Below are 54,069 nucleotides of genomic sequence, written 5' to 3'. Positions count from 1 at the left end.
AGGAGCGAAGTCAGTTTTTCAGTCTCGTGTGAGCTGAAACTCTGCATCCAGAATCTCACTCCTCCCAGCACATTCTGTTCAAAGAACTTTTAAAGCTAATTGTATTTCTAAAACTTTTATTTATTTATTTATTTATTTTGGTAATTCGCTGTTTTTAACAGGTATACATGACACACTGAGTGGAAAAATCACTTTGCTGGTAGGTATTCATTTTAGCTACCTCCTCCTTTAATCCTGCCAAAGACCTGTAACTGAGTTTAATCCATACTACTACATTTTGTGTTCTCTGCTGAGTGGGCACAAAAGAGGGCAGTGATAGACTGTACAAGTGTGTAACATACCAGTCCTGAAAATACCATTACGAACCAATTCCATGGAAAATGAATCCAAAGGAGCCTTTGCTCCTTTCAAGTCTTCACCCAGAACTGTAGTAACTAGGGAATTAATAAAAGACTCTTAGGCAGAGGAGAAAGCATCTTTGTTACTGTGAAGTTCTGTGGTAAAATGAGGATCCATACTGGAGAGACCCTGAACATCAGTGTCCTCCTCTTCCTGAAACAAGACTGCACATGCACTACCTGTAGGTGTCAGTCTTGTACTAAAAAATGGCAAATACCCAAGTCAGGCAGCTTAAGGGTTTTGTGCGTGTGTGTGTGCGTGCGCACGTGTCTATGTTTTAATCAGAGAAACTCACTTTGCAGTTGTTTTACTTAAAATGTAAAAAAAATTATTCAAGTTTACCGGTCTTTTTTTTTCCCAAGCAAAAGAGGCAGAACTAAAGATACATTATTGTATTTAACAAGCTTTCCACAATGTTTTTCTTTCATTCTCAAATATTTGAATTAAAATATTAGTTTAAATTTATCACAACTGGGTGCTCTTCAGCCACTCAAAAGCTTCAGCAGCATACGCAGCTTTACTTTGTCAGCATAAGCAGCCTTCTGCCTCCTTACCATTACATGTTTATCATTTATTTTTCTTCACCATTGCAAACAGTCTCATAGGCTGCAATTGGTAATGCACTATCAAATAATTCATGACCTAGCACTTCTATACCCAAACCTAAGGATTTGTCATATTTTCTCTCAAAATAAGGGAACTGCAGAAATAATCTTTGCTATCTCAAGTCCTGGCATATCATGATGCTAACTATAAATAATAGTTTTACATAGAAGAGTGTGTTACAGAAATCTGCTATAAGAGTATCAGGAAAGGGCACTGTCTTGCCTGTGATTCTGACACTGCTCTTTATTTTCAGGGAGTGGGGAGAAGGGAAGAAAACTGTTTGATTGCTAAACTAAAATAAAAATCATGAGGGAAGAGGGAGTGGATCAGATTTTAGAAGATGTGAAGCCGGCTCTATATGAATAGGACAGCTAGACAGGGTGAAACATTTCTATCTGTGGACTTAATTACTAAATACCCTAAAATAAACAAATAATATATAATATAAATAGTAATAGGATAAATAATTAACAGTGAACCTCAGTGGTTACATTTTATTAAATACATTTAACAGTAACACATCAAATAGAAGTAAACTTAATTATATTAATGCCAACATGATAAAAAGATGGTATTCACATTAGAGAAAGACGCTTACCATATCTTGTCACATCTCAGCTATTGTTACAAAATTGTTATGTAGCATCTCCACTATAATGACCTGCATTAAAAAAAAAGAAAAAAAACTGCAAGGAGTTTGTTAATTATTTCACTCATCTTACTCAAAGCGTTCTAGATTTCAGAACGGTGAAGTTTGATTATTTGCAACCTACTACAGTGGTCAAGTAGATAAGCAATAAAACTAGCTTTAGTATAAAGGCAGTAATTTGATGATTCGATCAATGTGTGGCAGCACATGCAGACTGTTGCATATATTGCTCTGCAGCAAAATGCAGATTACAGAAAATTCCCAAGTTCAAAACAAACTTCTTGTATGTATGTAAGTCAAAACAGGCAACAGAAAGGAATGTAGCACTAAAAGCATAAAATATTGCTTGGAAGAAGGCACAAGTACAAAGCAATGGCTAAGAAGAGTTGTTGGCCACACACTGCTCCTAAAAAATATTCAAGGCTTCTTGTTATCCATCAAAAGATATAGGCATTCATATTTGAAATAGATAAAACTTACACTGAATAGTTTAGGGAAGGCTTACTAGCTACAGTCTTACGTTGCTCAATTATTCGTGTAAGAATGAATTCCAGAATTTTCAAAATGAAAACATTCTTTCAATGGTCTGAAGTGAGAAGAATTCTGTAAAACTGAAAGGCAGACGGTGTACCAGAGTTTTGACCCAAATACAGTGTTAGACTCAATTTATGAATAACAGGGTCAGTATTGATCTTGCTAACTATTGGAACATTGTAATTGCAGGTACATAAATATGTGTAAGAACTAAGGTCTAGGATTTGGCAGTTTGACACAGTTCTTAAAAACAAAACAAAAAAAGTCTTCTAAAATTCTAAAGGCTTTTTAAAAACAGTTTGTTAGAAAAATAATGACCCAGGAAGTGTTTTATGGTAAGAATATTTTATATATATATTTTACACTTTTAACACTTACAAAAACATTCAAACACAAAAAATTAAATAACTTTGGAAGCAGAACAAGTCTTTCTGCCTACATACATACAACAATTCCGAGCTGTTGGCACAAAAAGTAATCCACATTCATAAAACCCTTACTACTATATCAAACATAAGTTAAGTAAATCATAGGCACTAGTTTATCAAATCCATATTTCCACACTTCTGCAGTATATCTCTAAACACGGAGCCCCACGATTTCCTGATATCAATAAACTGGTAATGCACAAAGGCTTCCTAGTAAACAGACAGTTTCTCTTTTCAGGAAGTTGTTATCTATGTTTCAGGGGGAGTGGAATAGCAGAGAAAAGAACGCTTACAGAAGTTAAGCTCAACTTATCCAAATGATGAATTACTTAAGGGAACACAATAATTTGATGCAGCCATGGTAAAACCCCAATATCTTCCTCTAAACTGACTTTCAAGATTTAAAAGTTAATTGTTTAAAAGAATCCACCAATTAAAATTTTCCTATTTTCAATGAAGACTGCAGCATTGCTTTGTAAAATGCTGAAATGTTTAAATTTGGACTTTAATAGGAATAGGTACATTTGATCTAGTTCTTTCTTCTGCATAGTAGGTACATGAGATATTTACTAATTAATATCCATCATCTGTGCCAGAAAATGGCACACGGCTAGATCAGTGGTATATACTGGTCTAATGGTGGAAGGTGGGATCTTTACCCCTGCTGAAAGCAGTATACTTGATACTTACAGAATACTTGATACCCTGACTTGAAAGTCTCAGCACAGATCTTAGTCTGGAGTGTGAAGTCATTGGTCAATCCAAAGTTTGCCTACAGCTGCTTGAGTAATTAGAGCTGCAAATTAGTCTCCTCTCCTTCCCATCTGGCTTCTTCCAACTCAAGTAGTATTGCATGGCTTTTCATCCAGGAATATGTCAATGCTGACCTAAAATTCAAGTGCTAGAATTTCAGGATTAGTTATCCTCTCTGTGGTGGGAATCAAAGTACACCAGCAGTTTACAACTCTGATACTAATGGGGTTGAAGGCCACCTACCATCTAATCCAACTTTTAGTGTTTGTCAGTCATTGCACAAAAGATATCATTCACGTTCTGTTATTTCATCAACTGTACATCCGAAATGCTAAAAAAGCTTCAAACAAAATCCCTTCCATTTCATCTTCCCACCCAATACAATGTTTTAAACATTTGCATGACATCTTCCAAAACAGAAAGCAATGGTTCAAATGCTAAATATATGATTGAGTTCTTCTGACCAAGATGTGAGTGCTAGAGTAAGTCAGAGCCACCAGAGGAATTTAATAGTTTGTAAACAGATGTAGCAGGTTTCATAGTCTGTTACCAGTAATGTCAGATACACATATGTAAGGCAAAGTACATATTTAAACACACTTACATGGGCAATAACTTCTGTAAAAATATTTACAATTTAAAATAAACCAATTTAAGAAATGGATGAAAGTAAAAAAATAGGATACAGTAAACTCCCTCATACCATGGAACATCACCTAAATGAATATCATTTGGCATCAAGAGTACAACTCATTTACCTTGGAATTTGTATGTTACAAGTGCATAGTTGTGTTTCCTTCTCATTAACTATCAGCATTTACAGTTGTGTTCCAGGCTGTAAGCATAGTGGTATGGTATAAGAACAAATTAATAGTACTACTTGCTCTTTCCTTTTTAGGAAACCTGCTATAAAAAAGTTTTCCCCAAATAGCAAGCCATGTGTTAAAAATGTAGCTACAATAGCAAAGGCCATCTTTCCTGAGCAAGGAATTTTAGGTTTAGAAAGATTGTACAACTGATACCAAGCCCTTTTGGCAATCAAACTTACAAGAGCATGTAAAACTGATATATCAAATCAACATAGGAAAGATGCAATCTATACTATTGCATTTGTGTGTATCTGCTACATTCAAACCTTTACCACTTTAAAAAAAAAAGTTATGACTACTATTTACTGTTCTGCTTAATCCTTCAGAGTAACATCTGATTCTTTCTGAAGGATGTACGTACCACTTTCCCCAACAAGAATTTTATACAATTGTTAAAGTCAATGTTTCACTAGCACTGTAGCAGTCTGAAATCAAAGTATTAACTCTGATTAATATAGTCTTGTTTCAGTTGTACATATTCACCAATCTCTCTGCTGAATTAAAACAGACTGAAGTTTTGGACAAAGTAAGTTGGCTGTTATACTTGCTGCTTTTCAAGATGGACATTTCTTTGGCATTTGTTAGGTTTTTACCCAGCCATTGGCCACTGTCATAAATGCTCAAATTGATACACTTCTAGCAAGCAAGGAAAAAAAACCCAACAGAACTGATAGCAATTTCGTAAATGCGATGTAAAAGCGATTGTATGATCACCAAACATCTGATGTTAGATGTCATTAAAGTGCTGCTTTATAATCTCTGCCAGTTTGTGCTAATTAGAGACAGAGAGGTCTGGGATTTTTACAAATCCCAAAAGTCACATCTGAACAGTCTGTATAATCAAGCTGTCTTTTAGCCTGGTGAGGAAGTATCCATGAGCACTGAAACTTTGCAGTTCAGTAGCAGCCATCTTTCCAACTCTCATCTTTCATGCTGCCATAGGTTTTGGGAGCAGGTAATGATCTAAAACAAAATGAGATTTATTTCAGTTTCATACTTAAATGCTCAAGTCTCCATGCACAATACCTAAGAACCTAAGAATTTTATAAATCATTGAAATACACACTTATTTGCCTTTCTGCAGTAAATTTTAACATAAACAAAGTATTTTCAGTTAAAGGCTTAATATACTGTATGTTGATAATTAACTTCAGCATCAAACATCATCATAAATGAACAGAAAACTTTTTACTATTGTACTTTATGAGAATGCAAGTTTAATCTGCTGATGTTGAGAAACAGGCCATTTTTTCAGTGGTGCAGAAACAGGAAAATCCTTGTTTAAATTATCATATTTTACTTATGTCAAACTTTTTAAAAAGTTTGCAGATACTGCATTATTAAATTGTGTATGTAAACTTTCCCCCCAAATAGCTTAGTAAGTGAAACTTTTTACTGTAAGATTTGTTGTGATTAGGACTACACTTCACTAGTATTACAGATTTCCTGTCAAAAACAATTGCTTTACTAACTTTCAGATTCATACACAATGCAGGACAGTCATTTGTTATTCTTCTTCCCAACCCTCGTTACAGAACAAAACTCCTCCACTTTGTTATTTATGCCTGTTTTGTCCATCCTGTGATACTGGAGACCTTCATTTAAGGTGATGCTTAGATGCTTACTGTTCCTCACAGATGATTGCTTCCTTGGGTCAGCTGGCTTTCACGTGACACCTTCAGTGAAAATCTACATGAGCAATGCCTCCAATGGCATTAGGAACACACACTCTAAATTTAAGCATTGCTTTCTTCCGATTCTCCTGAAGATAAACTGTCCACGCAGCCTTTCCATTTAATACTTAAGTCTCTTGTGCTTGTTCTCCAAAACACTCTGACATTAAGCAACTTCCACATCTGGATCCTAGCACAGAGATTCTGTTTGAGTTGAAAATTCTGTTTTGTCCTATAACTTAACTGTCTTGATTTTTATGTTAAGTTTAACAAATGCTATGAAGGCCTCCTCTGTCCTTAATATCTCTTCCTCCTTAAAATTTCTAGCTGCACAAGGAGAGAAACTGTTCTACTGTACTGCCAGTGCTTGACCTCTGGATTACAAACGGCACTTAAATACTTCCAACTTCAATACATATTACTCAGTGATATAAGTGAATTTTCACTTGCCAGGTACATTTCAGTAACCTTTTAACTCTAAGTTATGTTCCAAATCTATTTTGGAAACATGAGTAAGTATTTCAGATGGAGGACTCCACTTCCATTGTTTCCAAAGACACTGAGGTCAAAGAACAAACTACAGGAAGAAGCAGTACAGTGTACAAAATTCATTATGAAAAGTTCAAATTAAGGTAGTCTTAGACATATACTCACCTGCGAACAGGCTGTGCAAGTTTGCTGCGAGGCACTGGGATGCCCCCAGTAGAAGGGGCACTGGGTCTGGGCAAACCACTCCTCATCCCTGCTGTCCCTGCTGGTCTGGTAAGAGTAGTACTGTTAATACTGGTGGCAGGGCTCGGCAAGCCTGAACTCTGGGCTGCAAGAGGCCCTGGTGAAGAACTACTGTGTGTCAGCTGTGTGGCTTCTGGAGAAGCAACAGAACCAGGTCCATGGTTACTAAATGCTTTCACTGGTTGTCGGAGAGCTAGGGGAGATGGTGCTGCGGGTGAGCGGAATTTACTCGGAGAAGGTACTGGAAAATAAAATATAGAAGTTACTTTCAAATTGAAAATACAGTATAAGTGATAACTCAAAAACCGGAAGTGACTTTACATGAAAATTCAAACAATATGGAATGTATAATGGAATACAGCCAATCAAGCAGCAATGAGAAACAGGAATTCAGATGTCCTCTTTGTCATGTGTTTTGATATCACAACTCTAACACTCCATCTGCCTACTCTGAATATTTATGTGGATTTACAAGTAATAATAGCAAGACTAACTATTATATAAGTCCAATAAGACAAAAAAAAAATAGAGGTGAACACATTTTGAGGAGAAATTTAGCTGCTTAAGACATGTGAATCGAATTTCCATTCCTGAAAAGAACATATCCAAGAATACTGGATTCTAGTGTGCCATATTCTTTAAATAGAGTCAAAGTGCATATTAGTCTTCAATGATGAAACTGTCAGAGAGCAGCACATCTTAATGTTTCTTTTATGCTTTTCTTTTTAACCAAAATAATTGAATTAAGATTCACCTAATGACATGATCAAATTCAGGAATTATTGTAGCGGTTAAGATACTAGGCTATACAGCTATGACTCTCAAACCAGACAACCATGACAATTTACAGCTTTCCTTCTTCTTACAAACATTATCTGAATTATCAGTATCACTAATGTCTGATTTAAATACTTCATATCAGAGTTGGTATGTAAAATGCAGGCCTTCAACAAGCCCTTTCTGGGAAAGCCTATATGCTAGTAAAAATCCATTTACAAATTTAGCCTTCCTATACAGCCCATTGTGCAAACCCTTAATACAAGGTGTACATACAAATGTACTCCATTAACAACTTTTTTTGTACAGCATATTTATTCTTCTCAATGCTATTAGTGTAACTGCAAGAGATCTTATTATATACCTAGAAATTTACTTCTGATTTTTATTAGAGAGCCAGCAATAAACAATGGAACTGATGTTCATAGCAAGATAGTGACAAAAAGAACATCAGCTCTTACAGTAACACCAAAGCTTAAACACATTTCTTCATGAGTATCAGAAATCTTTTCAAAATATGCGTAATGTATCACTAAACAGAATACTTAAACTAATCCATCTTCCTAATACTTAAATAGAATGTCACCAGCTTTTCAAACTGATTAGGGTAGGATTCAGTAGTAGCAGACACTGGACAATCGATTCAATCAGGAAAATATATAAGATCAGATTTACATTTACTGAACTTGCATACAGAGGTTGTAGCAAAAGAGATGGTCTTTCACAAAACTTTTACTATCATTTTAAAAGCTAGAGCCACTAATAATGAAGAGTAGTAATGACAGGAAAATGAGATTACAAATGTGGTATAGGGAAAGTGGCAGTTTTCAGGTTGTGTTTTGAAGTCATTCCTGATAGGTGACATTTAGGAAGTTTAGTATGTGCTTTATTACACATGTAAATCGCAAGGGATTTAATGCCTTTTTGGATCATCCCAGAGGGCCCTTCCACAGAAAGCAGCAACACCAAACACAGCATGAGGCCATTCCTCAGAAGAGCTGACAAAACAGGTGATAGAGATGTCAACAATACATGACAGTTAGTAAGTACTGAGGAGAATAAATAAAAATCCTTAAAATAAAAAGCTTGGGGTCAAGCCAGAGGATGGATTAAGGAAAACATTAATAGCAGAATGACTAGACAAAAACAGCAGTGAAGTCCTACTAGGCTTAAGAATGATGAGACGTTGTTAAAATGTGACATTGCCTGCAACATTGCTGTAAGCATATCTGAAGAATTTCCAAGTGATTCTACAGTTTAAGCACCGGGAGCTTTTATTACTCTACTTTTCATTATTACACCTGCTGGGAAACTCATATAACATCATATGAGCAATTGAGCTGCAGTTCAGTAATAGTATACAAAAACCGAAGACATTTTAGCTTTGGGCCTGCTTAAGGGCTTAGTACGCTCTTAGAGGCGCCACAGGAAAAAAGTTTTATGTACAGAACATAATCGATGAAAAGTTACAACTGAAGAAATTTTGTCACTTTCTAGTGAAAGTAAGTATCTGGTAAATTAAGCCTCTCCCCTCTCCAGTTTTCTCTTGGCCATATTTTGCCATACTTCCAACTGGAACTATCAGTTCATAAACTGTTTCCTGTCAACACAACATTGCAGGCATTTCCGAGAGCTGCATTCACTCTTTGACATAAAAGAATGAATTGTCTTCTCATGTGCTGTGATCGCCAAAGCAGTCCACATGATGCAATCACTGGCAAACTGCCTCATAATTCTGTTCTACACAAAGAATTCTGTCTTAAAGCAGTTTTGGATATTTAATAAAACTCAGTTTGGTCTATTTAACATATAAAACAGGATCACAAGGAATGAGGTACTGCCTTAGTCAAAGTCTATCCAATATTCTATCCCAACATGCAGTACTGAGCTGATATGTTTAATAAAAAACATGCAATGATTGTGGTAACAACATTACACAACTCCCATCTCCTTAGAAACTAGACAACTAAACCCAGATATAATTAATGTTTCTGTCAACAGTAAGAATGTATGGCACTGTGCAGCGATGACATTTAGATTTCCCACCCTCTAAGACTCCCATCCTTGACCATAGGCAGGGTGATTACCACCTGACCAAGCAGGAAGCTTTGAGGCTGCATATGGCTGGATCGCATCCCAAAGCCAACCGCTGCATACTGCCTCGACCACTTTTCCAAAACCAGGACTGACTCTGATACAGTTTTTGTATCATACCCATCATTATGAGATGATTAAGACCGATAGGAAAGAACAGATGAGATCAGGCAATGGGGGACAGTAAGCTGCTCTAATATCTGACTGATGCCACACTGCTATATAAGCCTCAACAAATCTGTTGCAGTGAGGTAGAAGAGTTTGTTATTTGAACGTATTTTGAACTGTTTTACAGAAGATGATAAAAAGCATCAAAGTCTTTGCGTGAAGGTGTTAAACTATGTAATGAACAACATTTTAAGGAACTAAAACCAATTTTGTTCAGTCATTTACCCTTTTGAAACAAAAGGGTTTTTTTATTCTCTGTAATGCTTCTACCATAAGAATCTCAGATCAGAAATAAGAAAATCAAGATGCCAAGGAATATAAAATAGCAAACAACTGAAACAGACATGCTGAGTTCTTCTTGTTCTCCATGACCAGTGACAGCAACTAGAAACAGGAATGTCTAACTGACAGTGCAATGCACTCAGTTTATAATTCTCGAGGCTTTAATAAAATTTTACAAATAAACTCAAAGACAAGCTAATTTCTGTTCAGGTTTCAATAGCTCTGGACTAGACCATCGAGCTCTTAAGTTTTCTAGACATCCAGATGAAGGCAAAGGCATCTAGAAAGACAGCACAGAAAGCTTTGTGCAGGAATAGAGATGGCAGTCTTATCCAAAGAGAGCACTTTTATTCCATTGGCTAAGAAATTTTTGAAAACTGTTGCAGACTTCTGCTTAGCCCTGTGAATCTGTTTCAAAGTCATTACATTTTGTAATTTAAAAGGAAGACAGGATAGTAAAACCTCCTACATGGAACAAAGTTGGCTAAAGTTGGCATTGTTAAACCAGTGACAGAAACATACACATTTTCTGATCTACTTTCAGCATCTGCATGAAGGATTTCTGTAATCCTTTAGCTAGTATATATATGTAGTTTATAAACCAGTCACAAGTCAAACGATCATAAAAATGAGATCTTCAACATTTTAGTAGACAACAGGACTAACTATATGTAAAACCAAAACCATGAACTTGCTTTTTCTTGGTAGTGGAACAGAGGTCACCTATCATGTATGAGGCTGCCAGAACTTAATTAAAAATCAGTTAAAATTTGCTTAATTGGATTACAGACTCTATTTAATTTTCTTCTCAAAGGAAATGAACTTCAGCCATTATTAATATTCCATTATCTGGAATATTCTATACAATAGTTTCCAATTCCTTGACAAAAATATAAATCTAAATTATGCCGTATCTTAGGAATAATCTTCCAGTTCTGAGAGGAAAAGAGAAAACACAAGCATGTATGCGTATGTGTAAAACTCAAGCTGATATTTTAGGTTAATCTTTTCAGGGATAAGCTCTTGTTTCTAGCACAGAGTAAAGGATATTTTCACTTGCCTGAGTATTTTTCCAAATTGGAAGAACAACAATTTTGGTTTGGGGTTTTACAAACTGTAGGTTACAATCAAAAATATTCCTATCCAAATATAGCCTTACTAAATATGGCTTCAGAAATCTGCTCTTCTAATCCAAGCTTCTTGATTCGTATTAGAAGTCACCAGTCCTTGGGTATTATGTCAATATCAGGTTTAATGTTTTCTTTTTTTTCAAATGATGCTGGGCTGTGTTTTAATATTTAGACAAAAAGTTATCTACTTTGATACATCAAGGTCCACTCAGTTAATCTCTACATGCAACAGTGCCTTTATTAATCTAGAATATGCATGATTTAACACAGGTGAACAATTATTTGAGATTTGCTGGAGCTTGATAAGAGGTCGTAAGTTAATTACCTCCTTTTGTAGATGGAGTTTGAAGAAACTGTTTGGTTTTGAAGGCAGCACGAGGCAAATTTTTCTGCCTTTGCAGAGCTGTTGAAAGACAAGAAGTGTTATATTTGTCTAAAAAGATAAGAAAGCTAAAATTCGCTGGGAATTTCAGAATTGCATCCGCTTGTGAAAGCATCAAGAAACAGTGTGAGTAAAACGCATAACAGTTTTCAAAGCTGTTATGACTCGAGAAGTGGGGTTTTTTTTTTAATGGTACTTGCTCTTAATGACAAAGAGTTACAAAAGGAGCGTGTCAGAGATTTTGCAGTGCAAAATGCGCAGATTCTGTAAGAGTGAAGAAGCTTCTTGCAGGGCAAAAAACCCAGAAAGGCAAAAAAAAAAAAAAAAAAAAAAAAATTAATATATCAAAGGGAGAACAAGCCACCCAGCAAACATGCTACAGCAATATGAGTGAAAGATTAGATAAAAAGATGAAAACTAAGCTCTCAGATTTGACCTAGTAAGACTAAACTTTTCATTTTAAAGCAAAATTTTTCAAAATATTATTCTAACACTGTACAAAAGCACAAATCTTAGTCTAAACATGATCACTATACAAAAACAAGTTACATTTTTCAGTTATGCAAACTTAAGCAATTTTAAAAGGTGTCTCTGCTTCTCCCAAAAAGTATACAAAAGAACTCAAAGTTAAAATGGGAAGACACAAACCCCAATATTATCAGCTCCCAGCATGGATGGTATGCCCAAAACTGACTTTTTAATTTGTTCTTGTGCCCTGTCTTTTGTAGCAATGTTCATTGACAGATACTGCCTTGAAATGACTCGACTGCCTACAGATTTCCAAGAGAGAAGCCAGTATTCCAAGAGCTGCGGAAACTTGGCAAAGAGAAAATTATCTATGGCCAGAAGGAATGCATTGATTCAGCATATTTTCACTGCAGCGTATTTAAGGTAGGAGGAAAAGAAGCTGTTGATGAAATAAAGCTTTGCCTTCACAAAGGCTTGTTAAAATGCCTTGTATGAATAAACACTTCTGCTCACCTCAGTGTGTAGCATTTATACCAGCAGAAAACTGATAGCACTAGTAAGGCTTATTTCCCTGGTGAGGGGGGAAGAAAGAGGAGGGACAGCTGTGTGTAAAGATCTTCCCCTGAGTATGGAAGCTCAGTAAACTTAACACAATTTGGTGATTATCATGATGAAGAAGGTAGGAGAAAGAGCAACTAGAAAAATATTAGTTCTATTAATCCTATTTTCTAAACTTGATATACTGCCACTAGTACTCCCGTACTTCAGTCAGTTCAAATTTCACAATAATTTGTGAACTGCAAACAAATTGCATCATGTTTTACCTTCATCCTGAAAACATGTCTAGGCCTATTAATTTTAACCTTAATAGTTAACTAAAAACTATTTTCAGTAAGTAGCAAAAAAGAAATAAAGCATTTATAAACATGATACAATGTTGCCTATGGCCTATTAAGAGCAAAAATTATTCTAGATTGTGATGGCAAAAAAAGCATGAGGCAATATGCAGTTCTTACTCAACTTCTGACATGTGGTTTTGCTATAAACTTCTTTCTAAGTCATACTCATAAACAGTTGATTAAACACAGTTAACTGTTTAAAAATGAGCACAATTCCCAAATCAGTTCTCTTAAAGGAATTTAGTGAAGTAGACCACTGGCCAGAGTGTTTCTGCCCACAAGTATTCCATAATACCATTTTTTACTGAATCAGTGTTTTTGTTTTACCACATAAAATCAAGAACAGCTTCTTCTTTCATGTTTATGATCATGAATTTAGTCTGCTCTAATTTCATTCAGTTAGATTTAAATATGCTACCGTATATGGCACTAAGTTTCTTCCCCCATCATTATTTACATTATTTGCAAGTTAGAAGTGGGATGATGTGGAAACGATTTAAAATATATGTATCAAATTCCTGCCTTCTCAATGGAGATTCCAGGAAAGTTCTTGATAGCTACATAATTATGTTAACTATATCACTGAAAAGAACTTTGGACAGTGCAATTAGAATAACGTCAAGAAAACATGCAGTTTATGAGATGAGCGTGGAGTGCAACATTACCACAGTATTTGCTACTCTAGAACTGCATCATATATTATTATGTTACCTGTCACAAATGGGGCATGCTTAAAGTACAATACTGAATAAATATGTTTATTTCAGAACAACCAAACTCGAATCCTCACTTTCCTCAAACATACCTTTCCTTCTATTACATCCCAAGCAGTTGTCTCTTGGCAAACAGACTACAGTTACTTTACTGATAGTTTGAGCGGTCCACAGCTTACCTTTTTGACCAGGAACTATATTTAACTCTGCTTTAGGATTTCATATCCTTGTGCTAACAGTGCTAGATAAGTAAAAAAGTATTACACACTTAATCCACTGCAAAGCACATAGTGCCTAAGTGGAAATCACATTAGAGTTTCTACAGCTTTGCACAGTCTGTGTGGCATAGGACCTACAGAGAACAGAGTCTTCCCACAGATGAAATATTTGAAAGTTTAGAACAAAGATACCGATTCCTTGGAGAATACAAGTCAAGTATTACTGTATCTTCCGATCCTTTAAGGTGAAATACTTAATAGCTTTTTACATAAAATTCTGCTCTGCCTAACAGCATGGAGAACCAGAGATACAGGAAAAGTTTAATTGTTACAAATAATACATAAGTCACTCATTTTTAAAAATGATATTCTATTATAAATCATCAATAGTTGCTTATAGTAAATATTTCAGTGGTGGACTGTGTAGCAAATGAAATAACTTTTAAAGAGAATTTGGATTCTTAAACCAAATTACAGCTTAAAACTCAAAACACCAAATGTCTTCTCATTTTACAGTTGTACTTCTAAATATATAATAGTTTAAATATTTTCCCTGTTCGCTTTAAGCAAACATGTACAATTTGCCTATGTAAGCATAAGAGGAGTTGCCTGTTCAGAAACTTACTGGATTCCTAACTCATTTTGAATGTCAGCACCCATAGCAAGTTCAGTATCGCAGCCACAGCAAATGCGCAAGTAAATTATGAACAGCAGATCTTTGACAAGGAGAAAAGTAGTGACTTTGGGTGGCAAGCCAGCATCCTTGCAAAGGTAAGCTCATGCAAAACTAGCAGGTATATGGGGGAAGCTTTGAATCCCAGAAGTCATTGCAAAGGAAAACAAAAAATTGCCGCAGTTTAACAGTGCTTTGTGCAAGGTGACAAAATATAAAACCAATGAAACAAAAAGCATACAATACAAAAGACAAAATTCTAGAAACTTTTATACAATATACAGTTTTTCAGATTTTTTTTTTAATCCAGACTAAGCAAAGATACTTACTCATTGACTTCATACACAAACCGTTTTACGATTGTCAATAGCAACATCTGTAAGAGCAGGGAAACTGTAAAAGCTAGAAATCTGGGCTTTATTAATGATACTTAACTTACATTCAAATGTAAGTTGTTCTACAGTAGTTCACATTTGGGGAAAAATTCCCATAAAAGGCAAGCAAATTTACCTACTAATTTTCATGATTTTTCATCCGCTAATTTAAAAATCTATATATGCATACACGAGTCACACTGCATTGGCTCCATCAGTGAACTAACTCACTAAACATTGAGTATTTGGACTTCTGCTGCCTGATCTTACCATGAAATTTCACTACGAATATACTGCTATAGTTGGAAATAGCATTCTGGCCAAGTAAAATGCACTATGTGCTCTTTCCTACCAATTCACTCAATTTAAAAACCCCAAATAAAATCTCAATGGATTTTTAGAAAATAATTTTTGTGTCATTGTCTTTCACATCAGTTTATTCTTCTCATCACAGAAATAACTAGTTGGAGAACTGCTATTTAACTGCTATAAATGTGTTAGAGTTTGATAAGCCTAACAGGTGACAGCCCTGCATTAGAACTACACATGTGCACTTAAAATTATAAATCCCAACTTCTGAGCATCCGTGAATAGTGGAAGAAGGGGGCAAGGCAAAAGGATGCTTGGGTAACCCATATGAACGATCACACGGTCACACTAGTTTTCTTGGCTACAGCATCACACACTGGGGTCTGATGGTCCATATGGTCTTTATATCCAGTCTGAGGCACTACAAACATAGAAATCTTACACTTTTTGCAATGGCGTGTATTCTTCATTCTGCTTTTAACTGTATTTTTTGCTGTATTTTTAACTGTATTTTTTGGTTATATTAACACACTGTTTTAAAGGACTAGTTAGCAATGACAACCAGGTATGCCAGTATGTCTTTACTGATCAATGGGTAAAAAATTACTTTCATTCACAAATATTATTTTATATTTACTGTTAAGTATTTAGAATATTGATGAACTTTTGCCATAGAACATTTCTAGTTCAAGATTCTACATATAATAATATTCATGATGTGTTCTTTCCTTAAAAATGTCAAGCTTATGATTAAATCTGAAGCTTTTTTGAAAACAAAATGGTCAGGCAACATTTAAACATCGTGAATTGTCAATACTGGTATATAAAAAGAAGCACAGAATATTTGAGCTTCATTTGCTTTTGCTTTTTTTTTTTTTTTTTTTTTTCCCTAATAAGGTCAGGTAGCTGTTTTTAAAAGACTTGTAAGATTAAAAACATTCTGATATTAGCAGCTCACTGCTGGACAAACTAGCAGCCACTAACCCAACACTGGGATAATTTGTTTCATGGGACTCAGTTTCACACAAACATTTACTGAGAGATACTGACACTTGAAAAAGAAAGTATGTATTTGAATACACAACTTCCAGGTGACAAAACAACGGAAGAGAAGAAACAGCAAACAAGAGTTAGACTTGCATGAATGATTTCAGATCAGCTTTCTCTACTTAAAAAGAAAATCCTCTAAATAAGAATTATAAAGTTTTTTATAGTCTGACAATAGATTTCATCAGTAAAAGGCATCATGCCTTCTGCAAACCAGAGAAAATAAGAAAATAAATGGCTTCTGAAATGTCCAACTCTAGTGTATTTATACTCTGGATAGTGCTTTTACATATGCTTTTAGGAAACTACTCCTTTTGAAAGGCAACAGACATACTTCAATATATTCAATACTTGATTTCTCTACCAAACAAGAAGCTGTTTTTCAGATAAATACAGATAAATTAAAAATCAAGATTAGCATCTCCAGTGGCATAGTGTTGTTCTTTCTGCCATAAAACTGGAACAGCTCAGTAACATCACTTAATTCTGAAACGTACACTGAGTGTCACTAAAGGAAGGTACTTACTGGCTGAGGCTTGAGGTTGAATGCGAGGTATTCCTCCATTTGGCACTTGGAAGTTTGAGTCACTTCTGCTGTTTTTCACAGACTCAGCTTGGATGTTAGATGTCCTGGATAGGTTTGGAAGACTACGCCTTAATTTTTCTGTATGAAACAATACAGAGATATCACAACATGTAATTTGTGCAGCTGTTAGTGTATCAGCCCTTTGAGTATCTCCAAGTAACATCCAGCTGTGCAAAAACCACTGCAAGAGAATTCCTTGAAGCATTTCAGAAACACATGATCACACACTGCCTTTTGATCCCTCTGGAATGTGGGATACCAGCTTTGAGTTCCTTGCCTCTCCTAGGATATTTTTGGTGTAGCTCATCTAGTATGCGTTAAGACTTTCATGAACCCTAGAATGGGAAAGGAATTTCAGCTAAACCACAATATAATTCATTAACTTTTGAGTTGCATGTTTTCCTATATATGTAGAATTCCCACAAACTATTGTTACTGGATGACTTATGCTAGTCCTTACAAATATATTCTTGATTAGCTAAAGTTGCAGGATCAGCTTCCCAAAAAGCTTTAGTCTAGCACACTGGTTCCCCTGACTTTTTCTTAGTCAGTGAAATTCTGTAAGTAGCATAGACTTCTTCACTGTCATAGTGGAAAAAAAGTCCAACAGAAAACAAACAGTTAAAAAAATACATTTCCACATCATTTCTACTGCAGACACTTCATATTCAGCTCACCTGAAAACATAAAAAAAAAAAATAAGGTGAAGGTGAATTAATAAAATCTAAATATGCATTATTTCTAAATTTAATATATTTTATGATGCAATATTGTATTTGCCAGATAACAATTACATTTCTTAAAATGGCAATATGCATGTGAAATTTCAGCCCAGTTAAAGAGCTTATGCTGGCTTACTACCAGGTCAAAGTACATTCAAGAAGCAAAATCATATCAGAATTACGTCATCTTGTTCCATGACTGTATAGTATAAGCTTCCTACATTTTTTTTTTCTTTGTGCAGCAGTGTGCATAGCTTGTTACATCTAAAATGTCCAACCGAGGCATGACTTAAGTACTAATATTTTTAAGGCTCAGCGAGTTCATGGTGCTACATTGTCATTAGAAAGCATTCAGCTATCTCAGACTCTGCAATCACAGTCCTGTGTAAATTGCTACAACATGCTATTCTTACCTGACCACAGTTTTCTCCCGCATATTATGCTGTGATCTGTATGGCCTGACCCTACTGGTGAATGATCGTTTTGCTTATCCTCTTGCACTGCTTTATTCTCATACATTTGCCTATCACAGATAGATTCAGTCACCCAAAATGACAGGATAACATCTAAAATAAAATAGATGCCTACTGACCCATCTGACTGTAAGGATTCCACAGCAAAACTTACACGATGCTCGGTCTGCTTCTTCCTTAACAACTCACAGATTAAATCTTGATGGTACGCAAGAAAATCATTTTAGCCCTGCACACTGAACATAGTTCTCTACTGAAACTACTCAGCTACTTTACAACTTGCATAATTAATTTGAGACAGAGCTTTTTACCTTCACTTTTGACATTGCTAGTCTGTAAATCTGTAGGATGGCCTTGAAGTGAAAGACGAGGTTGCTGTAAACGGCTAATCATAGGTTGGGGAGATACTCTACTGTACTCTATACTTCGAGCAGGTGATCGGGAACGAGGTGAATTCCTTGGAGATTGTTTTGGTGAAGGCCAGGGAGAGCTGCGAGGTGATGGTGAGAACCTATTAACAGCAGGGTGCACTGTGTGATGTGTGCCATCTTCTTCATCTTCTAAACTCTGTGCATCAAGTTCCTGATCGCTGAATGTGCCTCGTCTTGTAGAATTGCAAGATGAACCTGAACTACGTCGAGAAGCAGTTGCTGCATACTCTTGCCGGAGGCCTGGCAACGAGAACATTGTTTACCTGCTTACAGCATACAAACAGCTCGAAGCAGAAACAGCGCACACAAATACCTACCCCAGTTCTTGAACTCACACTTGGCTCATCCTAATTCCTTTTATTTGAGATATTAAATTAATTCCAGATTAGTATCTGGTATCCAAGATACTAATTAGTATTCAGGAAAGTTATCTACTGGCTGATGATCTCTGACAGTAAGCAAGCTTGTTCCTTTTCCTTTTATAGCAATCACCAGTATAGTTGTGTTGTTTACTTGGCCCTCCCTTCTCTGACCCCCAAAACTCACAGCACAGGCCACATCTTGGATTTGGTATCATACAATGTCCTGTAACAACTACTTTAGTAAATGTAGCAAAGAAGCTACATGATTAGCTACCCCTAGAGAAACTAGGGTTCAACTATATAACTTGAAGTACAACTCTTTGCAGCCTTGGAGGGGCCAAAAGATAGACAAAGACTCAGCTAAACCTAAATCAAAAGAGATTTCTATAGCAGCACTTTTCACATCTGTTCTTTGCCCTATTGACTTCACATTTTGGTGATTTAAGTCCTGGTTTAAGCATTGACATCAACAAGCCTGAACTACATAGGGAAGCACCCATATCCTGAGAAGTCCACTGACAATAGTCCAGTCTAACCACCATCCTTTCAGCATACAGTATATGCTGTAAGTTTACACTCTCTTCAGCATTTCTTTTGTCTCTTGTTCTTACAGAACACTTCTACAGAGCAATTTCCTCTCCTTAGCCTGGAGATAAAAATCCTTAGCCAGCCTTCTCAGAAGAATTAACTTTGTACATCCATATTACAATCTGCACCTCTTTCCCATTCTTGCTACTTAGTCACTCTCCAAAGCCTATGTCTCAAAGTGAGAAAGTGTTTCTCCACCTAAAGCCTATATTCCCCCAAAACGCAGTTAGTTTAAACATCTCCAGTAGTTCACAACCACAATTAATAACTACAACAGCTCTTCTACCATTCTTCCCCCTGTTACTGCTCAGAAGTGCAACAGAATGCCATATCAGTACAAGACTTTTGCCAACAGATGCACCGTAAGTGCTTTGGCATTCACCCTTTCTTGTTCTCAACACGTCCACTAAGATAGCAATAGACTAGTTATATTACTAAATTACATTCCAAAGATAAAGGGCATTATAAAACATGGCTTTTCTTCATCCTTCAAGCCTATGCCCTTCCTTCTCCAATTTTACCAATTCAATCCTCCTTCCCTAGCCTCCACCAGCAATCTCCAGGAGAGCTCTGCAAGTCTCCCAAGTAATACCTGACTTCTTACCTCTGCTCAGACTCCTTAATTCATCATTCCTTCTCCTTTGATAAAAGGATTCTTCTGTTCTTTCTTCTGGTGCTTAGTTCTCAAACCTAGCAATATTCAGGTATCAGTCTCATTCCAAACAACTTCCCCATTTACTTCTTCTCAAGCCTTTGCTTTATTGCCATTGCAAGACTGATTTGCTCATACACTGGAAGAACATACAGGTGCTCATTATATCCTTTTGGGATAGTAGAAGGTTATCTAAGGATGCAATCCATCACACTTGGATAGACAAATGATACTGCAGTTATAAGAAAAGATCAATTACTCTGCTTGATTTGATTTAATGCAGAATACTTACTTTCTTCCTGCATTCGTGCTAAAATCTGCACATCTGTAACATCATTTAGCTTGTAATTTGATCCAATAGAGTCTTCATCCATTTCTGAAGCGCTTAACTCACTGTCCAGAGAGGACTGTGGACTCAGTGGAGGGTTTCTATCTGCTGAACTTTTAAGATGACCTAAAGAAGAAAATGAAGTAACAGAGTAATGCTAGACACTGAGGCTGACACTGATTGCAAACTTAGGCTGAAAATATCACTTATAGCAAACAGAGCTTAGTCATTATATTCTAAAAATGAGTAACATCGTAAAATCACTGTTACAACGGCAGAAGAAATTAATGACATATAATCTGGTTCACATGTACCAGATTTCAACTGCTATGAATTTTGCACAGCTCTTACAGAAAGAGCAACTGCATACCTGTTCTGCTTGTGTTTTCATTCTCTTCTCTGCATGTTGTAAAAGTTAAGTTTGAATACCTGTATAACTTTCTTATACAATAGGAATTCGCTGATTTGTTGCATACTGATTCATTTTCAAATGTTTTTTTATGTAGTTTATCTGAAAATGCTACTTCTTGTTATACATACACACCTTCGCTAAACTACAACTCTTTCCTGTTCGCTGCCTTCCTGTCAACACTCTGTTACTAGCTATGTTCCATCATTCTATACTGCAGTCAGGTAGAGGATTGCAGCATATAATGCAGAGCAGAGCTACCTAGATTAAAACAGATTTGGGTAATGACTCCAGGGAATATACGGCAATGCAGGCTTCTCTTTACAACTCCACAGTGAACTACAGACAACTGTACAGTCAATGAAACACTCTTTTACCTTCCCTGCAAACTAATCTGAGTCAAAGGAAATATTATAAGCCAACCTCCTGACTTCACTGTAGAGATACTTTCCTGATTCAAAGAAAGAGTCAAAGGTCCAAAATAAAGGCAGAAAACACTGCCAGAAGTTACTGTTTCTATGGATGACTGCAAAGCCTCAGGGAATGCCTTTAACTGAAATATATGCTTCTTCTTTGGATTACATTGTTCACATCACAGAGCTACTGAAGGATGCATTGACACTGTCTACACCAAATTTTTCAGAGAATACAAGAATAAGTAATACCACATATGTACTATGCAACTTATATTCCAGTCAATTAGACAGCTAATTCTGGAAGCTAATTACATATGTTCGGAACTCCACATTACTAATGCAAGGAGTTTTGGTCTAACAGCTAATATGCATTGTTATCCTTAGAGACATGGAGATCCAGAGAATATCTTCTTAATGCATTGCATTGCAAGTCGTTTGTCAAAAGGTCTTTCCTAAAAAGCTTAAATATCACATGACATAAATTTCACACAAAAAACAAGCAGGTTTCGGTGTCTTTCTTACTATAGTTCCATGCCAATAGAATCTACCTGAGCAAAGTATTTTTGAAAGTAAGGGGAGGGGAGGACGCACTTACCTGAGGTACCAGAAGGTATGAGTTGTTTCACTAAAGCAGGTTTCACTGGTGTTGAGGAGGGAGAGTTGAAACCACTGCTGTAGGGGCTACTAGTATTTGGGCTGTAGGAGCTTGCATAACTGACCGCGCTGAAAGGATTACTGTACAAACTCTGTCTCTTGAGAACTGTACAAACAGAAGGAGAGTAGCAAATTATACTAAAGGAATCGGTGAATATGGTACTATACAATATTTTCAGTGTGATTTAATTACTAGACAAGTCAAGTAGAACATTTTAGTTGCCATGGAGTTTTCCAGTTTAGTCTCTTAGACATAATCCTACTGTGAAAGGCGTGGGAGAAGACAAGACAATGACAATTATTTTCCCAGTAAAAATCATCTAAAATTACTAGGCCTGAGTTCTGTTCTTCCACACAAGATGTTCAATCTATGCATTGGAAAGGAGGAGGGAAGCAACTCAAGAGACAGCAGCTAAACTACCACAGCATACGATCTGTATGCAATTACATACATACTGGAGCATACAATGAAGTGTAATGCACTACAAAAGATCAGCCACCCTGTATTTTGCCATAAAATCCTCCAGTTATCCCTGTATATACCAACATGAGTGTGTATAAGAAGCCCAGATATCTTGTTTCCAGGCTGAATTAACTTTTGATGCAATCCTGCATATTAACCTATCTTGGAAAAAGACAGAAGTTATAAAATAACAGCAAGTGCCCAATGGAAAAAAAGGTCCTTAACTTTTAAAATACTGACAGAAAAAGAATGTTCTTTGCTACTACTTAGAAACCACTGCATTATCCTAGCCAGCCAGATAAAAATCTGATGTGATTTCCAGATACAAAATTAAATAATAAAATGATACCTTTGAGTCAGTTACCTCTGATTTTTGCCATTTCAAATTCTTTAAAACTCAAACAACCTTGTTCTCATTCCTCTTACATTTCATCCTAGCTCTTGTCCAAGAACTCTAGTTAATCCCTGAGACAGTATTAACATATACAGATAAAACTAAATAAGTCAATACTTGAAGAATATCTCCTGCATTGGCCTCTTTCAGGGTGACAGAACAGTAAGATACATATACTGTAGTTATATGGAATCTAACTATATGGGAATGTAGTTCATGTCTAGTTTTCTAGAATTCAGAAACTTGCCTAGATCACACAATATTTCAGTAGTGACCCAAAGATTGGCACCACAAAACTAGCAATGCCATCTATCCACCTGTGAAATTCTCTAAAGCATGGGCTAAAAGGAGAAAACAGTTAAGCTTGGCAAAAGCTTCTTTTGATATTTCTGGATACCATGAACCTGCTTGGCACAATAAAGCAGAAAACATAACCACAATTAAGGGACACCCTAATACCATTACTATGGTATTAGCTGCCATGAGAACTATGGCTCTTAACTCTCAAACTTAAAAACTTAAGTACTGTTCAAATCTACTACTTAAAAAAGCCTCTCCAAAAGTAAGCCTATGAAGAAAACCACATGGTGATCATTCCTTTCCAGTATTCCTCATTTTTGTAAATGAGAAAACTAAAGAAAGGAAGCACAAGATAATATCAGTTTTTCAGGAAGTATTTTTCAAGTGCACCAGGATTATACAAATTACTATGTTGCCAGATCGGTTAGAAAAAAAGTCAGATCTGTCTTTATCAGATTAGGCTAAAGTGTCACTGCTTCAAACATAAAGGTCTATACTTACACTACTTGCCAGAGCTGATTAATATTTTGTTAATTTTTATTGACAACTTAACACTTCAGCCAAATGAAATTCTTAAAGGTATGCCAAAAAGTTGGCTATCTTGGCATACAATTCATTTACTCAGAATTTCATACTTGTATTTTCTGTATTTCTCATCTAGTCAAGTAAGCATTAAGAATCTTTGTTATTAAAATACATTACTTTATGGCTTCCTCAAACTGACTGTAGGATTATTCCCTTCTGTATACCTCCTGGTTTAATGCTTTGTGGTTTCTCTGTCAACGTGCTTCAATCCAATATGCAATACAAGGTCCAGAACTGGATAATTTTTTCTGCTATTTATCTTGCATGTTTCAATTTCCAGTGCTAAAGTAATTGTAAATCAGTGGTGCTACTGACAAACACTTTCAGCATGATACCTCAATTCACCTAGTTGCCAGGTTATGATATATGATTCAAATAGCTACTTAAATGGCTAGCCTATTTCATTTTACTCATAAATTTACCTTTTATTTTAATACATTTGAAAAATGGAACTTTGGTGCAGCAAGGGAGAATCAAAGGAAATTGTCAGTTTTGATAAAATCAGCTTCTTCAATGCTGGAAATATTTTATGCCAAACTGATAAATGAATTATATTTTAAAAGAAATCTATGTTGCAAAATATTAAACTGAAAGATAGAGATTAAAACTTTATGATAATCAGTTTAAATCAACTTGCAGCTTATCTAGATGTTAGAAACTAAACTCCCTTTAAGGCATGACAGTTTTGACAGTACACATGAATATACTGTAAACTGATTAGCATAGGCCTAGCAAAAACTGCGCAACAGTAAACCTAAGCAGGTTCTAGACAAAAAAAATGCAGAAAAAATACACTTTTTAAAAGAATAGTGCCACACTTCTGATACTAGAAAAAGGGCTGCAATTGGTACTGTAACAATTAGGCTAGGGATAGCAGTAGACTTGAACATGAAGTTGAACTCTATTGTACCAGACAGCTTGGTACTGAGTTGTTTACTAAAAATCCTTTCATTCAGTGTAAGGTTTTTTTTCTTTCTTTCTTTTCTTTCTTTTTTTTGAAGGGGGGAATGTTATAAGCAGCCAAAGGAGACCACAGTTGCACAAAATGCTGCCTTCAGCACCAAAGCCTGCTGCAGCTCCTTCTCCCACCCCACTTTGCTCTTGATCACAACCTCCTTAGTTGTCCAATACAAGCACCTGAGGGACTGCACTATTATCTAGGCTATTAGAGTAATTTTAAATTAAAAACATATAGAAAATTTTGTCTAAATTTTTCAGTTATCAAAAACCATTGTGCTAGCTCAACTGAATAGATGCCAGATTGCAGCACACAGGCAGAAGCCGTAGAAAAGTTGACTTTGCTGCTAAGGAGCAGCAGATTCTTTAAACTACACCTCCTAAAGAGATCCTCTCCAGATGCTTAATTAAAACAATTTAGCGTTAACTGATTTGAGTGCATGAAGAGACATTTACAAATAGAGGATGGAAAGTTTATATTCCAGTTTTTATCGCAAGTCCTAAGTTGCATGTGCTAATTTCAGAATGTGGATAGTGAATTTCAGCAAGTATTGAGGTATCTCCATTTCATTTTCCTGAGCGTGTCAGAGTAGAAAGCTAAATTTATTTAAAAAGCTCCATTAGCAAACAGGCAATTATAAGCAGGTTGTATTCTAGTTGACTCTGACGGGATAATTCCTTTCATAACAAGTTCCTTTGGCATCCAAGAAAATAAAAATATCCATTCTGACAGATTCATCGTTCTCAAGCCAAAAACATTTTCTAAATGTTTGCTGAAAATTATGGTAAAAAAATGAAAAGGTAAGCGTGCAGAACAATTTTTATTTTTTCTTACGCAAACTGAAGTATTAAACATTATTAGGAAACAACAGTGATACTCTATAACTTTAAAATAAGCTCTTTGTATGTAAAATAAGCTCTTACTGTGATACAAAATGTTTCATCATGCATAGACTTCTTCAGAAGGAAGCACATCTCTGTTACATACAAAAACAGAAAGCGTTCCTTGGTACCTAAAGAAATTTTACATGGTACACATTTTTCATCCTAGACAAATATGAACTTATATCTTCCATCAGCGCAGTATTTTTCCCCAGGAAAAAAGCTGGATTCAAACCTTTTTGCCCAGAATTCCCAAAGTTTTGCCAATAGGGATTTCTAGACCTTCAGAATACATCAATGTTCTTACAGTAACTAAAGATATGGTCTTTATCAGAAGTATCAGACAGCCTTAGTACACAGGACTGATAGCACCATTTTCATTTTTAAAAATTCAGTTATGTAAGATGAAACAGCTTACATAAAATTGCACATTAACTTTCAAAGCACTTGGGGCAGGTTACTGATCAGATTTTTTCATCTTAATATATATATTATAATATTCAGAATCAATATGCAGCATGCTGCTTGTTTTAGGCAACAATTTGTAAAGAGGTCTTTTTGCTCTAGAAAGAGGAATAGAAGAAACTGAGTGTAGAAAACTTACACTTAAGTAATTTAGATCATCTATTTTATGAATCAAAACTATTATTTCAGACTCTGGAGATCTGATATTTGTTTCTGTTACAATTAAGTGGTAAATTTTTTCCAGCAGTTTCTGTAGTAATTCAAACCACTCATTAGTGACGTCTGTCACTGAGGCCAAAGTTAGCTAAAGAATAGTTGTTTCTGAGCAAGCTCAATGCTTAATCCAGAAATCATACTCACTCAGCATGGAAAATATGACAGTTATTACACATATAGCCACACAGTTCTACCATAGATTATGCTGATCATGTGTTTGATTTCAAGTATCTACATAAGAATAATCCACTGTCTCACAGTTAAAACTGCAATATGACCGAAATTGCTCTTTTCTGCTTCTACTTCTTGACAATGCAACCATGTCATCAAAAAGCATCTCCTCTAGAAATTCTGTCTCTAGGGTGCAATATATCTACGTTCCTGCAGTTTCTTTCGTAAGGTCGTCTACCAATAAAATCCTATTACCACTTCAGACTGCCATGTGGTGACTGTTAGTCCACAGTAACAAGGAGCTGCAAACTTTTTCCCTTTTTTAAAAATCAGGAAATGGAAAAAGAGGTTATCTTATGAGAAGAGAAATTGAATCTAGAATACAAGACCACCACTTGAGATAGAGCAATAAGAGAAACAGATTGGATTAGAAAGACATAGTAATGGAGGTTGAGGAAAAGAAACATCAGCAAGGATTTATGAGACAAAGCAACAGATCAGCATGAAAAGCCTTATCAACGGAACCAAAATACACTGAATCAGCAAATAATGAGTGACAGGGGTCCAGGAGGTACAACTACAACGTATGATATATGGCACAAGATATTCAAGTGGTCACGGGGTATGGAACAAAGAAGGCTACAAAAGTCCTTCCTCCAGTGGAGCTTCTTGCCATCCTACTTCTCTAAACTCTCCTTTGCTTTAAAGGACAATCTCCTTCTCCATTATAAATCTTTCCCCCCCCCCCACCTCAATTCATGCAGTCTTCTCCAAACTATCAGTATCCATTTCTGCACCACTAATGTTTTCCCCTATTAGTACTGTAGGTGAATTGCCATACTCTTGCATATACCACTGATATAGACAGATTTTCAGTATTAGGAAAACAAAAGAGACTAAGCTGTCTGAAGATAATTTGAAAAAGGATGCTTTCAAGTTTACCCACTTCATAGTTGAAACCTCCCTGCCACTCTGTCTTAATTGTGACTAAGCTTTTAAAGATACCATAAGTGCTACAGAATATGTGGTACTTTTGGAAGATTTCTGCTTAATTCTGACAAAAATTAAACCATAAACATAACTGTTGCTGCTTATTCTATAGTGAAATCCAATCAACATCCTCAGTTAAGTCACACTACAGAATCATAATTTCTCCAACTTCCCAAACCTGCATCACAGCTCTTAATTCCTGTGATCTGGGTACTCACCGTTGTTTAAAATTTTAGTCTTTGCTTACAGTAATCTATATGCCATTTTAAATGTGCATGAAAGCTGTTACTGGACATTTGTGAAGGTAGCACACACAAAACACAATAGGGAAAGAAGAAAGGTAACTTCATTAAAGGGTTCTGTCACCACTCTGATTGCTATTTGTAAAAGAAAAAGAAAGGATTTTTCATTTGAGCTACTAGCAGTATTTCAAACTATTAAGAACAATTTCAATATAAACCACAAGAAAGATGTGGCTCCAGACAAGAATTCAAGGAGAGAAAGAAGTAACAGTCAAATAAACTCAGCATAAAGTTAACCATAACCACATAAAGGAGTTGGTAGCTGGGGACACAGGTGGAACTAACTGTTCAGATGTTCTTAGTACATACATTCTGCTAATTCCCAAAGATAAGTTTAGAAAAAAAATCTGTATGTAGTACAGAGAGATGGAAATATGCAGTGAGAAAAGAAATAGTAAAAAAAGAAGACATGTCATAACATGATTGATCTTTTTTGTAAATAAAAATAGGCTTGAGTGAAAAAAAAAGCTTTGGAAAAGAGTTAAAGACTACCAACAAGTATACAGCATGGAACAGCAGTGCTGGTTAGTTGACAGGAAAAAAAATACAGTAGTCAGGTGGGTAGAAATTCTAGTTAGATCTTTAGCATTTTACTGCTAGTAGAATGTGTAAGAGGCTGGTAACAACATGATGGAGAAGGTATGTTTTCAGCCTCAAAGGACCAAGTGCTCAATTTTTCTGTAGTTTTAAATATAACCTCCAATCTACCTCAGAAAAGAATCATGAATTCTGGATTTCTTCATCTGACGATAGCAAGATCTTAAATTACTAGGGACAGAAGGAGGAGAATTCAATATTCTCTCCCCAAAGTACTTGAGATTTTCAGCCTTTCCTTCCTTAGCTGAAAACTAAGGTCTATGGTAACATACTAGACAAATATCTAAAGTTTTGCTGGTTTGATACAGAGTTTTGATCTACTATGAAGAGTGGTGTTTTTGTTTCTTTTTTTTTTTAAACATCTCCAAGTTAAGGACTTTGTTTCTTATATATAGTTACATATAAGAATATATATATATATATATAAAACCATGCAAGTGGCATAAAGTTCTGAAATCATGACTCATGGTCTAATATTTCCTTTCACTTTATTCACACAGTCCAAAAAAAATGAAAGTGAATTACTGTTTGCAAACCATTACAAAAGCTTTAGACAGAAGCAACTGCAGCACCTCATCCTACTCTCTCAAGTATCATCAGGAGAGAGTATCACCTAACTTTGTTTCAGAATATCCACAACACAACAGGGTTCATATGCATGAACTCACCTGACATTGTCTGTTCCAGCCTGTGGATCAGCGATTTTTTAGCACATTCAATATCAGGACTTGGGTAATCCAATACCTGCCTGCACCAAATTAATGGACTAACAGATTTTTGCACTGGAGTCAGTTTCTTCTTTGGAGATGTATATAACCTAGAAAGGAGGAAAAAAAGTCTATGAAGAGAGAAAAATCAGCACAAGATCAGGCATGTGAGAAGATACTACATACTACACTATTTCTATTCTTAGACTATATCTACAGTACAAATCCCAAAATATCAAGACTGTACAAGTTTCACCTTTAAATTAACGCACTTGGATACGACGTAGTTCTGACAATGCATACCTATCCAAGGATTCCTGGCAACCGCAGAAGCCTATCTTGATACACTGGAATACACCGATTGATATGCCAGAAACAAGAATATCTTCACTTTTCAGACGTATTAGGTATATGGACAATTTCATTGTGCCACAAAAACGCACAACTCAGGATTAAGATTTTGAGATTTAGTTTGCATCTACTGTAGAAGAAAGCAATATGCAACTGTTTTCCTAAACACAACGATGTAGCAAATTAGCACAAAACTGAACACAACGTTACAGGCACAGAAGTCTAGCATTTCACTATCCTTGAATGATAAAACAATGTTTTATTTTACTTATAATTTGTATCCTAGCACCTGATCCTCTAAATTCTTTCCTTCGAACACAAAGCAAAAAGACTGTCTTTGTCCTAAGGGATGTACAATCAAGCATTAAAAACAAGAAACAAGAGATAATGCAGACATAGGAGAGTAGAGGAAACAATGAGACAATATTGTGTGGTACACACTGAGGCTTCTGCCCATGAGTACCCCCATTCGTATATTTTAATGTCAGCATTTTATGACTGAAGAAATAAGTATTCCATTTTAAGGGCTTTGAAACTGAACTGAAAAGTTCTCTTCCCTCAAAACAAGTTAAAAAAAAAAGCCATATCCAATCACACACAAAATAGGAACACTTAAGCTCCATCTTTGGACTAAAAATCAAACTTGGAAATTTGGTTCAACAAAAGACAGCAAGGCCAGCAAGACTTACAGCTCCTAACTAGAGCTTTTGCATATGCAGAAATGGTTAAATTAGTGTTCCTTTCAGAAAGGCTTGATGATAGACCCGATATCCCAAGTGAACATAGGTCTACCCTACACATCACGCTTAGGAACACTTGATGGTCTAGTCTACCACGCTCCTGCACAAAGCCAACAGCAAGAATTCTTGTTTCCTTCATGCCAATGACATCACCAACACAGAAGTTATCCTCCACTGTTGTATTATGAGATTATTAACCGATCTGTCCTCTGTAGTTCTTGAACTGTTTTATAAACAGCTTTAAAACTTTTTTTTTTAATTACTATTTGGAATGTCACATTTCTTATGAAAAGCTCCCAAGAAGCATCCTAGAACAAAAAACAAACAACAAAATCCCCCACTTTCACCCAAAACGCCGATCAGCTTGTTTAGAACATTCTTTATACCACTCTTCCCTCTAACACCAAAAAATAGTTTGCAAATGCAGGATAAAGTCTTTTTGTTAGCTGTTTTTAAACAGAAAATAAACAGTTTGTAACAATACAACATGATGTAATACAGCTTTATAAAGCTGATAGAGCACACAGAAGACTTTGGAAATTTGTGTGATTTTGGCTAATCTCCATGATTAAGTATTTAATTAACAGTGCCAGCAGAAAGTTCTTTCAGCATATAATTCATATAGTGAAGAAAAAAAGCCAATTTATATTTCATTTCCAGGAGTTCAGTCTCATCTTTTCCTGTTTAGGATACAGTTTATGTTCAGTTTTATTACTGTATCCAGAAGACTTTCCTTTGGTTGATGAGAATAGGATTAGAGACCTTCTGGGCAGGCTAGACATCCACAAATCCGTGGGCCCGGATGGGATTCACCCACGAGTACCGAGGGAGCCGGCGGATGCTGTTGCCAGGCCCCTCTCCATCATCTTTGAAAGGTCCTGGAGAACTGGAGAGGTGCCTGAGGACTGGAAGAAAGCCAGTGTCACTCCAGTCTTCAAGAAGGGCAAGAAGAAGGACCCAGGCACCTATAGGCCAACCTCACCTCCATCCCTGGAAAGGGGATGGAACAGCTCACTCTGGATGTCATCTCCAGACATATGGAGGAGAAGAAGGTGATCAGGAGTAGCCAGCATGGATTCACCAAGGGGAAATCCTGCTTAACCAACCCGATAGCCTTCTCTGATGAAATGACTGGCTGGGTAGATGAGGGGAGAGCAGTGGACGTTGTGTACCTTGACATCAGCAAGGCTTTGCACACCGTCTCCCATAACACCCTCCTAGATAAGCTCAGGAAGTGTGGGTTAGACGAGGGGACAGTGAGGTGGATTGAGAACTGGCTGAAAGGCAGAGCTCAGAGGGTTGTCATCAGTGGCGTGGAGTCCAGTTGAAGGCCTGTGGCTAGTGGTATCCCCAAGGGCTCAGTACTGGGTCCCATCCTGTTCAACTTCTTCATCAATGACCTGGATGAGGGGACAGAGGGTCTCCTCAGCAAGTTTGCTGATGATACCAAGCTGGGAGGAGTGGCTGACACACCTGAGGGCTGTGCTCCCATTCAGAGAGACCTGGACAGGGTGGGGAGTTGGCCGGAGAGGAACCTGAGGTTCAACAAGGGCAAGTGCAGAGTCCTGCACCTAGGAAAAAAATAACCCTAGGCACCAGTACAAGGTGGGGGCTGACCTGCTGGAGAACAGCTCTGCAGAGGAGGACCTGGGAGTGCTGGTGGACAACAAGCTGACTATGAGCCAGAAATACGCCCTTGCGGTCAGGAAGGCCAATGGTCTCCTGGGGTACATTAGGAAGAGTGTTACCAGCAGGTCGAGGGAGGTGATCCTGCCCCTCTACTCAGCCCTGGGGAGGCCTCATCTCAACTACTGTGTCCAGTTCTGGGCTCCCCAGGACAAGAGAGACATGGAGCTGCTGGAGAGAGTCCAGCGTAGGGCTACAAAGATGATCACAGGGCTGGAGCATCTGCCCTCTGAGAAACGGCTGCGAGAACTGGGCCTCTTCAGCCTGGGGAAGAGAAGACTGAGGGGGGATCTTATCAACGTGTACAAGTACCTGAAGGGAGGGTGTCAAGGGGACGGGGACAAACTCTTTTCAGTTGTCCCGTGTGACAAGACAAGAGGCAATGGGCAAAAACTGAACCACAGGAAATTCCGCCTGACCGTGAGGGGGAATTTCTTCCCTGTGAGAGTGAGAGAGCACTGGAACAGGTTGCCCAACTCCACAGGTTGTGGAGCCTCCTTCTCTGGAGATATTCATAGGCTCACCTGGATACAACCTTGTCTAACATGCTCTAGGTGACCGTGCTTGAGCAGGGGGTTGGACTAGATGATCTCCAGAGGTCCCTTCCAACCTTACCGGTTCTGTGATTCTGTGTAATACTGGAATTCAAGCTTGTTCACCTCAGTTTTATTCCATCACTGAAAGAAAGTCTGAACAGTTGAGCAACTTTAGTTAGAAAAAAAAAAATATAAGAATGTAAAGGAAAGTCTCGCATGATTAGGAACTACACAGCACCATGCCAGCTCCCTGCAGTGTCACTGGTCTGCACTGATCTCAGATGTGCATCTGTCTCCCCACAGGATTAATGGATGGATGCTGCTTGTATAACTTTTCAGTCACTGCTAATAGTACAGCCCATGCAACTTGCCCTCTGCCCAGTATCATGTTGGTCATAAAGAAGAGTTTCTATAAAAATCATTATTCAATGTTTCACAAATGAAACAAAACCCAAAAGTAAAAAGCAAGTTTCACAGATAACATAAGACTTGGAATCTCTGCAGACTGGTTAAGAGGCAGAAACAGTATTTTCAAGAACAAAACATTTACAAGTAAAGTAAGATTTAAATTAGCTATAGCTGACTAATGTATTGAACTCAGACTAGGAGAAAGAATGAGGGTTGTTATGTATATAAATACAGATAACATACATAAAGCATGTTATCTCTTTTAGCAATATCCTCAGCACATCTTACAAGTATTCTGCCCACAAAAATGCTAAGGACCCATCACCCGGATTACATCCCTGAAGATCCTCATGGAAGACAAGAAGTGTCTGTTTCACAGGCCTTTGTAAACAATTACACAGATTGCTGTACTTCATGTGATTATCTGCATACAGCTAAAAAGAGTGTTCAGCATTTACTAATTCTCTAACACTTGCTGAAATTGTCTTTTTATCACTCATTTGCCTGTATGCTTCTCTATCCTAAGGTATGTTTACACAGCACCAAAGTGTCAAAGACAAAGCTATTTTTTGTGCTGTACAGACTCACCCTCTGGATAGCTGACATGCCTTGCTGTGTTTGAGAAGTTCCATGCACGTTTTAAGTGTTTACAGTAACATCCAGTGTAATGTGCAAGAAATAAAGGTGCATGTCCGTTTCAAGGATACACAAACAGGATATCTTGAATAGACCTGCAAAACTAATCAAAATGGTATCTGATATTTTAAGCTCTACAACATTCTTTTCTTCATTTTCCAATAGCTGCATATATCTCATGTGCAGAGCATGTGCTGAAACTGTGCCAGGCACATATTGCAGATTCTCCTATCTCTTTCCAGCCAATTGGTTTTAACAGCTTTTGCTTCACCTCACATTTCAAGAAATGTCAGAAATTTAGAATATATGTATTTTGTGCAACTCCATTACCTCATGATAAACACATGTGCATTGATGCAACGACATTGACTCTTTCAAGACAGTCTCCTGCACACCATGCAATTATGAAGTTCATCCTCTTTTACAAAGCAGTACTCTTTACTTCCCAACTGGCATAGAATAGACAATCAAGTTTTGAACCAGATGCAAATCTGCTTAATATTTTAAATCAAAATTAGGCAAAGCAAGACTAGGGCAAGGGGGAACTTCTTTCCTTCCTCTCTTCCCAAGAGCAGAGAAGGAGAAAGAAAAGAAAGGATACTATGAAATCAAAATAAAAGAGCACAGAAATAACTTCATAAAGCTAAGTGATTTCTCTGTCAAAATCACTTGACTCAAGAGATACAGGTCCTCCTTAGTTGAAGAGCTTTCCAGAACGGACCCATTCCTATTTGTACCTGTTCATGCACACTACAGTGATACAGCACTGAAAGGAGCACAGCAGCTTAAAGATTGAAGATTATTACTATGACCTCATACATCTTTAAACACTACTGAACTACTTTCTAAAAACAGGAAATTAAAAATTATTGAGGAAGCTGACAGCTTATAGTTGCCACTCATATCGCAAATGTTAACACACCAGAAAACTATACTCCAACTTGCCCACAGAGTACAAAAAGCAAAACTAATTCAGTGACACAAGATCAAGCAAAAGAAAACATTACAAAAAAAAAAGGTTCAAAAGCTTCAGTCTGTTCTGAAACAGGAATAAAAAACCTAAACTCTATGATTAGTTCTAGGAAGACAGTACAAAAAGGGGAAAGCTTCCGCAGAAAGCCCTCTGTCACTACAAGCTTACATGATAACGTCAGCCTAATAGAGCAGCGCAACCCAAAGTGTGCTATAGTGGGACAGAGCTGAGCAGGAAAAAGCTTTAGCATACAGAGCACGTGACATTGAGGTAGGGATGGAATATCTGGATAATGAACACCTCACCTGCTGGATATCTACCCCCTGAATACATCTAAATACAACAAGAAGTTAGTTGCCACTGGCATGATGGCCAAGGCTCTGCCCAAAGTTGGGAAGAAAGGAGGAATTTTTGCACCACTCATGTGCAAGTGCCAAGGGCGGGGGGGGGGGGGGAAATCATACAAATAAATATGAAGTCACAGGACTGAATTAGAAGAAAGATGGCAAATGGAAGGAACTCAAGGTAAAGCTTGTTTATTTTAGCTGTATTAACTTTAAGCACTAAAATTAGAGGCACTAAAATAACGGAGTGTACAAAACACGTCACAAGTAAAAGCAGGATTAAAAAAAGCCACTTGAAAAGAGGATGTGAAAGTAAAAATAAAAGTCCAGGAAAAAAATCAGCAAGAAACTCCTCTAAAATAAAAGGGAGAGAATCTCATGAAGAAAAGCTAGCAAAAGAAATTCAGGAAATTACAATACTAGATGGTCTTGAAAATATACAATTTAGAGCACAACAGTATGATCAGTCTAAAAGTTTCAGGAGACTTATTTGGAGCAGCTTAAACAAGTTATATTTTAAGACGGATATTTGGACAAGCAACTGCAGGTCAAGTCTTAAGAGACTAACTAGTTGTAAAGAAAAATAGTCCTATGTCACACCTCTGCACAAACTTTGCCCACAAATTCCCTTCTCTTCCCTTCTCCCTCACCCTCCCCCTAGTTGCAACCCACTAGTTGTAAATGACTGGGAAACATGCTCAGCCTATAACTACAAATCTGTCTGTGTAGTCAACTCAATGTTTCTAGCTCTTTCTGAATGATACGCAAGTTACAGTAAAACTACAGCTCTCTCAAAAATAAGGAGATGAATACTATAAAAATGTTTTGACAACCTCAGTAAGCCTTCACATTAAAGTGGCACTTTTCAGCTACGTAGTGTGATTTCAGAGGATTCAGAGAGGGTTACAAAGTGCTAATGTTCACTGGTAACACAACTATCTTCCTGTCACCAGCAATTAAAGCTGTGTGCTTGCTAATGTCTGGAAATTATAGCCATTACTCATTTCCTCACCTCAGAGGAAGATGCTGAAAGGGATGTTGCAGAAAGGAGTAAGGGGCAGCACACAAAGGATGAGACCAGAAGCACGTGGGGCCTTTAAGAGCTTATAGAACTCTTAACATGGTCATGTTGCTTTCCTAGAACTGTCACACAGACTTTGTGTAACTTTCCCATGTTTTGAGAAGCTTTTCAAAAGGAAGTTACATGCTCTGAAGTGCTATTGTAGGTACTTACATGGAAGGGAAAGGAAAAGTGTTGAGAAGTTGTGTGTACTATGTAATGCAAGTGTTCCAAAATAAAAGCCTGTTTAACCACTAGTCTTGACAGTTCCAGCTATAGAAACCAATAGAAAACAGAAACATGAACTGATTTAACCATGCCTAAACAAGACATGATTACAAAGTTCATTTTAGGAATACCATTAAGACACTAAAGGAAATCCATTCAGGAAACTCACACTATGAGTGTGTGTTCATGATATCTATATACCAGGCACACTTATAAGCCATAAATATCACAGAAGAAATTAGAAATAGGAAAAAAATTGTTCTTCTCAGGATTCTTTCAACAGTTCTCACACACTCATTTCCTAGTCAACATGGATAACTCCAAGCCGTAAATGAAATATTATCTGATTTTACCAGTTGTTTCATGATAAGCAAGGATTACAAAAGTTATCAGTTTATCATACATGATATGAAAATAAACATCTTCCTTGTGCAAGAAGCCATTATACAAATTTGATTAAAAATCCCTCTAAATCAGACCTGCATTTAATCTGCCACAAGCTAAAAAACATAAGTTTCTTTCACTTAGGTTGCAAGGCAGGAACTGATCAAAACCGATTCATTTTCCAAGAGGCTCATGACCACATTCATACAATGTAATTTTAACAGCTGACCAGAAAATACTGCAGTGTAAAGCTCTATTGCAGCAGTGGTATTTTATTCAGGTGGAGCTTGTCCTAAAACACTCATCCTACATCTACTAGTTCACTATGGCAAATTTTAAGGTATCAAAATTGAAAGCTAGTGCTCAAAAGAGATTAGCAATGTGAGATGAAAGACTCATTACAGGTGACAATCAAGATTTTTACCCTCTGTATCTCAAAGTAATAACTTTGCCAATTAATTGGAAATGGATGACTAGAACAGAAAAACTATTAAAAAGAGGTATCAGTTTAATAGTTGCTGAATGAGAAAAACTGTTAACAGTAAAGGTGCTTGTGTTCCACTTTAAGCAAACAGGATATCCAATGAATATCAAGCTTCAAAACCACTAAAAAAAATACTACTTTAAAGCATTAAGACTAATATAAACAGCCCATCAATATAATTTTACTTTAAATGGGCCAGCAAATGCCTTTTGTTTGTTAATGAATTCAACCAGCTCTTAGCTATTTCAGCCCAAATAAGTGGGTTTTAGTCTGAAGTGACAGGAAAACATCTGGTAAGTGCTAGGCTAGCTTTTATAACAACATAATTTAATGAGGATGCAACTGTTCTGAAGTTTGCTGAACAACAATGTATAAAAGGCAGATACATAGCAAGCTCTGCACTCTCCTCTGCACATACTATATGTAAGTTTTGAAGAGAAAGCACTGTATGTTCTGCTCTGACATTTAAAATAAAGCTGCTCAAAAAGCTTAGCTGAATGACTACGTCAGTTAGCATCAAACAACATATAATGTAGATTCACAACACATTACCTGCTCTACAGTAATTGCCCACGTGTGCACATTCATCCTGCACTGAACTTGAGATAACTCACTTCTAAGATGAGGCATAGCAAGCTACCCTGCATACTGTAACCAAGTTGTCTCTAATGTGCTACACATCCACACCCAACCTCACCCAGCAAGCCAGGCAGGGAGTTGTGTACTGTGTCCTGTCTCTTGGATGATTTCTCTAGGCTAGTTCCTCTCCCCACCTCCACCCTAAAAAAAAAAAAAAAAGTTTGCTTAGATTGAAATTTGAAGAAATTTAACTGATCCAGACTGGTTCAAAAGCAGCTAAACAGAAACACCCCTATGACTACTAACATTATTGCTGACTTCTTCAGGAAGTAATTAGTATTCCTAAAGCAAATTCTGAATGGGACTAAGGTTCAGTACCATGTGTGTACCCCTATTTGCAACCTTCAGTACCCTATTAGGAAGAAAGTTTGAGCAACTTTACCAGGTTTTAGAGACATCTGGCCACAAAATTCAATTTAAATTCACTTAAATATTTTTAGTAATTTATATATGTTTTGAAGATTGTCTCACCTGTTTAAGGGCAAAACATACCTGGATTTGACTAACCATAGTCAAAAGGGGGGAAAAAAGCAAAAACAAACAGCCCCAAAGTTCAGTAATACCAATTTAGTAGCTAATACTGCTACTAGTGCAGTAGTACCAGACTTCTTTTCAATTGTTAGTAACTGTAGACTGGTTCTACTTTTTACTCCTTTAGTTTTTCATTTTTCCTACACCTGTCCTGTGTAGACATACTCTTAAGTGTTTAAAGAATTAAAATCTAAAAAGGACTGGTCAACTGCAGGATGTGGGTTTTGCCTAAAAGAAAGGAGTTCCAGCATCACTTTCAGTCATACTATTTACTGTTCCATCTTAGATTCATAATCAAATGCCATAGGTACCAATTTGAGTTTCTGTAGTGAAGAAAACCATTCCTGCGGCTACTGCTGGGCTGAAGACAATTTCATAACAAGATATATGGACACCTGGGCCAAAGAACACCCATATGAAACGGGGTAGATAGAAGAGCAGTGTTAACTAGCATCTATTCATCATCTATTATCTCCCATATCAAGGTCCTTCTGAAACCAACACAAAAGACAAATTTGGACTTCTCTACACAGATAATGGAGAATGACAAAATGAATCAACTTTTTATGCAGCTACTGTGATTCAGGTAAGCACAGTTTGCTTTCATGTGAGACTTCCTCAGGTGGTAAGTGGCCTTTGATGTCTACAGGTTTAATCCTGAAGCCTAATCAGGATTTGGGGTTAAGCAGTAGTGATCCAAACCTATTTGGAAACTGAAAGAGTTCACATGAGATTTAAATTTCATTGAGTACATTCCCCTTTCCAGTGGATTGCATTATCTTCTAAGTGACCCCATATAAGCAAGGCCTTAAGAGCAGTATTTTTTTTATGAAACAGTTTTAAGAGAAATCAACCTCGTCACATTATCCCTATTCCCTATTTTCAGTTTTGTTTGTTCTATGATTGAGCCACTAGTGCTCTGAAAATTTCCCGTTTCTCTTAGAGCAATAACCTCCATTTATCAAACGCACAGAAACAAAGCAATCAGAACAGTGACAAAAGGTATGTCTACCTTCATCCGAAAGAAAGAAAATACTGTAGAGTATTAAGTGCCTCAACGGGCTCAGGTCAAAAATGTTCAGAAGTTGTAGGAGTTTGATTTATATTTTTATAAATAATTCAGAAAAAAAATACTTTGCCAGTCAACCTTATGGTCTAACCAAATCACATTTATCATTAGCATTTATCATAAGCATTTATCAAGTGCTTATTAAATTACTGCAAGAAAGGACAAAGTTTTTTTCTTAAAATACATAGTCATATTTCTTGACATGCATGACAAAAGCAAGTTTTAACAACTATTCTTTTCTAGGTACATGCTTTTATCTCTCAGTCACTGTCTTGTCTGGGACTGAAATTTGGTGTTACACTCACTAGAATACTAAGCAAGAAATGAAGACATGTAATAGACTGCATTTAAGCTTTCTTGTCTTTTGAGAATTAGAAATTGCATAGTAATATGACTGAAGGCACAATGAAGTATAATTAAGCAGTTAGCAGAAACATTTAATCTTTATACACAACCTAGTCATAATGTCGAGATACATGTTGAGATAGGAGGAAAACGATCTTCATTCTTAGACGTAAGGGAGACTAAGACAGACAACATAAGTAATTTGTCAAACATTTGACATCAGCAAGAGCAGTGCTCAGTGAACAATGCCACCTTCCCATGAGTGTCCAAAACCACATAAACAAAAATTCATAGCATTTATGCCGTGTCACTAGTGACATTTTAACTTTCACTGGAGTTGCATTATTTTGCCCACAATTTAGGATTAATATAAAAATGATAATACCTATCATCACTAGAAGAAGATTCCCAAATCTTGCCATCCCACTCCAAACTTCCTATTTAAAATTAGGATGCTCCTTTTCCCTAAAGTATTATAAATCAATAGATTACAAGGCATAAGATGGGAAATAAGAGTAGCTGCCCTGAATAAACCTGTCATCTGGAGTGATGACGCCTTGTGTTAATTTAGTAAGCTTGTGCTGGATGAGAATAAACTTATGCTCTCATACTTTTCTAGTGGATGAGGCTGGATTTCAGTCCTGTGAATTCTCCGAGGAAGCACAAATATCCTATCCTCCCAAAGCAACTAAAACATTGCCCGATGCGTGGAAGCACTTAAGTAATGGCATTTAAGTCAGAAGGGCTTTTCTGTGTGTGTACGTGTCTATTTGTCTGGAGGTTAACTACAGAAAGAGATCCCTGTAGCTCTACTTAAAACCAACTCTGACTCAAGGCAGACTGCTTTTGTTAGTTTTTCCTCCGCCTACACGCTTGCCCCGTGTTTCTCTGTTGACACGGCACTCCTCCCCGCTACTTATCCCACTGCTCTAACGCTGCTCTCCAGCCAGCGTCACACGAAACTTCAAAAAGGCAAGTGGAAAACAGCACAACGCCCAGAGGGAACAAGCCTCCCCGACCCCCGGCAGGGGCTCGCGAACCCGGCGAACCAGCAGCGCAGGGGAGACCGCCCCAGGAAAACGCTGCTCCCGCTGAGTTAGCAACAACTGAAAACGAGCAAGGCGACGCACCCACGAGCTGAAGGAGCACGTCGCGACGGCTGCCTCCACAGTTAATGGGAGATCAAGGCTTAAAGCACGGGTGGTGCGGATTTAAGGAAGAAAACGACAGTACGTGGGGGCTAATCCCGCCCTCCCCACCAGCTCCTCCGCACACGCACGTCTCAGCTCGCGAAGGCGGCACCAGCCACCCGGGCGGCGCGGCGCGGCGGGGCCCACCCGTGTCGCCGAGCGCCCCACGCGCTCCCTGCCCTGCCGCGGCCAGACAAAGCGCCGCGCTGCCAGGCCCAGGCCCAGGCCGCCCTCGCCGCCGGGCGCGCCCGTCCGTCCGTCCGTCCGTCCGCCCGTCCCTCCCCGCCCCGCCGCCGCCTCCTCACCAGCCGGTCTCGTCCTCCTCGCAGCCGGCCAGCCGCTCCAGCTCGTCGGGCCTGAGCAGCACCGCGTCGTCCAGCAGGCCGGCGCCCTCGCCGCCCGCCGCCGCCGCGCCGCCCCTGCCGTCGGCGGGCTCCTCGGCGGGCGGCCGGCGCGGCGCGGCGCGGGGGCTGGCGCAGCGGCCGTCCGGCGGCGCGGCGGGCGGCGGCGAGGGCCCGCCGGGCGGCAGGCGCTTGGGGCTGGCGGGGGCGGCGGGCAGGGCGCCGTGGCGGCTGCGCAGCTGCTCGTTCTGCTTCTCCAGCTTCTTCACCAGCTCCTGCAGCTTCCGCACCTCCGCGTCCGCGTTCACGTTCGAGTTGATGTCCTCCATGATGTCGGCGGGCGGCCGCGCCGCCCCGTCTACATGGCCGGGGCCCTGCGGCGGGAGGAGGGCGGGGCGGGGCGGGGCGGCCGCGCCGCGATGCCTGCTGCTGCCGCCGCCGCCGCCGCCTCAGCTGCGCCGCCGGGCGGCGGCGGGGGAGGGGGCCGAGGGCGCGCGTCCGGCCGCCGCCGCCATCTTCCCGCCTCCGCCCGCCCCGCCGCGCCGTGCCGCGCTGACGTCAGCACGCTCGCGCCCCCGTTCTAGCCGCTCCCCGGCGCGGGGCCAACCGGCCGATGACGTCACGGGGGGGGCGCCCCGCGGCCGTTGGCGGCGGCCGTTGGCGGCGGCCGTTGGCGGCCCCGCGGACTAGGGGCTCTGGGCTTCGTGGCCCCGCCGGGAGACGGCGCTGCCGGCTCCTGCCCTGGGGCGCTTCGCCTCCCGGCGCGGTGCCCGGCACCCTCCGTCGCTGACTGCCTAGCGGCGTCGCCCTCGCGGGAACGACCGGGCCGCTGGTGTCGCCCCCGGTGCCTCAGGGGCTGCGGAGTCCCTCCTGGGAGCTCTGCGCCAAGCACCAGAATAGCTAGATAAAACGCTTAAATCTGCTAAAGGACACAAGGTGAGCCCCTAGGAAGGAGCGTCCAGGGCCCTGGTGATAGCCTTGAGCCTGGCTGCGTGACATGCAGGCAAACTGTTCCACTGATACCACTTAAGCCTTTTGCATTAGTCATGTAAAAGGTGAGAGGAAATTGCCGCTTGGGCAATGCTTTTATACGCTTTTGTATAAGGGATTGGTGGGGGTTGTGAGGCTGTCTCTTCTCTCACTGAGCTCCTGTTGTCCAAACCACCTCCAAACCTTGGCTGCTGGAGTCACTGTGGTGCTCTGGCTGCCCTTCCATCTGTACGTGAGATGTGGATGGGCCCTTGCTACCATTGCTACACACATCTTTTCTCTTCCCGAGCTTCATCTACACAGCAGCTTAATTTGGGTCAGCATGTGCTGCGCAGAGGTAGGAACACCAACCGGCAGGCAGAAGGAAGGGTGCAACCTGCAGGGATGACACAACAGATGAGTAGCAGTTTCCAGGCTCAGAGAGGGAAGCAAGGCTGAAGTGGTCGAATCTGGGGGATGCAGCTCACAGAAGACTGAGTAGAGGGGATGCTTGGATGCAGTCAGTGCAAGCTTCATGTATGGATTGTGTTAGGTGTGGTGCCTGCACTGCTGTGGTGTTGGGACAGCCAGGCACAAGGCTGCAGCAGCCCTACTGGTATGGGGGGAGGGGAAGGGTCACTTCTTCGCCTAATGCAGTACTCCCTTTTTATACCTTCAGAGATTACATTATCTCTTTGTACGTAGCGTTGTTTGAAAGTTAGTGCTGGGGTGGTTATCCACTATGATACTTCCCAGAATCGTTCAATCCCTGAGTACAATCTATGCATTGGTTCCTCAGAACCAACATTAACTTTAATACAGTATTTAACTGTATTAAAATATGTCTTACTGGGATCTTCTAATCTAGCAATTCTAATTACTCTAATGGTAGTCTGTCCTTATTATTTGCTAGCAAAACAATCTTTATCAGCAGAAAACTTAACCAGAATGTGAATAATTGGCACATTTGTATAACCATTACATTGTTTTGATTCATGAGTTGAGACTTTTGGGACTCTGCTAGATATAGCAATGCTCACTGATATTCCATTAATAACATTAACAGCTATGCATGGAAGTTTGTAAATCCAGTTCATTGTCTGTTAATTCTGTGTGATTTGCTACCAAGTCAAATACCTTAAGGAAATCCGGATATATTCTATGAGCACAGTTACTTTATTAACAAAACCTGCAGTCCTTTAAAAAGTAAGAAAAAACAAGAAAAAGTTTTTTGACAATATGGCCTTTCAGTGTGATGTTGCTGACACTTCAATGGTTAGTGAGTGTAATAGTAGACTTAAATCTATACAGGGAAGTTTATTCTAACATAGCATATTTATAGAAAGATCTTAGAGTAAAGCTTTCTTCTTCTTTAACCACTCTCAGTTCAAAGGTTGGTGGCCTGATCAGCCTTTAGTCACTTGCATTAATTATGCTTTTATAATAGCAGTAGAAGGAATTCAGCTGCTATCCTAGAGCTACTGGGATCAGGATGGGTGGGACTGGTGGCTGGGACTTAGAGGGGGACAAAATGTGAAAAGGAGTTGTGAGGGAGAGCTCTGCTGGAGGGGGTAGGCAGGCAGCACGGAGAAGGACCAGAAGGCTGCTGGGAGCTGCAGAGTCAAACTGCAGCAGTTCAGTGTAATGCCTTGTTCGGAGGCCTCCCTTGTGAGGTAATGGCACGGCTGAAAGCCACGGAGCTGGGCGCTGCCTACATCCTGCTTCTTGTTTCCTTCTGTCTTCCTCCTCCCTCCTCTCAATCCCTTTTATGGTCTGCCTGTCCCCCAGGCTACCCACCCTAACTTTCTCTGCTGCTGACTCCATTATTTTGCTGCCAGGAGCTCGCTAGCAATTGCTTTTCCCTACAAGATACACTGCGCAGAGATGCATGGATGGGGAGAAGAAAATGAGGAAAGAAAAGTGAGGGAACTGCTGAATCCTCTGCTATTTTTAACAAAGAGTAAAGGCAAATGAGATGAACAAAGAAAGTCACTGGTTAATAGTCACCATAGTCTCTGCTTGAACAATGAGGACTATAATCATGCTTTTTCATTCAGTCTTTTGCTGAGAGTGCCTTTCTTGCTTTTCAGGAACTGAGACAAGCGAGGCTTGGACCAGAAGTCTCCCATTAAATGTCAGGCAGTAATGGCTTCTATAAGCATCTCAGTTATCAGATTCCAAGCTCATACTGGCCAGATGTGAAAGATCACAACCCAAGCAGAGGCTCCTGGATGATTATACATAAGTAACTTTAATTGATAGTAATGCCACAAAAATGAAATCTTTCCACTGTGTCACAGGAGCATGAGAGATTTGTTTGCATTTTAAAGTAGACCTTTTACAGAGTTTCTGAACAATTTTAGTTTGAATCAATGCTGTCTTTTCCAAACACACACAGAGAGGGAAGAGAGAAGCAGCATTTTTTCAGTAGTATTTTCTAGAGTCTCAGAAATTCTGAAAGCCCTTCAGTGCAAAAATAGCATGGCCAGGGTTCTGTGGTATTAAAATGGACAATAGCAAAGCTGTGGAACAGCAGTTCTCTATACCTGCACGGGTGCTTCTTTCTCTGACTCAGCGCAGATTCTTAACTCACATGATAAGAGAAAATGAGGAGCACTCTCTCCAAAACAAAAGCAAGCTGGGCAAAGCTCTTATGTCGCTCCTGTAATTCAGCACATATCCCTCTAACAAGTGGTACCTGGGAAAAAAGCCACTGTGAACTTCATTCTGATGGCCTTTGGGCTCTTTAGCTTGCATAGCTCTGTAGTTAGTGTTTTATGGATGTTATTCAGTGCATTGCTGGTTTTGTATCTGGTAAACCTGTTAGAATCTGACTCAGAAACCTTTATTTCAGTTGTCACCTGGGAGAACGAAAGGTTCCTCAAAGGGAAGAATGCATGAGGATGGGTGAATGCATGGTGGGAAGTTAGTATTTGTAGCAGTGTTTAACTTCAGGCTAGGAAAAACAAACAGTTTTAAAGGCAGCTTTGTTTAGTCTCTTGGGGAAGGTTGTTGCCTGTCAGACCTTTAAAAGGCGATATTCAGCAGGCCAAGCATGTTCCTGTTAGGCTGTGTTTATCTAAACACTTGACAAAATGGAAATTATCCTTTGTCATTACAATATATCATATGCACAAATGTCGATTATGTAGTGAAATAAGTATATGTCCATTTCAAAATTAATTTCAAAACTGTTAACTTGGTTCAAATGAATGAATCAACACTAGCTTTAATTTTTTACAAAAGATTTCTCTGAGTATATCTGACTTCATCAGTGGTAAAGAAGACACACACAGTCCATTAGGCTAGACCTAGGTTATTTGGAAACTCAAAATACACAGTCAGTGTCTTTACATGTGTTTTCAGTAATTGTCTTTTAGAAATTGTGAAAGGCAGTGAGCTTTGTAGTGGCATCCATGGGCAAAATATACTAAAAAAGCTTTTTAAGTATTTTTAGAAGTTGGATAAAAGCCTGCTGTATTACTACTGACCCTATCATGTGAAAGAGCATTCAATACGCTGGTGTTCTTACTGAGTTGCAGTCATGTCCAAAGGGCAGGGAAGATTCTAGCTGAGTTCTGCCATTGAAGTACACCTATCTTTGGTATCTTTCAAGTACAAAATATAGCTCCTCAACATCAATCAACATATCTCTTTTTTATGTACAGAAAAAAAGACGATAATGGTTGACCACAACCATGTTTAAACGTGTTCTTTGCACTCCAGATCTGGAGCAAAAGCAATTTCAGAATACTGGACAAGCAGATTTCTAATAAGGCTGGTATTCATGGAATACTGTGTGGTTAGAAAAACCACGAATAAATATGTAGTTCAATCTTTATAAGTAATTGTAAAAAGTCTGATGACTCTTTAAAAAAAAGTTTATCATCAGAGTTGAGTATTGTAATAAATCTTCCATATCACTGCAGACACCCCACATAATGTCTGTCTATTTACGCAAAGTTCATCATCATAGTATCTGAGTACCTTTCACAAGTTTTAGAAATTTTGCTCCTTGAAGATTTTTTTTTGCATAGCTGCATGTAAAAATCATTAACAAATACAAGTTCAGTTTGTCATGGGGTTAACTACCACTCTTTCATGTTTATCTATCAAATATCCTAATTACTATTTAGAAACCTGCTGAGCTCAACACATTTAAAACGTGTGATCAGACTAAAGTGACTCAGAACACTGGGAAATGATTTTCTGTTGTCAAGAAGATTGAGGATTTTTATTTGCTTACAGACTACAGTGATTTCATTTGCTTGAGTAATACCGATTGAAACCTTGTATAACACCACCCATATGAAGCAATCTTCTGTTATACCACTCCTAAAAGTTTTTAAATATACTGAGAACTCTCCTGCCACACCTTTATTTGCAAGCCAATTCTGTTAGGAAAACTATTTCATTGTGCTCAAGAGATTCTTAAAACAGTTTTCCCTCTACACTTTTTTAGCATGAAAAAGAGCCAAGTTGTATTGAAAATGTAAAATAATTGGAAAGAGAGCATTTTTCAGACATGTTGAAAGTTTTAAATGTTGCTCTTAAATATATACAGACAAAGCTAATATATTTTTAAAATCCTCTTGTTCGATTTTCATGAAGATTTGTAATTGCAAGGGGGAGAGAACAGGGATAATGCATAGTGCAGACCAAACTTTGCAATTAAATTAGCTTCATGCTTAATTGATTCATTCATCATTTGTATTTAGAAAGACTATTCTTTTGATCGAAAGCAATATACTGATGCTGACAAAAATAATTAGAATTTACAATCAAATGGGAAGATACTGTGTGACCAGTTTTATGCATTGTTGTGATAATGGAAATACTTCATGCAAATAAAAGAATTGCCAGTGAAATCCTGAGATGTTACCTATGTCATTAAGCCTGGAGAGAAAAATATATTATTTGAGAAATGATGTTATACTACATTATAGTGAAACTTCAACTTTTGCTTTCTCTTCCTGTTCTGAGAAATTGTTTTGATACTTTGTGCAGTACAGGAGTCAGTCGCCATCTAGTGACAACACCTTGTAACACTCGCTGAGTCAGAATCAGCCACTTGAGCTCAATCTCCGTAGTGGGACATTGGGAAGAAATGGACATGAATGCCAAACTTGCTTTCTTAGTCTTTGATTTTAAGATCTGGCATAAAGATCTTAAAGATCTGAGATATATCTGGCATAAAGTTACCCACTAGCTGATGCCAATTGCATTGTGCAAGATAATCATGTTCCTAAACTATGTACGTACTTCCGCTGTATACTAATGGTGGTGTAGGCTGGCCGAACAACTGCTTCCCAAGTTCTCCTCCACCACTTGTGATCCCAGCCTTGGAAATGTCCAGGTGCCTTCCTGCCACACAGTGGCAGCTTAGCCTGTCCTCAGGCAGATCACTCCTTAGGAGAGTCTCCTGTGAGCTGGCATTCCAACAGAGTGGGACTAAGAGATTTAGGAACATAAACACACTTTTCCCACATAGTTTATTCCCCACCAGGGTGAGTGAAACTGTCAGAGCAACAGCTCTAGGAGTCTGTAAGTGTTGCTGTTTTGTCCACTGGAGCAGTGGAGGGACATTTGCCAGCAGCTGATAAGCCATGCTGCTTGATGCTCTTCTCTCAAAATCCCGTCTGGTCGCAGCTCGCCAAGGGAAAACAGAGCTCACGCAGAGCTATGATTTTTGGTTCTGAAATGAAAATGCTTGTGGGGGAAATGGCAGCAGTATAGTCTATCTCCAGAGACAACTCAGTCCTGACTTACTTGCATTTTTCTCTCCATGGAGATATCTGAAGAACAGAGAAGAACGACAGCCATCTCTGGACTGTGCAGGTTGGACCAAGATGGCTAGGAAGAGAATTCTGGAGAAGATACCACAGTTGATACACAAATCCTGAATGGTTCTTACACCGCAGGCCCTTGCTGTCTCAGAGGAACCAAGACCTAAGCTAGTCAAACCACCATTTTAGTAGCCACTTTGCTAAGTGTGTGGCTGTGGCAGGGCCAGATGAGCATCTTGTGCCTTTTTTATTTTGGCCACAGTGACTTATTTGGGGAGAGAAGAAATCTGTGTAGGCCTTATTTTCTGTTATAGCCAGGTTGACCAATGCATCATTCTGTGGCTGGATTAGGCCTTAATCTTACAGTGTAACCAGTTGCACTTGTTGATTTTTCTCTTCAGCATCTGTGTTCTCATTTATCACTGAATCGCAGAACCATGTCTTCTTTCTTCTTCATTCTTCTATGGTGATTTTTTTTTCTGTGTCAGATGGAGGCTGATTTTATCCTACATCAATAAAGCAACAAATAACACAAAGGAATGAGCAAAACATTCCCGCTTACATTGCTGCTTTTTCTAGTACTGTTCACTTTACAATCCTCGGTTGCTCAGCTTCTCTAGCTAGTGCCCTGCGGGGGAGTGGAGCTGGCCATTGCTGCTTCTGTCAACAAGAGTGAGCAAACGTGAAAATCCCTGCAGGTAAGAAAAGAGAAACTTTGAATTCATTTGTCTCCAAGAGCATGTTTCTTAGTGCCTAATTGAGTGCATACCTTCTTGCTGAAGCCACAAGAAAAGCTGTCATTAGATTTCCCCTTACAGGAATGTTATGTTATTTGCGAATGAAAGGCAAATTAGGACAGTATTGTTTGGAAACCACAACAAATTAAGAGAGCAGGCTGTGTCGGAGTTAGTAAGGATTTGCAAGATTGCAGGCGCATGGCCCTCTAGCGGTAGCTCTCAGGAGAACAAAACAAAAATCATCTGGTCTTGAAACTGCAGGTCAGACTCTTATTGTAGGTTAGTAAGGTCGATATGGTGAGTTTTCTGCTCCCATCTCTCACCCCCTTGTTTGTAGCTGGACCTTGATGAACGATTTGATGTAGAAAAATTCATTACATTTTTTCTATGATATTGCTATTTACTTTCTTTCAATACTATCTTGACATTCACTGAAAAGACTGGATGACTGAAAATTTTTCTTTTCAGTAGTGACTTTCTGACTGCAACAGCCAGATGAGCCTCCAAGTTATACAATAAAAATAAGCTTATTTCTTTTCCTATGTTTATAATTAAAATTACAGAAATTTTTAAAACTCTTAAGCATTAAGTAAAAATGTGCTGTTTCATTGCCCATCCTCATACTTCCATATTTCATCCCTTTCTGTAATTGTTCCCTGTAGATTTTAAGATCTTTGGTCTAGGGAATCATTGCCCATTTATTTACTAAGTTTGTTTCTCGTGCTACACAAGTAAAGGTATTATTCAAAAGAAGCCAAGCTCTGCTGAAAAAAAAGTGGTTGAAATATTAATTTTAAAATATTGGTACTATTCAGTTCATTTGAATTTTGAACACATATCGTCCCTGAATATTTAAATGAATGCAATAAAACTGTGCAAGGCAGTTGGAGTTTCTTTAACACAGTATTACAGAAATTATCTGAAATACTCATCCCAAGCAAAGGGAAAAATGTAGGAAATATCTTCACTCCTAATTAATACAGAAACCCTTAATATTATGTGTAAACAGAGCATCTACAGAGAAAAGAAAAGATTTTGACAAGCAGAAAGCATAGGGGAAGGGTGAAGATGTCAAAAGTGAAGCTGAATTAGACCCTGCAAAGGAAAGTCAAGCAAAATAGTAAAAAGGTATTTTGGCCACATCCACACTAAGAAAGAAATTAATACCTTGTATAGTATAAATGTGATTATGATTAAAGATAATCTATGTATCACGCCAAACTACCTCACTGAGTATTTGCTTCAGCTTCAGTAAAGGTATATAGTACATGGAGGCAGAACCAAGATGATTAATGAGAATGGGTGTGGAAACAGAATTTGGCACATGCAAGATGAAAGCAAAGTGAAAGAACTCAGCTCTCAAGTAAGAAGAATATTAAGAGATACAGTAACTGAAATCAGAAAGCCAGTAATAACAGTTTTAATACATTTGTCAATTCAGATGGTTTTAAATGACTAAAGAACAGAAAATGAAGCAGCTATCTTTAAGGAGAAGAATGATCCACAAAGATATATTAGCATGATCTCAATTACCTTCAAGGATGCAGCATTTTTTTGGAAAGAAATAGAAAGTAGAGATATAGAAGTATATAAAAGCAGAAGAAATATTTACCAAAGATAGATTGTGCCAAAAGAACATGGTATTTTTCTGGGATAAAATATGTGATTTTCCAGAGATGAGAATTGCATTAAAGCAGATCCTTGTGAATTTCAGTAAAGTGCTTGACATGTTGTTATGTGATGGGAAATTATTAATTTGAAAAAAAGTGTGGTGATACAGGAAAAATAGAAGAAGTTAAAGCACTTACAGTAGAATGCTCAGGTTGCAGGAAAATTAATTGTACAGTTGTGGACTGTATTAGGAATTGACTACATTTATCATTTTTGTTAATGGTTATGTGCAAATACAAGTGATTAATGAAATACACTGATGGCAAAGTATCTTTAATGCTAAGCTGCCATAAAGCAAGGGCTCAGTTAACAGAAGACTAAAGTAATAGACATAGGATGAAGATTAACAACATAAAGGGCAAAGGACTTAGAGACTAGTAAGAATTTCTTTAGTAAGTACAGGCCCATCAGCTACTGACAAGAGATGAAGGGAAAGATCTGGCTGTTTTGGTCAGTTGTCAATCATGGGATATCTAAGGACTGCTGCTATGATGCTGTCATTAAATCCAAAAATATTTCTGATGGACTCTAGGTGAAATCTTTCAAATAGGTTAAAGGCAAATATGCATGCAGTTGTACATGGCAGTGCAGAGATCTTATTTGGTGTACTGAGAACAACTCTGTCACAGTGAAGAAAGATTAATACACACTGGAAGAAGTTCAGAAAAAGGATCTTTAAATGATCATGGAGATGTTAAGACCACGAGTATAGACCAGAAAGTTCCTTGCTTAGATCAGTTGGATGTGGTTTCAGAGAATGTATCATAGTTCACTATAAATGAGGGTAAAAATGAGGGAGGAAGAAAAGCTATGTAAATTAAAGGACACTGCCCCAAGGGCAAATGAGTATAAGCTAGCTGCCACTAAATTTATGCTGATAATAGACTTGCGATGACCAGATAATCTAGCATTGTTCTTTTCTGAAAGTAGTGGAGGCAAACACCTTAGCTATCTTTCTTCTAGAGTTTAATACTTTTGTTAGTTGCCCTTTTTTGTGGGGTTGTCCATGATAACAGTGGTGGGAATCAGTGATCCAGAAAGTAATCATGTTCTATGTTCCATGTCCAGCTGCAGTTCTGTGCAGATTGAACGTCTGAGTTTAAGAAGCAACACATTGATGTATATGCTTAACTTTAAGCACAAGTTTGGTCCCATCAGTGATGTGTATGCTTAACTTTAAGCACAAGTTTGGTCCCATCAGGTCTTCAGGTTTCATACAAAAAAAGAAAGAATCATGAGAAAACGGGGCTGTATAATGGATCCCCTCATTTAAATGCAAGCAAGCCAACCCATACAAGGTTAACAGGAGGAAAAATCTTGCTGTAGTTTATAAACCAAATTTAATTCACTATAATCTGCTCCATCAATGCATAAAGATAAGCAATATAAATACTATAAATAATGAAAACCTGCCCTTATTTGACTTCCTATTAAGTCAGCAGAAATTAAAAACATTGTGCTGAATCCAGCATCATGGTCTATCAGATGCTTTTGTAATTCAGGTGAGCTGCAAACTTGACATACCATATTCACTATTGCTTAAACAATGGAGTTGTTTTTGTTCATGCAAGCAGTGAATATGGTTGTGCCAGTAAATACAACATGTTCCAAATGTCCACTAACATGTATTTCACATCTGTTAAAACACTTACTGATAAATTCAGGCCTTATAGCATGGTAAGTAACATAGCAATAGGAGTATTCTACCTTACTGCTAGGCAGAATATCAGATATATAATCCTTTTAAACAATGAATTTTCTCTACCAAAATTAAAATCAAGAAATAATTCTGAACGTGCAGTTGCCATCATGCAAACATTGTTTTATTAAGTGATAATAACATGCTGAACACAACATGTACATTTTATTAGAAGCAGACAGAACTTTCTGCAGAAATCTTTTTCTGTAAATATCCTTAGCCCCTTGCAGTATTGTAGAGTACTTTGTGCAAACACAGAACTAACTGATGTTATCATTTCCAGCTAGAAACAATTTTTAGAGTGTGCCAGTGAACTACATCCTTTTAAATGTCTGTTGCTTGGTGGAAAAGCTGAGTCACTAATTGTGATGGATTTGTGGAGGATGCAATATCAAAATAATAGAAGGGACAGATTCAGCCCAGGTGTAAGGTACTGCAGTCAGTGGTACTCTAGAGTTAAATAAGAACCAAGAAAAAGCTTCCTTCTGAGGCACCAAGGTGCCTTGAAGTAGCTGTGGTAATACTGTCTTCCCTCCATCACAACCAAGGCTGTGTGGTAGGGAATGGTAAGATGCTAGTAGCCAATGCAGTAAGACAAACTTTGCATTTCTTTTATTAACTAGTCTAAGCCAGTCCCAGTACTGTACAACTCTTTAAGTGTGAAATGTACTACATAGAGACTAAGTTATATTCAGACCTCAGAAGATGTGCCAAAATGACAAAAGTCAACCGTTGATGGAAAGTTCAGAGAGAGAAAATTCAAAGGCCTCTTATTTTTAACCAAGAATGTGGCAGTTTATCTTGATTTCCAGCTCAAACAATGTGGCGGGCTGGCAAGAATGACATATTTTCTATGGACTCAGTTCCTACTATTGTTTACAAGCCAAATGTCAAGCTAGATAGTAATGGATCAGCCCATTTGTAGTCATGGCACAGGCATCTATTACCAGTGATATATCTGTATATTAGAACAAAGAAACACATGAAGGCAAGGGACATGCAATCTTCTTCCTTTCTCGTAAGCGTTTTGGCAAGACAAGTTTGAGTAAAATGTTAGAGTTTTTCCAGACAGTTTTATTATTATTTTAAAAACAGCTGTTTTCCCATCACAGTTGATTTTCCTAAGAGTCAATAATCTGAGCTAGCTAAATAGATTGTGGATTCTATTTCATTTATTTGTTCTGTGAAAATACTGGATTTATGACAGAATCCCATGAAGCGCAGGGGGTACTAATTTGGCAAGACAATGAGATCATTGTCTGTTGTTAGTATTGTCACAATTAAGCAGTTTGAAGTAATGAGGCAAATTCTATTTCAACTTGGCTCTGAATCTGTATTTAACAAATTGTCTGTGTGTGTCTGTGTGTATCTCTATACCTATACTTGTACACACACCTCTCTTAAGCACTTTAGTTACAGACTGATCTGGTAAATGTATTAAAAAGTTGGACTTTAAATAAAGAACATTTGCTAAGATCAGACTGAGCTGTGAATTAAAGGAGGTTGCAAGGTAGCAGGAATGAAGCATGCAATTAAAAGCCAGTTATGCACTCCGTATACCACCTGCAGGCTCCCTAGCTACCCCTATACCTCAACTTTAAGAGCTTTTCAAAACAGTGAAGTAGCACATTTAGAACTGTCTTCAGCAAGACTATAGCTGTGGACACAACACTGCAAGGGCTACAATGTTTATCCCTGCTTAGTTTTGACCACAGCAATGGAATTTATCGGGGATCAATTAGACAAAAATGTTACATTTTCTGTCCTTACTTTACAGCTATATTTAACGAGTAGATACTGTTTGAAAAGAAAAGTGAATAGCAGTTAAGTAAAACATTTTAATATGAATTTACTAATCCTTTAGGTACAAAGCCAATACTATTTCTCTCAGCCCTTTTGAAAATATATAACATTAATGGCTGTCAATGAAGAATGGGAAAAGGTTGTTAGGATGAGTGCAAGAGATCATGAAGTTTACTATAGAGTAAATTCAAGTAGGGAATTATTACAGTGGATTTATTCTGAACTGTCATTACTGTGTCAAGAATTGGCCTGATAAGGGCAGAAATTAAGATTATGTGGCAAAATGCTTGAAGTGAAGACTACTGTCATACTAGTGATTATGTTCTTTCAAGTGAATTCACAAAGTCAACTAGATGCATGATGTATTTTATTCTCCAGCTTGCAACAGTGTTAGGGAATTGCAGATAAAATGAATATCCATAAACAGAGCCAGTCTGACCTGTTCTGTGAGTTTAAATTCATGACAATTTCACTAGGAAGGTATCTACAACAATGTCAGCAAGATCAGATTCTGAACTTCTCTTGGGGTTTAGGGTTTTGGCTAGATAGCCTTGTAATTGTAGTGGCTTAGGTAATTCTATTTAAATCAGTATAACATGTTTATATAACACACTGATACCAAACTCTTGCAA

General features: G+C 38.2%; 1 protein-coding gene across 2 annotated transcripts; it reads right to left on the bottom strand.

Annotated features, from left to right (window-relative positions):
- Nucleotides 1-2,516: 2,516 nt before the first annotated feature.
- SLAIN2 (SLAIN motif family member 2) lies at nt 2,517-41,177 on the bottom strand. Of its 2 annotated transcripts, XM_062575527.1 has the most exons (9): nt 40,737-41,177; nt 28,789-28,937; nt 21,740-21,904; nt 20,284-20,445; nt 18,270-18,629; nt 16,704-16,841; nt 11,420-11,497; nt 6,566-6,884; nt 2,517-5,201 (listed from the first exon to the last, which is right to left on the bottom strand). In XM_062575527.1, exons 1-9 carry the CDS (start codon nt 41,099-41,101, stop codon nt 5,135-5,137), a joined length of 1,803 nt encoding a protein of 600 aa, XP_062431511.1. In that variant the 5' UTR covers nt 41,102-41,177; the 3' UTR covers nt 2,517-5,134. The 2 variants fall into 2 exon arrangements, with proteins under 2 accessions (XP_062431511.1, XP_062431512.1); XM_062575528.1 differs by lacking the exon at nt 11,420-11,497.
- Between the last annotated feature and the right edge of the window lie 12,892 nt (nt 41,178-54,069).

This window comes from Rhea pennata, chromosome 4 (genome assembly GCF_028389875.1).
Source record: "Rhea pennata isolate bPtePen1 chromosome 4, bPtePen1.pri, whole genome shotgun sequence".
Lineage (NCBI taxonomy): Eukaryota > Metazoa > Chordata > Aves > Rheiformes > Rheidae > Rhea > Rhea pennata.
The sequence above is the reverse complement of the archived record's forward strand: the minus strand, read 5'-3'. Positions and strand labels throughout refer to the sequence as shown.

Excerpts from the sequence above, each read along its gene's own strand:
- SLAIN2 (XM_062575527.1), bottom strand. The coding sequence starts at position 41,101 with ATGGAGGACATCAACTCGAACGTGAACGCGGACGCGGAGGTGCGGAAG. Across the intron at positions 21,905-28,788 it reads GCTGGAACAGACAATGTCAG|TTCTCAAGAGACAGAGTTTG; the intron begins GTGAGTTCATGC and ends CTGTTTGTACAG. Across the intron at positions 5,202-6,565 it reads CTTGCACAGCCTGTTCGCAG|ATCATTACCTGCTCCCAAAA; the intron begins GTGAGTATATGT and ends ATTTTGTTTTAG.